The 68,424-nt window shown below is 51.4% G+C and overlaps 3 protein-coding genes across 9 annotated transcripts; 1 reads left to right on the top strand and 2 right to left on the bottom strand.

Annotated features, from left to right (window-relative positions):
- Positions 1 to 20,547: 20,547 nt before the first annotated feature.
- Positions 20,548 to 30,645, top strand: Rela (RELA proto-oncogene, NF-kB subunit). Of its 2 annotated transcripts, XM_032891139.1 has the most exons (11): positions 20,548 to 20,838; positions 21,423 to 21,449; positions 21,541 to 21,692; positions 21,845 to 21,993; positions 22,873 to 22,964; positions 23,292 to 23,423; positions 24,130 to 24,234; positions 24,416 to 24,628; positions 27,949 to 28,029; positions 28,137 to 28,211; positions 29,294 to 30,645. In XM_032891139.1, exons 1-11 carry the CDS (start codon positions 20,832 to 20,834, stop codon positions 29,911 to 29,913), a joined length of 1,653 nt encoding a protein of 550 aa, XP_032747030.1. In that variant the 5' UTR covers positions 20,548 to 20,831; the 3' UTR covers positions 29,914 to 30,645. The 2 variants fall into 2 exon arrangements, with proteins under 2 accessions (XP_032747030.1, XP_032747031.1); XM_032891140.1 differs by lacking the exons at positions 20,548 to 20,838; positions 21,423 to 21,449; positions 22,873 to 22,964 and having other exon boundaries at positions 21,565 to 21,692.
- A 2,857-nt stretch (positions 30,646 to 33,502) lies between these two features.
- Sipa1 (signal-induced proliferation-associated 1) lies at positions 33,503 to 45,542 on the bottom strand. Of its 2 annotated transcripts, none has more exons than XM_032891129.1 (16): positions 45,454 to 45,542; positions 42,297 to 43,100; positions 41,608 to 41,735; positions 41,346 to 41,522; positions 38,515 to 38,689; positions 38,018 to 38,121; positions 37,602 to 37,759; positions 36,887 to 37,496; positions 36,342 to 36,616; positions 34,991 to 35,209; positions 34,791 to 34,902; positions 34,600 to 34,708; positions 34,412 to 34,513; positions 34,267 to 34,321; positions 33,973 to 34,051; positions 33,503 to 33,899 (listed from the first exon to the last, which is right to left on the bottom strand). In XM_032891129.1, the coding sequence occupies exons 2-16, from the start codon at positions 42,967 to 42,969 to the stop codon at positions 33,753 to 33,755; spliced, it is 3,123 nt and encodes a 1,040-aa protein (XP_032747020.1). In that variant the 5' UTR covers positions 42,970 to 43,100; positions 45,454 to 45,542; the 3' UTR covers positions 33,503 to 33,752. The 2 variants fall into 2 exon arrangements, with proteins under 2 accessions (XP_032747020.1, XP_032747022.1); XM_032891131.1 differs by having other exon boundaries at positions 42,297 to 43,070; positions 45,454 to 45,509.
- Positions 45,543 to 46,258: 716 nt separating this feature from the next.
- On the bottom strand, positions 46,259 to 68,168 carry Pcnx3 (pecanex 3). Of its 5 annotated transcripts, none has more exons than XM_032891118.1 (35): positions 67,993 to 68,168; positions 67,481 to 67,668; positions 67,160 to 67,259; positions 66,998 to 67,037; positions 66,818 to 66,913; positions 65,480 to 66,607; positions 64,937 to 65,060; positions 64,678 to 64,856; positions 64,162 to 64,252; positions 63,649 to 63,784; positions 61,808 to 61,968; positions 60,626 to 60,779; positions 60,328 to 60,360; positions 59,932 to 60,103; positions 59,722 to 59,832; positions 59,281 to 59,372; positions 59,068 to 59,177; positions 58,783 to 58,888; positions 58,575 to 58,667; positions 58,282 to 58,432; positions 56,384 to 56,528; positions 55,884 to 56,061; positions 54,670 to 54,778; positions 54,438 to 54,567; positions 53,977 to 54,035; positions 53,660 to 53,875; positions 53,017 to 53,270; positions 49,074 to 49,304; positions 48,825 to 48,928; positions 48,470 to 48,617; positions 48,143 to 48,373; positions 47,784 to 48,058; positions 47,326 to 47,459; positions 46,947 to 47,245; positions 46,259 to 46,866 (listed from the first exon to the last, which is right to left on the bottom strand). In XM_032891118.1, exons 1-35 carry the CDS (start codon positions 68,143 to 68,145, stop codon positions 46,672 to 46,674), a joined length of 6,126 nt encoding a protein of 2,041 aa, XP_032747009.1. In that variant the 5' UTR covers positions 68,146 to 68,168; the 3' UTR covers positions 46,259 to 46,671. The 5 variants fall into 5 exon arrangements, with proteins under 5 accessions (XP_032747009.1, XP_032747013.1, XP_032747012.1 ...); XM_032891122.1 differs by having other exon boundaries at positions 61,808 to 61,929; XM_032891121.1 differs by having other exon boundaries at positions 63,679 to 63,784.
- Between the last annotated feature and the right edge of the window lie 256 nt (positions 68,169 to 68,424).

Here is a 68,424-nt window from a genome sequence, read left to right as displayed (position 1 = left end):
ACACTGAGAAATCCTGTCTCCAAAACAAAATAACAACAAAAACCAGTGGGTCTTCCTGCTTCAGATTTGGCAAAAATTGTTCACATGTGTGTTCTTCCATTTTTGGGTTTTAGTTTAATCCAGATGTAGTCAAATGGACAACCAAGAAAACTATCACAGATATTTTTTTAAAAGATTTATTTATTTTATGTATATGAGTACACTGTAGCTGTCTTCAGACACCAGAAGAGGGCATCAGATCCCATTACAGATGGTTGTGAGCCACCATGTGGTTGCTGGGATTTGAACTCAGGACCTCTGGAAGAGCAGTGAGTGCTCTTAACCACTGAGCTATCTCTCCAGCCCCACTATCACAGATAGTAATAAAGTGCCCAGGACAGGGGAGACCCTTTGACCTTTGTTCTAAATGTTACCAGTTTAAATGGTTCTGGGTCCATTCGGCCACTCTGAGAAGAGTTTATGTGCAGAAGTAAAGGAGGGGTCTCGGTTGCATCACAGGAGCATTAATAACAGCACTGGAATTTGATATCTGTGTAGACTGTGTTCAGCATAGAAGTACTGAAAAACCAATAGACCTTTTGTTATTGTTTGCTTTGAGATGAAGTCGCACTTTGTAGCCCTGCTTGGCCTGTAACTTGTCATGAGGATGACAACAGGCATGTACAAGCACACAGTATTTGCCATCTTTCAGAACGTCCTGTCTTCCCCTGAGGAACTAAAACATCACTGGTGTTACTTACTACAGCCTCACATACATGGGACCTGGTGTTGATTTCTTGCTTTGGTTCCATGAGGTTTTTTCCTTTAGTGTTTAAAGGCTGTTTACCTGGATATGTGCATGCATCAGTTACACGTGGTGCCTGTGAAGGCCAGAAGAGGGCATTGGACCACCTAGAAATGGAGTTGTGGACAATTGTGAGCCACCCTGTGGTTGCTAGGAACTGAACCCCGGTCTTATGCAAGAGTAGCAAGTGCTCTTAACCGTGAAGCCTTTGCTCCAGCCCTTGTGTTTTAATCTGTAATTGTGTGCATATGTATGTATCCAAGTGTGGTTTTGTTCATCTGAGTGCAAGTGCCCTGGAGCCTAGAAAAGGGTGTTGGATCTCCTGGAGCTGGGGTTACGGATGGTTGTAAACCTCCCAGAGTGAGTGCTGAGAGTACAGTCTCCATCACTGAGTCATTTCTCCAGCCCTTCTAGCACATCCATTCTTCCTTCTTCGTACGTACTTCTCTCTACTTTCTCTAAGTCCAGGTCACTCTTTAAAATCATAACTTCCCCCACTGTGGGAATTTGTTTGTTTGCTGCTGTCTCCTCAGCCCCACTAGCTAAGTACCTAGCTAGTTTTTAATGACTACAACAGGCTCAAGAACTATTGAATGGGGGCTGGGGATTTAGCTCAGTGGTAGAGCGCTTACCTAGCAAGCACAAGGCCTTGGGTTCGGTCCTCAGCTCCGAGAAAAAAAAAAAAAAGAAAAAAAAAAAGAACTATTGAATGAGCAGGGGAAAGCTAGATGCCCAGTTGATTTCCAGAGCAAAGCTACTGGGACACATTAAAAAGGTTTTTAATTCTACATGCCTGAGTGTTTTGCCTCATGTATGTCTGTGCATTGCATGCCTGCCTGGTGCCAGCAGAGGGAGACTGGATTTAAAGAGAGTTGTAAGCCAGTATATGGATGCTGGAAATAAAACCTGGGTCATCTGGAAGAGTCAGTGCCCATAACCACTCAGCTGTCTCCAGCACCAAGGACTCCTTGTAAAAGTAGCTGAGAGCACCATCCTGTCCAAGCTGAATGCTTGGAGTCAAAGGGAGGTCCAGAAAAATAGACACACCCCCAAGGCTCCTCCCAGCACCTCATGCTCCTAGTCCTGACAGCTACAGTTGAGGAGGTAGCTTTTCACCTTCCTTTTCTTTTTTTTTTTTCTTTTTTTTTTTTTTTTTTTTTGGTTCTTTTTTTCGGAGCTGGGGACCGAACCCAGGGCCTTGTGCTTCCTAGGCAAGCGCCTACCACTGAGCTAAATCCCAACCCCTTCACCTTCCTTTTCTATTCCTTTGTTCTTTAATCTCAGGCTGGCCTCAAACACATGATCTTTTTGCCTCAGCCTCCCAAGAGCTGTAATTATAGGAGCATATTTCTGGTATCAGACTGTCTTACATAGGGTTTCCATTGCTGTGATAAACACTGTGACCAAAAGCACCATGGGGAGAAAGGATGTATTCCATCTTGCAGCTTGTTGTCCATCATCTAGAGAGGTTAGGGCAGGAATGAGGTTTACTGGTGTGTTCCCTGTAACTTGTGCAGTCTGTTTTCTTATATACCCTGGGACCATTCACTCATGGATGGCACCTCTCACAGTGATCTGAGGCCTCCCACATTAATCACTAATTAAGAAAATGCACTCCAGAGTTGCCTACAGACAAATCTTATGAAGGCATTTCCTCAATTCAGAGTACCTCTTCTCAAGTGGCTCTAGCATTTGTTTCTGTAGAGAAAATACGTTTAGTTTCCAGCACGCACAACCACCTGTAACACCAGTCAGGACAGACAGCACTGGGTTGCCTTCCCCTCCCCCCAATTAAGCTGTGTGCCTGGCATGTCACTTTTATCTGACCTACAGTGGTGTGATGTTAGTGGTACGATAAAGGTGGCTGTAATGTTAGATGCGGCGATAACATTTGAACAGTACCTTAACCTTTGGCACACAGCCCATCCCAATAAACATTGACTATTGTTACTGTGCTGGAGATGGGCCCAGAGGCTGGTTCCCAGAGCCCAGGAACTAAGGTGAATCACATGCAAAGTAAACCAACCACTCCGCAGGCACAAGGATGCTTGGCTGTGCTTCCTTTAAATACCAAAGTGAATTCTTCTGGTGTGATGTAATTTAGAGCTAGACATTTCCCTACCAGTATTGGGGGGGGGGATATTCCAAGAGTCAGAAACTGACAGGTCGCTTGACTCTGGTCTTGTACCTAAAGACTGAGGCTTACAGGTTACAGGTCTCTCTCTCTCTCTCTCTCTCTCTCTCTCTCTCTCTCTCTCTCTCTCTCTCTCTTTTTTTCTCGATTTAACTAAATTTGAATTATTATTGCTGGGGTTTTTTTTTTTGGGGGGGATACATTCCCTTGTTTTAATTATGTGTGTATCTACATGTGTTTAAGCGTGCATGAGAGCAGGTGCCTTCAGAGGCCAGAAGAGGGCAGCATTGGATTCCCTGACATTGGTGTTACAGGTGGTTGTGGGTGCTGGAGACCAAACTAATTTCAGCTACAGAAACAGTATGTGGTGATAACTGCTACACCATCCCCCCCAAACCCAGAATAGCTTTCTTTAGCTGTCAGTTGCTTGGCTACTAGGTATAAGAGTCTCAACAAAACTAAGCAGCAACCATGGGCTCCTTGGCAGAAACTTACTTTTGTCCTTGGTAGAAACATCCCTCACTACCACACACAACCAGGAGCAGTCAGTCACCCAGCAGAATTGAGAGCCATAAGCACAGGGAGCACAAGTTATCCAAGGCAGCCATTGAGAGTGGCGGCAGGCCTTTTTTCTGTCTGACGACTTCAGTTCTCCACCCTGGGTCACTCCAGTGTCCTGTCAAGTCTGCAGCAGCAACTTTTGCTAGTGCTGTATGTGATGACACTAGTAGTTCCCCTAGTGACATGGTCATTGCCACTTTTTCTTTTCTTTTTTTTTTTTTTTTTTTTTTTTTTTGGGCTGGGGACCGAACCCCGGGCCTTTGGCTTCCTTGGCAAGCGCCCTTCCCCTGCGCTAAATCCCCAACCCCGGCCCTTTCCACCTTGTACTTCTGTAAAAACTAGTGTCCGTTTGGCAAAGCAGGGAAGCTTTCAAGAAAGCATGCAAGCAGGGAAGTTGAATTCATACCCTGCAGAGTCCTTGTGTGGCTCTGGGGACTGACTTGACAAGAGTAGCAAGAGAACGAAGAAAAGACAACCCACAGACAGAAAATCTGGGATCAAGTGCTCTTGGCTCTCTGATGGAGAAGGGTCCGCACTGTGGAAGCCCAGAGTGTTTGTTGTATATAGGTGAACAGAGAAGTGGGGTTGCTACAGCTGAATCAAGGAGATGCTGTTTATGGTATGCTGCTCACAAAGCAGGTTTAGCTAATCTTCATAGGAGTAGTCTCTGCAGGAGAGCAATATTAGACTGTAAATCTCTGAGAGGTGGGAAGAAGACTGTCGTGGACATTTTCAGCACACACTGTGGACATGAACACATGGACCAGGGGAAGGCTTGGCATCCTCTGAGCCTCTCTATTGCAGGAAGACTTTTCCATTTTCCCATGGGTCTGAGGCAATGATCCTTGAAATGCCAATGCCCATGTCAACAGCACACATTATTCAGGGCTTCCTCCACTCCCCACATATCCGGAACCCACTGGTTCCAATATGAACTAATCACTGAGGCTCCATAGCAGAAGGGACCTCCAATGTAATAAACTTGACACCATCTGTAAGCAAGGGGCACCCATCATTAAGCCATACACACCCTGCATTGTGCAACTTATTATTATATTACTGAACTTGTGGGCCAACTGTGAAACATTAGTGTGGACCCAAACAAAAGCTGGCCAACAGCCACAACATTAAAAGATGAGACTCAGACACACTTTGCCCACACTCTCCCAGGTCTACTTGCGTAGCTCCTCCCCATGTCCATCTGCCCCTGATCTCTCACTCTTGCCGTTTCACACAGACCCCTCTTCCAGGTCACATATTTCTCCCACACCAAGTGAATGGCTAAGTCTGTTGCTTGAAGTTTTGAACATTTCCTTCCTCTGTGCTGTATTTTACCCTGGGTGAGACTGAGAACGCAAGCAGACCATTTTTGGTTTCTTCTGCTTTCTACTGGCCCATCCTGAGTTTTTCTTCTCCATTAGCTGGTCATAGGAAACTCCCAAAAGTTAACGAAGAGGTGGAGGCAGCAGGGACAGGTGGGACTTAGACCATGAGGTTATGAAACTTGTGTCTTTTGGATCTTCTCAAGCCTGATACACCACTTTGAACTTCGTAAGGCCAATAATTCGTAGTTTGTGGTGGTCAGGGGCACACTTTGTTCTTAATTGTATTAGTGTCTGCTTCTTCCCCTTCCCTGTTCTGTGGTACCTTTCAGTCTATGCGGGAAATGTCAACTCTACTTTCTTTTATGTCACTACACTGACCTTCATCACTGGACAGATTCTACTCATCTCTGACAACCGCTGTGTCTTCCCATGGCAGGAGTACTACTTCATACAAGCTCTACATGGCTGCCAAAGATGCCCAGAGGCCATGCTTGTGCCCAAGAAGCCCTGGTTGGTACAGGGCAGAACAAACTAAAGTTGGGGAAGGGTCTGAGGCTGGGCCAGGGTCCCTGTCCACAGCTGCCAGTAGGCAAGTCCTCAGGCAAAAGGAATGCAAGTCCAAGGTCACAGATCTCTGGCACAGTTCTGGCAAAGATGCCCCATAGCTGGCGAGAAGGCCATAGAGGGAAACTGGGACACCTTGCTTGGACCCCCACTGTATGACTTTGTATGCAGAGCCTCTCAGGGGAAGCAGCAGGTAAACAGAGCTTGACAAGTTGTGGGCACCTGCCTCTGCCTCCCAAGTGCTGGGATCAGAGGTATGCACAGACATAGGCACCAAGAAGGAGGAGGAGGGAGAGGAAGAGGAGGAGAAAGAGAAAGAGGAGGAGGAGGAGAAAAGAAAAAACTAACAATTTTTTGAGTCTAGCCTGATCTACATAACAAGTTCCAGGCTAGCCAGGGCTACACAGTGAGATCTTGTCTCAAAAATAAATAAAACAATTAAATAAATGAAAGAGAAAAGGATGAATTCAGAGGACATAACTTAGTGGTAGAGTGCTTATTTAGCAAGGACTTGGGTTCTGTCCACAGCAGTGAGCGGGGCAGGCACAAAAGACAGGTAAGATTGGGAAACACAGGGACAGCTGGGTATAGCTCAGTTACAGCAAAAACAATTTCTTGAGACAGGGTCTTGTGTCTTAGGATGGTCCTGAGCTCAATGTATAGCAGATGGCAACCTTGAATTTTATCTCTCAAGTCCAGGTTGCTCCACCAAGCCCTGTTTGTGTGGTGCTAATGGGATCTCAGTGTAACCCAGGCTGTTGTCCCCAGTTCACTGTGTAGTTGAAGGTGTCCTTGAACCTCTGGTGCTGAAATACAGGCGTGCCCTACCATGCTTCTTCATTCTTGAAACATGCTTGTGGGTATGATGTAGGCGCGCGCACGTGTGTGTGTGTGTGTGTGTGTGTGTGTGTGTGTGTGCGCGCGCGCGCATGTGTGCGTGTGTATGTGTGCGTGTGTGCGCCTGTGCGTGTCAGAGGTCAACGCTGAGTATCTTCTGTCAGTCTGCACTTTATTTTCTTATTTGTTCCTTTTCCTCTTTTATTCTTTCTGTGTGTATTCGAGTGTGGTGTGTGTGTCTGTATGTGTGTGTGTTCATATGTGTGGGCACGTGTCTGTGGGGCCCTGAGGTTGGTGTCCAGGATTGTAACTGCTCGTTCACCTTAGTCTGGTTATTTTTGTTTGTGTGTTTGTTAAAATGTGCTTGTGTGTGTGGTACCCTTTGGGGCCAGAAGAGGACATCAGCGCCCCTGACTCTGGTCCTACACATGCAGTTGTGAGTGCCTCGTGTGGGAGCTAGGAAAAGAGCTCTGACGCTCTGCGAGTTAAGTGCCCTTAGCTGATGAGCAGTCCCTCCAGCTCTTCCCCCTGACTCTTTGAGGTCGAAGTTCTGAAACAAATCCAGAACTTCTGAACACTAGCCAGTGTGACTTTAATTTTTTTCAAAACTGAGTTTTAATGATGGTTCTTAAATGCTTTAACTTCCTTTGTAGCCCACCACCCACTAGAAGTAGTGGAAAAGAAAGGATGGGGATGGGGAGAAGTGGACCTGTTTAGAAAGGTTCTTTGGCGCAACTCCCATCTGTGTTGTCTGGAAATCGGCAGTGCAGGTCACAGGTCAGCTCGATCCACTCGCAAACACTTCACAGATACACCAGCAGTCCAGGTTGGTAGAGTTGGTTAGCAAGAGTGGTGACATGACCTAGCAGAGACAGCCAGGCTTCAGCCTCGGTACAAGTCAGTAGGAGGCACCAGGAGGAACACCAGGAGAAGTTCTTGGCTGTGCCTCTCTCAGGGAGGCGAAGATCAGCAAAGACCAGAGGCCCACAATCACTGCATGGCTAGCTGTACCAGCCAAGCTCTGTCTCTGTCTCTGCGTGGAGTGCTTTTTATGCCCTCCAAACATCACCTGCCCTCCACGTGCCTCAGTGTGGGTCTCCCCTTCTTAACACGCACATCCAATCAGCCCAAGTTCTCAGAATTAGCAAGAAACTGCAGCACACCACCAGAAGGCTTTTCCGTGCACTTCTCTCTGTAGAGTCCTGACAAATGCAGCTCAACTACACACTGAAATGCCTACCAGCACTTGTACGTTGTTAGCAAAGAATCATGTGCCCTTTCACGTGCTTGCTGTAGCCGAACATTCTGTGTCTGCTTCAGTGAAACACCACGAGTCTGCCTTAGCCTCTCACCTGCATCCACTTTAATGAAACGTTCCTTCACGTGTTTGCCCCAGCAAAACACCATCCAACCGACTTTCCGTTTCCACTTCAAGCCAGCTTTCTCCTGGAATACCCTGTCTCTTCCTCCCAAGGCTGTAACTGCAGGTGACTTGCCACACACACCTGATAGTTCTTGGGTCCTGGAAATCATAACTCTGACCTTGCTCCATGCACAAACTTTAACCAAGCCATCTCCTCACCCCCTCTTCCTTTTTATTGAGACAGGGTCTCTTACTGAGCCTACTATTGACTGAGTTGGTTAAACAGTGGCCTCCTGGGATCCCCTCATCCCCTGTTAGTGCTGGGGTACAGGGGCTGCCATGTCCAGACTTCATATGGATCCTGGGCATCTAGCTAGGTTCCCATGCTTGCACAGCAAACTCTTTCCCTCAAATTGTTTTTTAAGATTTATTTATTTTATATGCAGGAGTGTTATGTTCTCACACATGACAGTACACCATGTAATAGTGCCTGGTACCTGTAGGGGCCAGAAGAAGGCAGTGGCTCCCATGGGACCAGAGGTATAGATGGTTGTGAGCCACCATGTGGGTGCTGGGAATCAAACCTGAGCCCTCTGCAAGAGCTGCCAGTGCGCTCAACTGCTGGGCCATTTCCCTGCTCCCCTTACATATTTATACAACCGTAAACCTGCAGCCACGTTATTTACAAATACAACAACAAACTTAAAAGTCCCTCCTAAAATACCAATGAGTCAAATGAAATAGTGCGTTCAATACACTGTGATCCTAAGTGTATGAGGTGGGACAGTTTGTACTATTAGGAAATTAAGTCATTCTTCACAGTAGCAGATACAGAAGAAAACCACATATCCTCTACAGATAAAGGGAAAGTGGATAAGAAAACAGATACTCATCACAAACATTCTTAGTAAATAGGCTGGAGATAACGTTAACCTGATCATGGGCATGGACCCCAAATTTAAACAATCTCCAGGAAAACTGTTAATCTGTGTGACTGTTTAGGAAAGGTTGTCATCAGATCCTCAAACCCACACACGTCGGAAAAAATCAGGAGAATGTACAATCTTTAAAATCAGGATCCAGACTCCTTGTGACAGACTGGTTACAATGGCCCCTAATCTTTTTCTTTTCTGTGGTTACATCCTTGCAAAAGGACTCTAGCTTCCTCCAGTGAGAAGTAGGCCAGTGAGATAGCTCATCAGGAAAAGGTGCCTGCTGCCAAGCCTTCTACTCAAGGTCATCTCCAGGACATGCGCAGAACAAGAGACCCAGCTCCAGAAAGTTGTTCTCTGACTTTCACACTCAGTCCATGTGAGGCATCCATGTGAGGCATTTGATCACAGACAGACAGACAGGCAGACACACACACACACACACACACACACACACACACACACACACTCTTAGAATGTAATTTTAAAAGAAGCAGAATAGGGGTTGGGATTTAGCTCAGTGGTAGAGCGCTTGCCTAGGGAAGCCCTTGAGGCCCTGGGTTCGGTCCCCAGCTCCAAAAAAAAAAAAAAAAAAAAAAAAAAAAAAGAAGCAGAATGAAGGGCATCCAGATGGCCCCGCAGATAAAAGACCCCACAATGGAGGCAGAGACCAACTCCTAAAAGTTGTCCCCAGATCTTCATATGCATGATGTAGTAGGTGCTTGCCTGGGATCATGCACACACAATGATAACAAAGTTAAATTAACAGAAGATGCAGGATCAGGGCTGGGGCTGGGACTCAGATGTCAGAATGCTTGCCTAGCAAGCACACAGCTCTGGGTTCAGTCCTGAGAACCACACAGGCTCTTCATGATGTCACGTGCCTATGATCTCAGTATTTAGGATGTAGAGACAGTAAATTGAGAAATTCAAGGTTATCATTGGTTACATAGTTGGAACAGCCTGTGCTGTAAGAGGACCCATCTCATAAACAAACAAACAAATAAACTTAAAAATGAGGCTAGGAATGTCATAGGCCCTATTTGGGAAATTTTTTTCGTTTGTTTGCATCCTCATCTGTCTTAGTCACTTTTCTACTGCTGCAAAAAGACACCATGACCAAGTTAACTCTTATAAAAGAAATCATTTAAGTGGGGACTTGCTTATAGTTTCAGAGGATTACAGTTGGTGATTATCATGGTGGAGAATATGGCAGCCGACTAGCAGGCATGGTGCTGGAGCAGTAGCTAAGAACTTTACATCTTAGTGCTCCAGGCAGCACTCAGAGAGAGACGGGGACACAGGGCCTAGCATGGGCTTTTGAAGCCTCAAAGTGCATCCCTGGTGACATACCTGCTCCAACAAAAACAGACCTCTTTTATCCAAAACAATGCATGGACTGGGAACCAAATATTCAAATATCTGGACCCATGGAGCCCATTCCCATTCAAACCACCATGAGGTCTCACTGTGCAGGGATGGCTGGCTTGCAGCTTGATATATGAGCAGGCAGGTCTCAAACTCACAGAACGCTACCTGGCTCTGCCAACTTAGTGCTGGGATTGAAAGTGTGTGCCAAGCACACATCACACACACTGTCTGATGTTGTTTTGTTAAATGGACATGATGTATTTGTCACAATGCCTTCGAAATGTTTATGCTTATGCCCATAATTACTGCTGCTCTCCACTCTGATCAGAAGTGAATTTTTTAAAAACATTTGTGTGTGTGTGTGTGTGTGTGTGTGTGTGTGTGTGTGTGTGTTGTAGTGGGTAGCTGTTGCTGCAGTTGAGATTGGGCACACTGAAAAGAATAAGTGTGACCTTAATGGCTAGCCCTAAATGTGATACCTATATCACCCCTCCAAGCTCAGGAACTCTCATAGAAGAGGATGTGGAAGGAAAGCAAGAGCTGGAGGAAGCTGGTGAGGGGCACTATCTTCCTGGTGTGACACGGCCATTGCATTTTAGAACTCTCAGCAGGGGGTTGGGGATTTGGCTCAGCGGTAGAGCGCTTGCCTAGCAACCGCAAGGCCCTGGGTTCGGTCCCCAGCTCCGGAAAAAAAAAAAAAAAGCAGACAAGAACTCTCAGCAGCTGTGATTCCTTGCACAAGACAGGCACAAGACTGAGACACTCAACATTCAGTTACAGAAGGAAGAGGGACTTATGAGGTTCATTTTTCTCTGAGGACTTACAAGCAGGGAATAGTTGCTGGGAGAAAGAGAATTTTCTTTCTTTTTTGTTTTTGTTTGGTTCCCAGCTGCCCCAGAACTTACTAGGTAGACCAGACTGGCCTTGAACTCAGAGATTTACCTGTCTCTGCCTCTGGAGTGCTGGGATTAAAGTCGTGCACCACCATGCCTTATAACACTTTTTTAAAAAAAAGAGATTGCCTTGGTCATGGTGTTTTGTAATCGCAATAGAAAAGTAACTAGTATAAAAGTTGGTACCAGGAGTGGAGAATTACTATGACAGACCTAATCATGCTGGGGTTTGTTTGTTTGGTTGGTTGGTTTTTGAGTCTGGAAGACTTTGATGGTCCGTCATAACAGGAGCTTGAAAGACAGTAGTGCTGGGAGATACTCAAACTGCGGATGCCCCGCTCTAGAGGTTTCAGGGAGGATCAATGTTAGCAATTGGCCTAGCGACCATTCTTGTGATAATTTGGCAAAGATTATGGCTGCTTTCTGCTTAAGAGTTTACCTGCAGCTAACTTGAAAACTAATGCATCCTCACAATGGCTCACAATGGTTTGCAGTTCCACGTCTGGTGCTGCCTTCTGGCCTCCTTGGTTACCTGACATGCACACGCTACACATGCATACACGCAGGCCAATAAAGAATAAATTAAAGTCTTTTCTAACAAAGCTTATGTGTATGACTGTTTACCTACATGCCTACCTATGCCTGGTGCTGCCTGATGCCCTTGGAGGAGAGAAGGGGGCATTGGATCCCCTAGAACTGGAGGTACAGACAGTTGTGAGTTTTCATGTGGGTGCTGGGAATCGAACCAAGGCCCTAATAATCTAAACTACTAAGGCATCCCTCAACCAACCTCTTTTGTTTGATTTTTATGTTCTGTTTTGTTTGTTCTTGTTTTTTGTTTTGTTTTGTTTTGCTTTGTTTTGGAGTCAGAGCCTTACTATGTAGCTCAGGCTGGGCTTGAACTCCTGATCTTCTGCCTACAACTTCACAGTGCTTCGATTACAGGCATGCACCACCATGCTGGGTTCTAGCTTACCCTTAGAACTTTAATATTTTACTGTTTGTCTATGCAGAAGGCATCCTTGTGATTGCTAGGCAGCAGAGGTGAGTCACAAGGCTTCAGACTCTAGCAGACTGCACTCCTCGGCTGTGATGTTGGATGTGCTGAGTGTTTCAAATGCATTTTTAAACATCATTTTATTATTTGTAACACACACACACACACACATGTATACATATGGATCCTGGGTGTGTATGCATGTGCACTCTATGAATGCAAGTGGCCAAAGGGGCCAGTAGAGGACATGGAATCACCTGAAGCTGGAATACAGGCAGTTATGAGCCACCTGGTGTGGGTGCCGGGAACCTAACCCACGTCCTCTGGAAGATAGGCAAGAGCTCTTAACTGCTGAGCCATCTCCTCAGCACTAAATACATCTTTATAGTTTGGCTTAAAGTTGGTTTATTGGGACATGCCCTATTATAAGTGGAGGAGCATCTGTTTATAGACATACAAGAGGAAGTTTATTTTAGAAATTGGCTTGATCGAAGCAGAGTTCCTTTGGCTGTTAGAAGATGGCGCTGTTTATAACCAGCCCTTGAACTTCTGGAAAATCCTCCTGTCATTGCTTCTCATCTGAGTGCTGCATTCACGGGGACTAGTGCTAGCACAGGATCAAACACTCTACCCAGGAGGCATCTCCTGAGACACAGTTGGACTGTATAGCTCACATTTGTCCGAAACTTGATTTCCTTCTGCCTTGGTCTTCTGGGTGCTGGGATTCCAGGCAGGAACCACCACAGTGGGCTGACCACTTTGTTCAGTTTACTCTCTGATTCTGTTCTGATTTCTCCTAGGAAACCCCTCAGGTGAATACTCAGAAATGGCTTATCGGCTGTCTACAGAGCCATTGGGCCATCATGTCAACATCTGAAACTAATAATTGCTTGTTCGCTGATGAATATTTGAATTATCATAAAGATGGAGGTGCAAATATCTTTGAGTCCCTGCTTGCTGTCGTTTTGTTTGTCTGTATCCAGAGTCGAATGGCTGCACCATATTGTAAGTCTGCTTAGCTTTTTCCAGGCGAGGTTCTTTTACCCCTCAGTGGCTACACCGTCTCTCACCTGCCGTCTGCCATAGTTCAGCTCTCTAAATCCTTGTCCTAGCTTGTTATATAAGTTTGGATGAGGCCATCCTCCTACTGGGCTTTCAAATTGTTTAGAGGTCTTCTTGTCAATATTAGGTCACTGCTTTTGGAATAGTGAACTGGAGAGACAGCTTAGTGGTTAAGAAAGAGCACATGTGGGGTTGGGGATTTAGCTCAGTGGTAGAGCGCTTGCCTACCAAGCACAAGGCCCTGGGTTCGGTCCCCAGCTCCGAAAAAAAGAAAGAAAGAAAGAGCACATGTTGCTCTCGAAGAGGACTGGGGTTCAGTTTCTAGCACTCATCTTGGGTAACTCCCAATGGCTGAGTATGAATTCTCACTGGACAGATGGTCTATATTGTGGGATGGAATCTCAGGGGACTCCTCATAGTCAAAACAACTTCAGAGAACAAATTTGGAGAAGTAACACTTCCTGATTTCAAAACTTACTACAGAGCAACAAGAGAGTGCAGTGGCACGAAGCGTGTGTGGTAGGATGGCTCTATGGTGTGGTCCTGCTCTCCTGCACAGGAGCCAAGTTCAGTTCCAATCACTCAAAAAAAAAAAAAAAAAAAAAAAAATGGGTGACTCTCAGCTCCTTGAAACTCCAGCTCCAGGAGTTCTGCTGCTTCTGGCCAATGAGGGTACCTAAGTGTGCACACTCCCACACAAACACACCTGCACACACATTATTTTGTTTTTGAGACAGGGCCCACTGTGTAGCCTTGGCTGGCCTGGAACTCACAGAGATTGATCTACCCCCTCTGCTTGCCAAGTGCTATGACTAAAGGCATATACCACTATGCCCAATAGTTAAAAGAAAGAAAGAAAGAAAACAAATCAGGGTGGTGTGGTGGTGCATGCCTTTAATCCCAGGACTTGGCAGGCAGACATAGGAAGGTCTCTGTGAGTTTGAGGCCTGTCTAGCCTACAGAGAGCATCCAGACCAGCAGGACTACAGATGTCTGACTATGTACATAGCTCTTTCTGGGCTGGTACTTACTATAGAGCAGAGACTGGCCTTGAACTTGCATTGGATTCTGCTTCAGCCTCCCACGTGCAGAATTAAAGGTTTATACCACCACACCCGATTTTTTCTGTGAAAGAAAACTTACCTGTTTGTGCGTTTATGTCATAGCCAAGGACTAATTGCCAAGTTAATTAATTAATTAAATAAATTTGAATATTGTGTTAGTTCGGTTTCTGTTGCTATGATGAAGTGCCATGATCAAATACAACTTGGGGCAGTAAGGGTTTATTTCACCTTACAGCTTTTTGTCTGTCATCCAGAGAAGTCGGGGCAGGAACCTGGAGGCAGGAGCTGATGCAGAAGCCACGGAGAAACACTGCTTACTGGCTTGCTTCTCTTGATGCTTGCTCAGCCTGGTTCTGAAAGAACCCACAATGGGCTGGGCCCACCCACATTGCACCGCAGACTTGCCAATAGGCCAACTTTATGATGGCATTTAATCGAAGCTCCCTATTCCCCAGCTATGTCTCTAGTCAGAACACATGTATGTGTGTGGTTTGTATGTATTGTATTCACATTCCCACATCTGTGGTGGGTGTGTGTATGCTTTCTTTCCAGCAGCTCCCAAGCCTGATCCTCTGCTTCCCTGAGGTTCCCTTTGCCCTGGACATCTAAAGTCCCGCCTCTGTCTCTCTGCCCAGCCATTGGCTGCCAGCAACCTTATTCACCAATCAAAGCCAACCGGGGGCAGGGACCCTCATCGTCCAGAACCAATCCACAACACTATGCTTTGACTCCTGCTCTAATAGAAGCATGTATTTTCCAGCTGAAGACAATTTCTTCAGTTGTGTGACATTTGGAATTCTGGAACCTTTTCAAAGTGTATATAAATGCCAGGGCCCCAAGAGGTGTGGTGGGTGGTTGTCGATCATTCAGAGGACTGCAGTTTGTTAGTGCGCAAAGAAGCAATAGGAAAGAAATTAGATCCAGGGGTCTCTATCTCACATCTATCCTTTTTTACTCTCCTATCTAGTGATAGGGGTGAAATAGGGGTGGGGATGGATGGGAATAAAGGGGGGGGGAGATCCCACAAAGTAGCAAAGACCAGCTACAAGTGGCAGCGCCCAAACATTGGACTTGAAAGTTAAGGATAAAAATGGGAAATTTTATTTCAGATGCCTTAGAGAAAATGGCAGGAGTGAAGAGATGGATAATGTCTTGTCAAGAGACCAGCAAAAATGCATTGTGCCTGCTACCACTCCTACTTTGCTCCCAGGAGGGATTTTCTGACTTGTCTTTTACTTTGTATATTCTGTTTCAAAAGAAAAAGTTTCCAAGAATGACTGAGCAGTTGAAAAACTTGCAGGTGGAAATAGAGAGACCTGAGAAACAAACAAACAAAATGGCCAAGATGGGAAAACCAAAGGAGTGGCTTTACTCTCTCATTTCTGACAGAGTTGCAGAATTGACTGTGCAATTGGAGAGGTCAAGGATGGGGATGGAAGCTCCTGGGAGTCACCAGAAAAGAGAACAAAAAGGCTCCGTCCTGGTGGCTGAGCGAGAGAGCAGGAGTTTCCCACAGAAGGAAAGAGGGAAAGAAACTCCTGAAGGGCTGTCAGGTCAGATAAAAGCTGACAAATAGAAGGACAATCTGGTGAAACAGCCTGTTTAGAAGGAAAGGGTTAATTTCCTGTGTTACCAGAATTAGAGGAAAGGCAGCCCAAGTTTATGAGACCACCTTCAGCTTCCCCAATAGTCATATAACCTGTGCCTGCTAATAGTGTGGAACAAGGTTATGATGAGACAGGATGGCATCCTATAGAAATGACAGCCCTAGGGCATTTTAAAGAGGCTATGATTTTATATGGGATGCATTCGCCTTATGTGAAACAATTTCTAAAGAACTGGGCCACTCAAAATAGAATTATTTCCAACGACTAGAATGGATTGGTGACAGCTGTACTAGAGGCTGGTCCACAGTTGCAATAGTCAACCTGGTGTAGGGAAGAAGCCTCAAATATTGAAGAACAAAATAGATGAAGGGGAATGCATATAGTCAAAGACCAGCTTCTAGGTGAAGGGCAGTACTGAGATATACAAGAACAGACTCAATCTGATAACACTTGTATAGAACAGTAGTTTAGTAGGTTATAGTAGGTTAGTGGCTTTGAGAGCTTGGGGCAAAGTTGAGCCCAGGAAATAGTTCATCTCATTTACAAAAAGTATACAAGATTCTGGAGAAGCGGGCTGCAGAGATGGCTCAGCGGTTAAGAACACCGACTGCTCTTCTAGAGGTCCTGAGTTCAATTCCCAGCAACCACATGGTGGCTCACAACCATCTGTAAAGAGATCTGATGCCCTCTTCTGGTGTATCTGAAGACAGCTACAGTGTACTTATATATAATAAATAAATAAAATCTTAAAAAAAAAAAAAGATTCTGGAGAAGCCTTCACTAGTTTTTGACAAATATTAGGCTCAGCTGTGAATAAAGCCATATCAGACACTGGTGTAAGGCACTGATGTAAGGTATAGAGACCTTGGCGTTTGAAAATTCAAATACCAAATGTGAAAATGTTATTAGACCATTAAAGACTCAAGCAGCACCTACAGAAAAAGCATACAACTGATATTTATTCTAACATATACCACACTAATACAATAGTTCAAGGTATAACTAGAGGTCTTCGATATCAGAACGCCCAGTGCTTCAGTTGTGGGAAATATGATCATTTGCAAAGAGACTGTGACTAAGTTGCTAAAGGTCTCAGATCTCAAAATGCCTGGTGTGTTAACTTTGAGAGGTACAGCACTTCATACAGAAAAAGGGAATGAGCCATTTATGGGGCAATAGTTCTCTTAAATCTCAATCAGAAACAATGCCCAAGCTTGCCTGGGTGTCTGTTCAATGCTTAAAGGCTGCCACTGGGTTCAGTGTAGATCCAAAAGAGATATTTAAGATCATTTCTTACAGTTGGGAAACAATTTCAGAGGCCTAGCCCAGGGGCCTGCAGCAAAAATTACAAGCCTTTCAGCCAGAGAGTAACATATAGACTGAAAGACCTCCATTCTATGTTAGAGAGCTAATGCATGCTAATGCGGGCAGTGCTCCTCTAGACTTGGCCATAGAGAAACATCTCTAGCCCCTAAAGTCATCATTATACAATGACTACTGGAGTGTATGGTCCCTTGCCCTCAGAGACAGTAGGATGAACTTAGAAAGGAGTGGATTGACTTCCCAAAGGACTCGTCGTGCATCCAGGAAGTGTAGATGAAGATTTTAAGGCAGGAATTAAAATTATGGGCTATGTAAAAAGAGAGATGCAAACACAGGAGACGGGTTTGCTCGGCTGCTACTGTTCCCCACATCAAAGGTAAAGCCACCACAGTAGAGAGAACAGGAGGGTTTGGAAGAAAAGGAAAGAAGTGTTCTGGCAAACAGTTGTTAATGATCAGAGGACAAAATCAAAACTGCAAGCAAATGATAGTGAAATAGAAGGTTTGGTGGATACAGGAGTTGTGGCACTATTATCGTTTCACGAAGATCTTGGAATTCAGAATGGCCACTTCCAAAGGTTTATACCAGTTTCTAGGGCTTAGAAAGTTATCTCAGATAAAACAAAGTGTGTGGTGGGTTAAATGTGTGGGACCAGAAGGTCAAATGGGAAAGTTAAGGCATTATGTGGCTGACATAACCATAAATTTATGGGAAAGGGATCTTTTGCAACAGTGGGGCACTCAGATTAATACTCCTGTAATCCTAGAGACAGATGAAAGAAAGGATAAAATGGTGGGTGCTCCTGAGGAAAATATCGCTATATGTCATCAAAAACAACTTCAATGCTGGGCCAGTTGTCCAAACATGGGGCATAACAGAGATTGAGTCTCCAAATTTAAAAGGGAGACCACTGCTGAAGTACCAAAGGACCTGCCTTAAAACGGTTTACTGATAAACCTAAGTAGAACAATGGCCCTTAACCAAAGAAAAATTGCAGGCACATGAGCAGCCAAGAGACACTGGAGCATAGAAAAAACTGTGGAATTAAATCAACCTACATACTACAAGGATGTGTTAATGTTGGAATGGAAATCGGCAAGTTTTGTGCTGGGGACATGGGTTTGTTTATATTTCCACAGGAGGTAAAAAAAATCTGTGCATACCATCAAAATCGATAAAGATTAGAACTGAGCAGGAGAGGTCTCCTGAAAACCTTGGCCACCGATCTGAAAAGGGCTTATTTCATTGAAAACATCTGTTTACGGGGTTGGGGATTTGGCTCAGTGGTATAGCGCTTGCCTAGCAAGCGCAAGGCCCTGGGTTCGATCCCCAGCTCCGAAAAAAAGAATAGAAAAAAAAAAAAAAGAAAAGAAAAGAAAATGTCTGTTTACAATTTCCTGATATACACAGAACAATTTAATGGCTTAAAACAGAAGAGGGAAATGTAGTAATATTTTTGAGAATTCTGGAACTTTAGTTCTCTCTCTCTCTCTCTCTCTCTCTCTCTCTCTCTCTCTCGTGAGAGGGGGTGAAATGAAGGGGATAAAGGATGTGAAAAAGAAGAACCTACAAAGTAGCAAAGACCAGCTACAGATCTCTCTGTGTTTTAGGCTAGCCTGGTTTACATATTGAGTTCTAGGACAGCCAAGACTATAGAAGGAAATCCTGTTTTTAAAAAAAAACAAAAAAGAAAGGCATCTGTCATCAAGTCTGATGATCTCAGTTTGATCCCAGTACCCACTTAGTGAAAGGAAAGAAATCTATCTGGTAAGTTGCCCTCTGACCTCCACATGACAGTTGCAGGCTCCCACACAGATGCACACCAATGTGTATGTGGGTAGATTTTTCTTTAAAGGACAGAAATTTAAAGGATGGGAGGAGCCTGAACTCAAGGGATAAAACGGCATGGACAGTGAGGACCACATTTGTGGGGATGAGTGACATTAGTGTCCTATGCGTCCCCTCCATCTTCTTGACCTTTTTTTCTGGAGTACTGGGGATAGAAACAGAGTCTTCAGCATGCTAGGCAAATGCGGTAACTCTGAGCTATACTCCTACCCATCTTCCCCTTTGAGATAAAACTTCACTGTGTAGTCTCTGCTGGTCCAGAGCTCTCCATGTAAACAAAGTTCTACTGTTTTGTTTTGTTTTGTTTTTTAATTTGTTTTGAGACAGTGTCTATACAGTCCTGGCTGTCTAGCAACTCACTATGTATAGACTATGCTGGCCTTGAACTAGGAGAGCACTTGACTCTGCCTCGAGAGTGCTGGGGTTAAAGGTCTGCACTACCAAGCCCAACTCATATTTAGCCTTAATTATGTATGAGCACATGTGAATGCAGATGCTCTCAAGAGCCCAGAACAGGGGACGAGGTCTTCTGAAGCTGCAGTTACAGTCGCAGTTACAGAGCAGTATTGACTCTTAGCTGATGGGCCATCTCTCCAGCCTGTAGCCATCCTTTTTTTTTTTTTTTTTTAAGAGCATCTTCTGTTGCTCTGGATGGGTTCAAACTATGTAGAGGAAGATGACCTTGAACTTCTGACCCCATGAGTACTGGGATGACTGGAACATCCTAGACCTAGGAATCAAACCCAGAGCTTTCTGCAATGTTAAGCAAGAACTTTCCTGAGTTGCTATCTTTAGCCCTTATTTTTCAGTAAGTACACTCGTGTTCATATTAATTAAATTGCAACTATATGTCAGTTTTTAAAAGTGGTTCGTGAGAGGATCAATGATGGCTGTGTGCCATTAATCGGAGACCATAATTCATTCTGTCACCTTGACGTCTGCCCCCGCAAAACATTAAACTGCTTTTTCTAATCTGCGCCAAGTGAGAAACTGAAATGAGTGGGAGGGGCGGTAACTATTTTCACTTTTGTCTTCCTGTTTTTTTCAGAGCCTGGGAAAGAAGTCAGAATTTCCAATCTTTTCCAATTCCCACATGATTTCCTAATTTAGAGAAAATAAGTCTTTCTCCATGTGCTAAAGCCTCCTCTGCCCTCCCCCCCCCACCCCCGGCCTCCTCCTTCTGGCATTGTGGAGGGAGCCTGATGTGTTGATTCCTCCAGCCAGAGTCCCCAGACTCAATCTGCACACCCGCCCTTGGCTTAGATGGCAATTTTCTCTCCCTACAAAATCTTTCATCACTGAAGCTCAGGCTCCTGGGAGGCCTTCAAGGAGATGCTCAAGTGGTGTGACCCTGGCTGGCTCCGGAGATCCCTAGGGATCTGAACCTTATCATACAGGACCTATCTGCGGAGACGAAGCCCTGGAGCTCTTCCAGCATTCATTGCTCTCAGGGACTCTTAGAGGTACAGGTGTCTACCTCGGTCCCCTCTACACCAAGGCCTCAGTCAAGCCTTGATGAAGCATGCTTTGCGAAGCACTCCTGCGCGCAGCCGGATCTAAGTTGGGGAGCATATGGCCTGTAACGCGCGGCGGTCCCCAGAAGGCCCTGCACGAGTAGGAAAACGTGTGGAATTCAGTCACTGTGCTCCGTGGGAGCAGCAGGCCTGAGCCTCTCCCTGTGCAGGGCGAATGGCCGCAGCCTGCCAGCAGCCCGGGCTCTGCTCCAGACCAGGCCAGGGTGACATCACCAAACTCTTGAGATCAGAGCGGGGCGGGGAACGGGACCCGAAATCCCCTAAAAACAGAGTGAGTAATCGCGGGCCCGCCCTCCAGGCGGGGCCGGGACAAGGAGCGAACCGCGCTGCGTAGTCCGGGAGCGGCTTGTAGTCGGGCGGGCCTCAGGACGAATAACCTCGGCGTCCTACCGCCGTGCTCCGGTGTCCCCGCCCGCGCGCCGCACACCTTCCGCGCCCAGCGTGAGTTGCGCACCTGCTCTCGGCCCCCACGCGCGTCGGTGGCGGCGGCGCAGCGCGCAGGCGCGGCCGGATTCCGGGCAGTGACGCGACGACGGGCGCGCGCCGCGCATTTCCGCCTCTGGCGAATGGCTTCGCTTTAGCGCGCCGTGGGCTCAGCTGCGACCCCGGCCCCGCCCCCGGGACCCTGGCCATGGACGGTGAGGCTGCCCTCTGGCCCGCGGGACGGCTGCCCTAGAGTTCCGGGACCTACGGCGGGATCCCCCTCGCGCCGTCTTCCGCCCCTTTCTGCGCCGCGGGTTGCTGCGCAGGGAGCGGCAGGCCGGATGGTGGCACGGGGCGGGGCGGGCTGCGAGGGGTCTGACTCAGTTGCCCCTCTCAGTGGAGGGCGCCTTGACTCAGTGTCCCTCCTGGGTGGGAGTACGGGTGAATCTTGACTCAGTTTCCTCCGGCTTCCCCCCCACCCACTGTGTCGATGCGATTAGTTCTGGCTTCCTTTCCGTGTAAGGGAGAAAGTATCTGACTCAGTATCCCCCGAAAAGGAGAGGGGGTAGAACCCTTCCTCAGTGTCACTTATGAACGTAAAACAGGCTCTGACTCAGTTTCCCCGGGCAAAGGAATACCTCTGTGCCCCTTTTCTCTAGTAGAGAGATGCTTTTGCCTTCTTTACCTGGCCTCTTTCAGGGCAGGTTTCAGGATCTTGGCTCAGTTTCCTTTGGAGGCATTCCCTGGTGAGGGTGGGTACTGGAGTTTATTGACAGTGTGCCTTGTCTTTCCCTTTCAGATCTGTTTCCCCTCATCTTTCCCTCAGGTAAGTGGACCATCCTTCCTCAGTAGGTAGGGGCTGTCCTGGAGTAGGGGCCATGGGGACAGCACCTAATGGCTGACCGTGTCACCCACAGAGCCAGCCCAGGCTTCTGGGCCATATGTGGAGATCATTGAGCAGCCCAAGCAGCGGGGCATGCGTTTCCGTTACAAGTGCGAGGGTCGCTCGGCAGGCAGTATTCCTGGGGAGAGAAGCACAGATACCACCAAGACGCACCCCACCATCAAGGTAAGCAAGAGACCCCAGGGGTGTCGGTGGGGCACAGATGTGGTAGAAGGCACTGTGGAGCCCCAGCAGACTTGCCTCCTTGCCACCGCGCCCTGTGTCTAGGAGCCAGATTTGGGATTGCTGGCCTCTAAAGTACTCTGTACTTTGGACAGATCAATGGCTACACGGGACCAGGAACAGTTCGAATCTCCCTGGTCACCAAGGACCCACCTCACCGGCCTCATCCACATGAACTTGTGGGGAAGGACTGCCGGGATGGCTTCTATGAGGCTGAACTCTGTCCAGACCGATGCATCCACAGGTGAGTCTGAATAGATAGGCTGGGGGTAGTGTGAGGTCAGGGTAGGTAGGGGGCAGGGTAAGAGCAGGCGGGCCAGGCAGCTGTTACAAAGTTACACTTTTCTAAACACAGGCAGAATCCAGAGTCCTTGCTCTATCCCCAGGTCTGCAAACAGACCCCCTTTGTCTTAAATTTGCTAACAGATGGGAACTCCTTATCTTGGAGTGACAGATCCTTTATGGCTGGATAGCCCAGTCCCTTAGGCTCTTGTATCAGAAAGTCTGTAATGGACTCTCCTAGAGCTTAAATACCAGTTGGTAAAACCAGGGGACAGTTGTACAAACAGATAGAAAAGATACTAGTGGAGAATTATAATTTCCATGATGAAAAGAAAACACAATAATAAATTAGAAGGAGGAGGAGGAGGCTGGTCTCGTGGCATAGGGACAGAGTCTCATATAACTGAAGCTGGCCTTGCACTCATGAGGGTTCACCTACCTCCTCTTCTCAACTCCAAGGGTAATAGGCGCGTAGCACCACGTCCTGTTACGTAGGTCTCATGACTTTGGGTTGGAAGATTGCAGAAGGCCTCTGTGCTAACACTCAAATGGTGAGAAAAAGCAGGCAAGCCCAAAAGAACATTGCATGCACAAGAAAGAAGTACGGTGACCTGGAAAAGGGACTAAGTTTAGTGTGCTCAGGGACGGGACAGGAAGGCCCTGTGGCTGAGGCTAGGACACTGGCTTGGGGGCTGGTGTGGGCCAGGTCCCTCAGAGACTCGCCAGTGGGTAAGGAGTGGGTTCATTGTAGCACAGTGGGAAGCCTTGAGCTGTGAGCTGGGGAGTGGGCAGGGAAGAAGGTGTTCTTTTGGAGACACAGAACTAATGCCTGAGGCCTCAGCTTCCAGAACCTGGGGATCCAGTGTGTGAAGAAGCGAGACCTGGAGCAAGCCATTAGCCAGCGCATCCAGACCAACAATAACCCCTTTCAAGGTAGGAGCAAGGGGCAGGACATAGCCTGCCTGTGGTGCACATTCTGCCACCTTCCCTGGGCCTCTGGCGCTCCTCACCCTCCATGACCAACCCAACAGTACAAGTGGAACCTCGCTGCCAGCATGGTACACACTCACGTGCTACCGTTGAGAGTCAGGCCTAGAGAGGGGTGGTGTATTCAGGTCCCAGTAGAGCCGTGATGGGTCTAGGATCTTGTCTTCCTCCCCTTAGACTTCTGTTTTATATCTCCTCAAATCACCTTCCTCTTCCCTCAGAGCTCCCTGCCCTCCCCAATGCCTTCCACCACTTTTTTTTTTTTTTTGACAGTTCCCATAGAGGAGCAGCGCGGGGATTATGACTTGAATGCGGTCCGCCTCTGCTTCCAGGTGACAGTGCGGGACCCATCAGGCAGGCCCCTCCGCCTGACCCCTGTCCTCTCGCATCCGATTTTTGATAACCGTAAGTGGCCAGCTGCAGTAAGGGGAGAGGGTGGGCTTGGGAAGAGAATGGGGCTGGGGTGGGTGTGGCCTTGCTGCAGCGGGCAGGGCAGAGAAGACCCAGAGCTGCCTCTGTGGGAAGCTTGCAGGATGCTCTGGAGTTGGATGGGAAGTGACTGTTTCCCATATCTTGTGTTGAGATGCTGGTGTGCCAAGAACTGTGCTCATGACTTTAGGAAACCAGATAAGGCTAGACAGCAGTAAGTGAACATTAGTAGCTCACAGGAAGCTCTGATGACCTGGGCTGACACTGATGGATTGCAGTCTTTAGCAAGCAGCAGAGCAAATGAAAATAGAAGGGCTTTAAAATCCTAAGGACTGGAAACCAGTATGAACTGGAAGTGAGGAGCAGAGGGCTCATTGCCAAGGCAGGGATGAACCAAAAGCTGAAACTCTGCAGCTCAGGTGGAGGGAGACAGGTGTGGCCGGTGTTTCCTCTGGACTGGAAGGTCTGTGAGGGACGGAAATGCAGCCTTCCGTGTCCCTCTTACCTAGAGCCGTGCTACAAGCACTGCAGGGAGACTGTGGTGAACTGGCTGACCTGAAGAGCAGACAGCAGAAGGGCTGCAGAAGTGTAGTCACAGGCTGTGGGCGACCTTGACACACAGCTGGGCTGGGCGTGGCTGTTACGGCTCCTTCAGGGTACCCTGAGACCTCTGATGTTTCAGGTGCCCCCAACACTGCCGAGCTCAAGATCTGCCGAGTAAACCGGAATTCTGGGAGCTGCCTTGGTGGGGATGAGATCTTCTTGCTGTGTGACAAAGTGCAGAAAGGTACACGTTGGACTCTGTGCACTGAGAGGGGAGGGGAGAGGCTGAGCAGGGTGATGAGTGCCAGCTACCTCAGTGACTTCAGGGGAAGCGGGAGACGTCACAGGGAAAAGCATCAGGTGCTGAGGACAACAGTCTGTCGGGGGTCACACATACTAACCCGTACTGCTGCTGTCTCCTGCAGAAGACATTGAGGTGTATTTCACGGGACCTGGCTGGGAGGCACGAGGCTCCTTTTCTCAAGCCGATGTGCACCGGCAAGTGGCCATTGTGTTCCGAACTCCCCCATACGCTGACCCCAGCCTGCAGGCTCCTGTGCGAGTGTCCATGCAGCTTCGGCGGCCTTCTGATCGGGAGCTCAGTGAGCCCATGGAGTTCCAGTACTTGCCAGACACAGGTATGAGACTGGGAGGGCGGTACCACAGCCACTGCCCAGCTAGGAGAACGCTCAGGGATGGATGTCTGGGGCCAGCACAGGATTTGTACATGCTGTGGTTCAGAGCATGAATATTTCTGTCAAAGACAGACCACATATACCATGGTGCACATAAGACTACACTGGCTAATGACACAGGTGTCTCTGTGTGCGTATTTCTGTAATAAGCTGGGTGCTCCAGCAGCGTATGTAACCAGAGAACCCATGCATGAAGATAGATGGCTCTCGTTAACTGGCCAGTCAGCCTTGCTGATTCAAGGCATGGTGGCTGACCTTTAATCTCAGCACTTAGGAGGCAAAGGCAGGTAAATCTCTGTGAGTTTGAGACCAGCCTGGTCTACATAACAAGTTCCAGGCAAGCAAGGGCTACATAGTGAGATCTTGTCTCAAATGAATAAATACTTAAGTAGACAGACAGACAGACAGACAGGCAAGGTGGTTGGAGCTGGAGAGGTGGCTGAGTGGTTAGGATTACTTGCTGTTCTTCCAGAGGACCCAGGTTTCATTCCTAGTACCCACACGGTGCCTCGCAACCGTCTCTAAGTCTATTTTCAGGGTGCCTGACGTTTGAACTCTACAGGCACCAGGCATGCAAGTGTTGCGCATAGACAGGAGCAGGTCAACAGTCATACGCTAAATACATCTTGGAAACAATCACGTGGGGAGTGGTAGAGGAAGACGCCCAGTATCAAGCTTAGACCTGGACAGCTCTCGCACACATCTGCACATACATGCATGCACCTCCATAACACGGACACACACCACACACATACACACTATACTAAGACAGATGTTCCTACAATGACAGATGCCAAACAGCATGTCTAAAGATGTGTCCCCACTGTTAAAGAACATGTAAGTCATTATCCACTTATTTAACAGTGACACCCACCTCACTCAGCTCTGTCTGCTAGATCTGCCCTGGGAGAGCGCTTCCATAAAGGACTTAAGACTCTCAGCTCTTTAACAGGAAGATTTAGCTGAACTCACCAGCAGTTAGAGGCAGTGGCACATCCGAGCCAGGGTCACTTGGCTCTGTGGATTTTTTGCCACTTTGTGTCTTGTCACTGCCATGTGACCCAGCTTCATTTTGCCCGATTCTTAATGAACAACCAGGGCCTGTCCCACGTGCTATACGTAAGAAATCAAATGAGATGGGAGCCGGAGAGACGGTTAAGAGCACGGTGAATGCATGTGGTGCACAGACGTACTGACAAAACACCATACACAGAAGCAAAAGTAGTATCGTTTCTTTTTTTTAAGATTTATTTTATGAATGTGAGTACACTGTAGCTGTCTTCAGACACACCAGAAGAGGGCATCGGATCCCATTACAGATGGTTGTGAGCCACCATGTGGTTGCTGGGAATTGAACTCAGGACCTCTGGAAAAGCAGTCAGTGCTCTTAACCACTGAGCCACCTCTGCAGCCCTGTTTTTGTTTAATGAGACAGATTCCCTACCCTTTACAAGCTCAGTCGGGAGACAGATTTGTAAATGATGTACCAACAAGAAGGGGCCGGGACAGGGAGCTGAAGTTGGCGATGGTGTCATTTACCTGGGAGGAAACCCCAAAGTGCATTTTTCATGCTAGTGGCCTAGTCCTGGAAGGACAGGGGTGTTGGGGAGTACACAGCTTGTTCAGGGACATCATGCTGGAAGCTGTCTTCAGGCAGTGAGCAAGCACAGACGGGGTGGTCCTGTTGGGCTTAGGCATGTCTGAGGCTTCATTCTGAAAGCAGCAGGGATGCATTTACGATTCTTTCCTTCTTTTTTTTCAAAAGATTTATTTATTTATAGAGTATTCTGTAGCTGTCATCAGATCCTGTTACAGATGGCTGTGAGCCACCATGTGGCTGGGTCGCTGGGAATTGAACTTAGGACCTCTGGAAGAGCGGTCAGTGCTCCTAACCGATGAGCCATCTCTCCAGCTCACATTTAAGATTTCTAAGCAGAGAGTTGATGTGAGCAAATCTGGAAGCTTAGTCTGGCTCCTCTGAGCAGAGTGTTAGAGGCGGAGAGGGGCAGGGATATAGCCTAATGAGGGCCTGCCCTGCCTAGCATGCATGAGGCCTTGGATTCAATCCCCGGTAACCCCCAAGCCAGGCGTGGTGCTGACACTTGTGACCCAGCATTGGGGAGGTGGAGACAGGAGGATCAGAAGTTCAGGGTCACTCTCCGCTACACAGTAAGTTTGATGCTGTCCAAGGCCACATGAGATCTTGTCTCAGAAAAGACGTAGAGACTTGACAAGATGCTGTGAGTAAAGACAGACAACTGATCTGAGCACCTCTGGTTAACCCACACGATCAAAGGAGACAATTGACTCTCACACATTCTCCGACCTCTTGCTGCAACACGTAAATGTAATAAACTAGTTTTTCCCCCTGTGGGGGAGTGGGAAGGTTGAGAAGCTTCACCAGCTCTAAGGTTGGACATGGGGATCCTGGCACTTTCTGTTGTTTTTGTTTTGTTTTTGAGACAAGGTTTCTCTGAATCCTGGTACCTTTTAAGATCACCTTTTTGATAATTAAATCTCTCGTGTGCTTACTCAACCCCCCCCCACCCTCCAGCGGCCAGGAGGAAAGTCAGCACATAGTAGGTGCTTGGCAAGCTGTGTTGAGTTAGGATTGGAGGATTGAAGGGAAAAAATGATAGCTCCAGTTTCCAGTTTTGGTGCCAGGACAGACGGGGAGACACAGGAAAAAACTAGTAGTTTGGTATGAAGTTCGCTTAGGAGGCATGCAGCTGGGGCGTTCTACATAATTCTGAAGTTTCAAACTAAAGGAAGACGCCATTAACTGCGATGGGTCTGGAGTCTTAGGCTACCCTGTGATGCCCTGCCCACAGCGCTTCCCTCTCTGCCTAGGTAGATGCTTAGGTGAGCAGCTCGCATGGCACTCTCAGGCTCTTGTGCCCCAGAGCAGGGCTCCTCTACTCAGCAACCCCAGGAGTCAAGACCAACCAACAAGGCCGGGTGTGGTGGCGCACGCCTTTAATTACAGCACTTTGGAGGCAAAGGCAGGTGAATCTCAGTGAGTTTGAAGTCAGCCTGGTCTAGTCTCCATAGTTCCAGGACAGCCAGGAGTGAGACTGTCTCGAAAAACAAAGCAGGGAAGAAAATTGAACCAACAGACCCTTCTCCAAAAGTCACGCATCTTCTTAAGTGGTTGGGAGACGAGGTCTTAGACAAATATGACCCCACTCCCCTCCTGAAGAGCCCGTGGGAGAACCGCAGCCCAGCTAACGAGAGTAAACCCACCGTCCATATTGCTTTCCCAGACGATCGCCACCGGATTGAAGAGAAACGCAAAAGGACCTACGAGACCTTCAAGAGCATCATGAAGAAGAGTCCTTTCAATGGTGAGATGGGGAGAGCCTGAGGGAGAAAAGTGGGCAGGTGGGCCAAGCTCCAGAATCGGTGAGAGGAGACCGAGGATCTGAAAGCTGACCTAGCTTTTGCCCTGTAGGACCAACTGAACCCCGGCCTCCACCCCGGCGTATTGCTGTGCCTTCCCGAGGCCCAACTTCTGTCCCCAAGCCAGGTAAGGAAGTCCTTTTGTCCTTCTAGAATGAGGGTCTCGTTTATTCAGACTGAAGTATCTTCTAGAAGGGAACAGAACAGACACTAGTCTCACCTGCAGAGTTCTGAAACCTGCTCTCTATGGGGCCTGTGCTTCTCGGGGGGAGGCCTGGGTCTCTGCCAGGACCATCCAGGGAGCGGTGCAGATGTGGACTCTTGGGCTCTGTCACAGACTGATAAACTCAAGGCTTTGAAAGTGGGGCACAAGAACTAGCCATTTCCTGAGGGTGCTATTGGCTCCAGTTAAACCCTGAGCCCTTTATTCCCTGCTACTCAGGAGAGTGTGGCAAAAGGGTCACGGGTTCAAGGCCATCCTGGACTACAAGGTTATTAAATTTAAGGTCAGTCTGAAGAACTCTGTCTCAAGTTTAAAAGTAAAAGCAGGATAAGAACAGCTCAGAGGTAGAGGCCTTGCCTGGCACACAGAGGCCCCAGATTCAATACTTGGTACCAAGGGATTAAATAATCCCTGCAGATACAGACATCGGAAATGTCTCTGCCCTCAGCTCTCTATTGAATTTAGAAAGAAGAAATCACCTCTAAAGTAATAAGTTGTGGGGCTGGAGAGATGGCTCAATTAAGGGCGCTTGGTTTCTGTTCTCAGCACCTGCTTGCCGGCTGCAGCTGCAGCGCTAGGGGAGCCAGTGCCTCCTTCGGTCTCTGAGGGCACTGCATGCAGTGCATACAGAAAAGCAGGAAGGCACACACAGACGAAGACTTTTTAACAAGTCATGGGCTGTGAGTGCTGGCGTGTGGCTCAGAAAAGTAGCACATGCCCATCACCAAGCCCACGTTCCATGCTTTACCCTCAGCTGGCCTTGCCGCTGTAATACGAGAACATTAAAAGGTCAGGAGTGAGAGCTTTAGAACGCTGGTAGTTAGGGAACACCTCAGTGTGTCCCCTACAGGCCTGGTCAGTTTGGTTCCCTAGAGAGGGAGGGTTTGTAAGCACCGGAGAGCCGGGCTAGGTGGAGGCAGAGGGGCTGTGCAAGTCTCTCTCTCTCCCTCGCTGTTTCTGATCCTTGTTCCTTGCTTTCTCTCCAGCACCCCAGCCCTATGCCTTTTCAACATCCCTCAGCACCATCAACTTTGATGAGTTTTCCCCCATGGTGTTACCACCTGGGCAGATCTCAAACCAGGCCTTGGCCCTGGCACCATCCTCTGCCCCAGTCCTGGCCCAGACCATGGTCCCCTCCTCAGCCATGGTACCAAGTCTGGCTCAGTCCCCAGCTCCTGTCCCAGTTCTAGCCCCAGGTCCTCCCCAGTCCCTGTCTGCACCTGTTCCAAAGAGCACCCAGGCAGGGGAAGGCACCCTGTCTGAAGCCCTGCTACACCTGCAGTTCGATGCTGATGAAGACTTGGGGGCCTTGCTTGGCAACAACACAGACCCAGGAGTGTTCACAGACCTGGCATCTGTCGACAACTCAGAGTTTCAGCAGCTCCTGAACCAGGGTGTGGCCATGTCCCACTCCGCAGCTGAGCCCATGCTGATGGAGTACCCTGAAGCTATAACTCGCCTGGTGACAGGATCCCAGAGGCCCCCTGATCCAGCTCCCGCAACCCTAGGGACCTCAGGGCTTCCCAATGGCCTCTCAGGGGATGAAGACTTCTCCTCCATTGCGGACATGGACTTCTCAGCTCTTCTGAGTCAGATCAGCTCCTAAGGCACTGATGGTGACCCTGCTCAGAGTGGGGCACTGAAGCCTTCCTGAAGCATGTACAGATTCTGGGGAGTGTGCACCAACTGCCCCCAACTTCTTTGGGTGATATCTCCTGGGGGTGGCACATTTTATTCTTTTATCGGCAATATCTCACTCTTTTTGGAGGTGCTTAAGCAGAAGCATTAACTTCCCTGAAGTGGAGCTAGGAGGACTCGGGCTCTTCCCCTATGCGATAGTCGGCTCCTCTTTTGGTAGGGAACTCTTGAGATCCTGCTTCCATCCTCCAGCTTCTAGCACTCTCCTAGAGAGGGGCAGACTGGAGCTGTGGCCTTCAGGCCGTAAAGCCTTATATCCAGTGTCTTCCTCGACATGGATCCCTGCACACCTTGATCCAAAGCAATGCTCCTAGGAGCAGCCCCCATGAGGTCTGCCTGACACCAGCATTTGAGGGGCCGCTTTTCTGTCCTGTGGAGCTCCTGCCCTGCCAGCACTCCATGCTGAGCAGTGGCTGAGGGGACCAGGAGGGGACATTGCTGGCTGCCTTCAGGACCGTGAGGCTGTTTGGTTTGAGACATCCCTGCTTCCCCTTTCTCAGGTGCCTTAATAGCAGGGCAAATTGAGTAGAGTCAGGAGGGCAGACCAGAACCTCAGCCATAAGACAGTCTTTACTCAAAAAGCTACTGGACTCTTGCTCTTTCTAGCTCTGAACTAATAAATGTGTTCCCACGCTGCCCAGAGAGCCGTCTTTCAGCAAACACTGAACTCATTGCTGGTCACTTTGGGTTGGATGATGGTGAAAGAATTGACTGGACTATCATCCGGGAACCTGGGACCTGAGGATGCCTGCAAACCCTTGATTCCCGTCTGACAAATGTTACAGCAACTAGGGCAGGGGTCCTGCTGCAAAAGGCCCAGTAGGGGTGGAGTTCTTTCACATAATCTAGAGCCTTCTTACTCCAGGAGTTAGGTCAGCAGAGACATGGAACAGCCTGGTAGGAGAGGTGACAGTGAAACCATCCTGGGAGTGATGAAGGACACTGCATAGCGGTTGGGAAGGTTTGCCATTAGCTCAGGCTGAAAACAGCCATTTTGCATCTCTAGTGATCAAGGTCGGTTTGAGAGCTTACTGAGTTTGAGACCAGCCTGAGTTATGTGCCACACTGTCTCAAAACAGCTGTTCATATCCCCACTCCCAAAAAGCGTGGCGTGGTGGTTCATGCCTTTGATCCTAGCCCTCCAGAGGCAAAAGCACAAAGATATGTGAGTTCAAGACCTTGTCTATTCAGAAAGATCCTGTCTCAGAAAAAAAAAAAAACAAAACAAAAACCCGTCTGTCCCAGTACTTTTGATACCATGTACCAGGAGGATACCTAAAACCTTAACTCACAGCCTCAGGAACCTAAACAAAGGCCAAGTGTAGCTCATTTGCTAAAGCTGGACATACTTCCTGTTTTGTCTTGTACAAGCTAAATAGGCCAGTCTTCTCAGATGCGCATGCGCCCTGCGAGCACTCAGCGCTGGGGGCGCTGCAACGCGGTGGGGAACCCCCTATGCTGAGAGGCCTGAAAGTGCATAGAGGGCGAGCTGCAATAGTTAGACCCTTGGGAATAGGCCCTCGTGCCGAGCCCAATAGATATTCTCTGAGGGAGAAGATGCGGTGAGACAGCAAACGCTGGGGAAGTGGAAGACGCTCATGGTCTCCAACAAATGCTGGGTGAACATGCTTAGGGGGCGGGCCTAGAGGCGGGTCTGAAGCAAGGGCTGTATAATACCTGAGGACCCAGCTAAACTCAGCTCCAGATTGGGCAGAACCCGATCTCTCCTTGGCTCATTTTGGAATCAGACCCAGGCAACCTTGCATTGGAGCTGTGCTACGAGCAAGGACCCCCTGAGAGTGAGGCAGCTTGAAGCCCAAGGGCATCCTTCAGCGGTGCTTAGTACAGATTCTTAGCCTCGGTTTAGGCAGTGCCTTGCTCTTGACTTTCCCAGTGTCCTGCAGTGGCTGGCCTCTGATGACCCCCGGAAGCCCTCTTTTAGTCCTTCCCACACTCCCTCAATGACCTCACCATACTAATGGCTCATCCATCCTAAATCTTTGTCTGTAGCCCAGACTTCTGTCCCCTGGGCACTAGCTACTGGACAGTTCAACTTTGACGTCTCTCAAACTCACAGTGGCCACAGTCATCCCAGGCTGTTCCTCCTCCTCCCTGACTCCACTATTTCCCTCCCACCCACCAGCGGCTGCAGCTGGAAACTTGGCCATCACTGTGGATACCACCTCTTCTTCCTTACCAACAACGTGCATCCAGTCTTTCACAAGGTCCTGGGAATTTGCTCCCTCCCTCCCATGGTCAACCCTCTGTCCTCCCTCCAGGACTGCTGCTACAGCTTCCTTCCGTACTAGCCTACCTGCAACCAAAAAGCTGATACCTAGACCTTCCTTACCACTCTCTGTAAACATCTATCAAGCACGGTCAGATCCCAGGTCTCTGCAGACACATCCCCAGAGTGACCAGGGCCTTCCCTCCTTCCACACTGCCCCATGACAGCTACCACAGTCCCTGGGATGATTAGGCTTCATTGACAATTTGTCTGGATATCAGATGCCTAGAAGAAACGCATCTGGGATGCTTGTGAGGGACTCCAAAGCGGTTTAGCCAATGAAGACTATGAGTGCCATGAATCCTACTGCCCGTAGTGAGTAAAAAGGGAGGGCGAAAGTAGCTGAGCAGAGCGTGGATTTTTTTGTTTCCAGACTGGATACAATGTATCTGCTCCCACTCGGGACTTCTCCACTAACCAGATCCAAAATAAAAATCCTCTTCATTATGCACGGTTTGGGGTTTTTGTTTTGTTTTGCTTGTTGTTCGGTATTTTATCCTAGCAATAAGAATGTTCAACCAGGAAAAGCTAGGTCACATGGAGATCCTGCTGATTCGAGATCCCTAGTGTACCTTCCATGACCCTTTTTGACTCAGTTCAAGTCTCTTTAACCCTGGATTCCTTTGTGTACCCTAATTTCAGCCCAGTGGCCCCTAGAGTGGTCTTCCTGGGATACCTGAGACATCTGCTGGTGAACTCAACTTTAAAAACTCAGTCCTATTAAACCTCCTCAGAGGCTACCTTGTTCTCATGTCCCCCACCGTGACCCAGCCACACTTATCCTGTCCTCCCTCAGGGTCTGGGGTTCAGAGGAAGCCCTGGGCAGAGGCTGATGAGGCACCAGGGCCTGTAAGAGGTGATCCAGTGGTAGAGTCCATGATGCTCGAAAGTTCAGCTCAGTGGGGCTGATTTGGGGACTCCATACTGCATGGCCAGAATCCATCCCTTCCTTGGCCTGTCCTGAAGGCCACTCCTGCTCTAAAACAGACAGGCACGAAGTATGGCCACCTGCCTCCCAAGAGGACCCAGTATGAAGAGACGCCAAGGGGTGTTCTATCCTCAGAGCCCTACACCCTGTGCCTGGTGCCAGACTTGCTCTAAGTCAATGTTCCTGGGACCTGCCCTTACTGCTCCTAGGAGCTTCATGTGACCTTGGGGAGGGGGGTGACTCCCCCTCCTGTGTATCTTGAACACACAAACACAAATAGAGTTGCTCAGGGTTTTTGGTTTTTTTTTGTTTGTTTGTTTTCTGTTTTTTTGGTTTTTTTTAAACTCTGATGTCCCCTTTTCTTTACAGAATATTTACAAACAGGGACAGGTATCAGCCACCAAATAGGCCTGAAAGCGGGGGGCAGTGCTTAGATGCGCCTCAGCGCAGGGAAGACGTCCTGAGGAAGGTCATTAGTAGGACCCAGCTGCTCTGAGGGGCCAGGCAGTCCCAAGCAGGTCCAGGCTGGAACTCAGGCAAGGTCAGTAGTGGGTGAACCCAGCTGCTTAGAGGCCAGGAGCAGGCGGGTGGCGGCACTCTCTGACTCCGCCAGCAGCCGCTGGTTGTTGTGTCTGAGGCTCCGAACCTCTTCCTCCAGGGCTGCCCTGTCCGCCTTCTCCTAGGTTGAGGAACGGTAGTCAGAACCCTTACCAGGGGTAGCCCTGTGCTTCCCTGTCAGGCTCTCTCCTCACCCTCTGCAGGTCCTCCTGGAGCTTCCTCAGCATGGACTCTAGGTGAGAGACCTTTTCTGACAGGCTCCCGGGTTCTGGCCTGAGGACACGGGGTCAGAACTCAGCGGAAGCAGTGCAGGCTCCTAGACACTCCTGACTGATAATGAACCCAACCAACCCTGTCTTCTGAGATTTAGGAATCTCCGGAAGCAGAGCCTAGATAACATTCAACTCCAACAGGCAGGCAGGGAAGGGGACACACACACACACACACACACACACGTGTGAAGGGGTGTGCAAGGGCAGAAACCTTACTCAGAATTACACTTTGAAGTTTCCTTGGGGTCTCCACTCTCTAGGATGGGCTGTCCTATGGGGTGGGGGGGAGACAGACTGTGAGCAGGTCTGAAAGGGATGAACATCCCTCTGGCTTCTCTCCCCTGGGCCTTAGTGGCCTCACCCTCCCGGGACAGTGACTCCAGAATTGTGTTGCAAGTGGAGGCGATCTCTGAGATGGACTGCCACTCATCCTCCAGGGTCTCGCTGCCGGCTTCTGACATAACTGCAATAAAGGAGAAAGGCTTAGGGGGCGGGGCTAGAGCTGGCTGTCTTCTCCTCCTGCCCCATCCCCCGTGGCTCCAGACTCACTCTTACTGATGGAATTCCGCAGAGACAAGGTTCTGGGCAGGATGGAGGCCCTCAATTCTGGTGCCGAGTCACTGGTGTCTTCATGACTACTGGAGCTTCCCGACTGGTCCTGGGGCATAAGTGAGGGCAAGGCAGTAACATCCAATGTCACCTCTCTGCAGTGAATCTCCAGAGACCTTGTTTCTGCTTACCTGGGAAGGGGGCGTCTCTCTGTCAGTACCAGGTGCCGATGCGTTGACAGTAGTGACGAGGAGGAGGTCTGGAGTGGTGTTGGGCAGGACTGGAGCCTCATCAGACATGGAGCTAAGGAGGGTAGGGGGCGGCTAAGAACTGTGAGCTGCTTTCCTAGGGCTGTGCTTCCAAGTCCTAAAAGGCTGACCCAGAGGTGTACCTGCGAGGTGACAGGGAGTTGTGGCTGTGCAGGAACTCTGTCCTCTCCTCAGTGAGATCCCCAGGCCCCGGAGGACTACCACCGTCCTTCAGGCAAAAATGTAGCAGCTGCTTTGCAGCGGGCAAGGTGACCAGCTTCACAGTCTCATCTTGTTCTGGCTCTGGGGCCGCACGGCGGCTGGGTTCCTTCAGAGACAGCGTGTACAGCTCGGAAAAGCTCCTGGAGGATGGGGTGAGGCAGCATCAGGTAGGACCCTCCGTCCCTCCACAGCATGCACCCCAGACCAGCTACTGCCAGAGGCTCCCAAAAGGAAGGGAGCTCCAGGCAGCCTATCAGTGTTTGTCTGATACGGAGCCCTCTCCAGACTCTGGAGCAGTCAAATATCGCTGCTAACCTTGTGTCCATGGCTGTCCCCCATGTATCCCAGGCTGGCCACTCTGCCTGTGTTTTTTATCAAACATACATAACAGTACTTACTTTACTGTAGGCTGTGAGAGTTTAAACAGTGTAATGTAAACTGATTGGCATCCACAGTGCACTGCCTGGAGCCAAATCCGGTCTATGCGTCTCTTTTTATTAGCACACACACCAGCTTTCGAAATTCCTATCGGCTAAGAATAGTTTTTGGATGTCTTAAAATGTGTATTCATGTGGGGAGGGGGCAGGCACGTGTGAATGCAGCTGCCTATGGAGACCAGAAGAGGGCATGAGGCTCCTGGATCTGGGGTTACATACAGGCTGTGGTGAATCGCCATGTGGGTGCTAGGAATCCAACTCAGGTCCTCTGTGAGAGCAGCAAATGCTCTTAGTGGCTGAGCCAGCTCTCCAGCCTAGCTTTTAGACGTTTAAATAATTGAAAGATATTAATAGAGTAATTTCGTGACATGTAAAAATTACAGTCTGAGCATAACGTATTTCCACTTGAAGTTTTTTTGATCTTACATCGGGTTTTCCAGCAATAACCTCTTCACAAGATAAAGAGCATCTATTTGAAGTCCCTAAACGCCAGCCTCCCTGGTTTTAGAAGCTCAGGCACACATTCATTCATTTTCCTACAGAAGAGTCGAGTAACTGTGCCAGAGTAGTGGCTCCAGAAGCCTAAAAATATTTACTATTCGGGGCTTTTGGGGGAAGTTTGCCTATACTGGGTTTAGAATGGGAAGTGATCAATTAGTGAGTACTTGGGTTGGAGGAGCTAATATCTTGAAATAATAGAAGGGGCTATTTGACCTTTAGAGAGGGAAAGCACAAGCCTAAACAGTTTCAAGTCTAGATGAGCGGAGATACCGAATCCAGCTGAGTTCTTCTACCTCCCCCCAAGCCCCCCGACCTCCGCCCCCGGTGCCCTGACCTTCGCGGCCGGCCGCTCTCATCTGGGGGCAGGACCGTGACGCAGACCTTGGACGCAGAGCGCAGCATCTGGGCAGCAGCTTCTGGACCCAGCTTGGGCAGCGTCTGGCCACATACGCGCAGCAGACGTGCTCCAGGCCGAAGCCCCGTGGTCTCCGCGAACGTGAAGCGTTCCACGTGCGTGATGAAACCCTCTGCATCCACCTCGAAGCCCAGGCGACCTTGGCCATCTCTGGGCAGGGCTAGTTCTCTGGTCTCACAGCCCCGGCTCACCAGCTGCAGCGAAAGGTTAGGGGAGAGGGTTCCTTTGAGGGCGTGGCTTTCTAGAGGCCGCGCCCTGGCCCCGCCCCAGCCTCTATCTACTTAACGCAATACCTCTGTGGAGCCCTAGTGACCCACCTGATAGTTGTGTATTCGAATTGGAGACGCTGAGATTAGAAGTCACCCGCCCCACTACAGCAGCCTAACGGAGTTTCCAATAGGTTGTGTCCACAGTGCGTACCAGACCTGGGGAGGCTTGAGCCTTAGTTTTGGACTCTGGCTCACCTGCAGACGTGCCACGACTTCGCCCACGGCTTGCCCTGGGGCCCCGTCCAGCCGTAGCGTGATCGCCTCTCCGCGCCCGTGGTATAGATCAAGTTGGTGGTCTGAGAAGGTCCAGGCCAATACGTCGCGACAGGCACAATTGAAGACCACGCGGCCGTCGCGAGGTGTCACTAGCACCAGGGTCTCTGCTGAGATGCCCAACAAGCATGGCACCTCGGCGTGGTCCGGGCCGCCTGTTTCAGCTCCGGCTGAGACCCGCGCCCCTGGAGCCGCGCGCACGCTCCACATTAGCGCGCCCGCCGCCTGCAGCTCTGCGCCTGGGCTCCGAGGGGTTGCCCGGCGCCTGCCCCCCAGAGATGGTAGGCCAAACCGCGAAGCCGAATCCAGCGAAGTAGTGGTCACTTCATTAGTAGCCAGGTCCTGCAGGTACTGTTGACGTGTGCGTGTAGCCATGGCGTGGAACTGGCGTGCATGACCGGCCGCTTGCTCACCATTGAGTGCCTTGGCCAACAGAAAGGCCCGGAAATCAGCATTGGCTGCAAAGGGGCCTCCGCCTTCTGGCAGCGCCGGCCCGAAGGCAGGAGTGTCCTGTGTGCGGCTCACTGCCACCCTGCGTGGAGGAAGGCTGTAGTGAGGGAACGAGAGGCAGAAGGGGGAGGGGAATGCGTCCAATAATCGGTGCCGATGGGAGACCTGAGACTACCCTAGCACCCACCTGTATGAGGTGTGTGGGGTGCAGGGGGCATGCGCACGCACCACCAAGAAAACGTGCTGGAAGTGAGAGCGGATAGTTGTGGGGCAGAAGGGCTTGCTACCCGGCTCCTGGAACACGATGGTCACAATATCGTTGCCGATATGACGCTTCCTCAGGAGCTAGAGAGGGTGAAAGATAGGCAATAAGAGATGAGCTGTGTGCCCCGAAATCCCTCATTTAGGCATGGCAAGAGCACCAATGGTTCCTCACCTGTGCCTCATAAAGGCCTGAGGAGAGGGTATTTGGGAAGGTGGTACAGCCTGAGGGGAGCGTTGTTGGGTTGAGCAGAGCTCATACCAAGGTTCTGATATTACTACTCAAGTAGCACCCTCCATGGCTTCCCGAAGGCCTTTGGCCTGTCCCAACCCCTCACACACCTGTTGCTGGTTATTAGGCGTGTAAGGCAGCATCGTGGACACGTGAAACATGATCTCATGGTCTTGGTAGGTGGTATAGAGTGAATGTGTGCCCGTGGAATCCGCTGTAGCCAGACAATTGGGGACACAAAGAGAACACGGGGAGTGTGGGTGATTTCAATGAGTCGCCTTGCCTGAGCTTACTTCTCTCTCTGCCCCAGCTAGTTGTGGTCAATCCCCTCAAGTGGTCCCCTAATGTCCAGGCCACAAAGTCCAAGAGCCCCATCCTTGGTAAATCCCCTCCCATCTCCTTGGGTCTACAGCACCACGCCAGGGTGAAGGGTAATCAGGATAGGGGTGCTGAGATAGAACGAACCCAGAAATAAGAGTCTTAGAGGGAAGCAGAGAGCTAGATCGCTGTGGGCAGCTCAGCCCCCATCCTCAGCCCCAGCAGCCACAGACTAACAGTGGTGGTGAAGTTCTACCCTGCGCCTCCAGTCCCTTCCCTGGGGCCTCACTTTTGGTATCCAGCTGGGCCCGGTAATTCTCGAAGCCTTTGAGCCGCACCACATCACCCAGCAGGGTGAGGAACTGCGTGAAGGCTGCTCCGGCTTCCTGATTGTTGTACATCTCTTCCTCAGAGCCTTGGCCGGCCCGGCAGTACAGGATGCCCACCTTGCGTTGGAAACTCAGCTGAGGGGATCATGGACAACAGAAGACAAAGGCTTCAATACCCTGCCAGCCCCACCATGCCGTGGAGAATGGGAACAGCTGGCCTTTGGTCGTGGGGCTGGGCTACCCTGGTAGGAACTCTGAGTCACTTGTGTGTCTTTGCCCATCAAGTGGGTTCTGCCTGCCTCTCTTCTTGTGCTCATGAGGGCAGAGAGGTCAGAGGGAGGGGATGGAGGATTTAATTACTTCTCCAGCAACAGGAGAGATGACTCACAGAAAGGACCCTATACACCAGTGGTTCTCAACCTGTGACTGTGACCCCCTTGGAGGGTCCAACAGCCCCTTCACAGGGGTCGCCCTGCAGCAGAGATCCCGCGGATCAGATATTTATGGTACTATTCCTAAGGGTAGCAGAATTACAGTTATGAAGTAGCAATGAAAATAATTTCACCACCACATGAGGAACTGAGGTAAAGGCTGCAGTACCAGGAAGGTTGGGAACCACGGCCGGCCGAGCACAGTGCCTCCACTCCCAGCGTCCCAGCGACAGCCACATGTCACCTCCTCAGCTCAAGGCCCAACACGCTCCCCTCCCTCAACTCCAACATACTGTTAACCCAGCCCTCTGAGGTTTGGAGCCATTTCTGTCCCTTTCTGTTTGTCTTTTTGATGGGGTATAGCCCAGGCAGTACTTAAACTCACTGTAAAACTAAGGCTGGCCTTGAACTCATCCTCTTGCCTGTACCTCTGAAATCCTGAAATTCTAGACATGTACCTGCATTTTTTGTTTGTTTGAAACAGGGTCTTGCTATGTAGTGCAGGCTGGCTTTGAATTCACTGTAATCCTCCTGTCTCAGCTGCCTACTATGGGGATTACAAGCATACACCACTATCCCTGGCTTTTCTGAACACTTTCTTCTCCTAGTGTTTTCTAGTTGCAGACAGGTATGCCCTACTGACCCCATTGAAGTAATCTCATCTCCCAGTCCCCAGCTCTCACCTCCCTCCTTCAGAGCTAACCTCTGTGGCTGAGGGCTTGCCTAGCATGCCTAAGGCCCTGGCTTCTGAGGCTCTGGCTTCTGTACCTCAGAGGAGGTGTGGGGGAGGGGGAGAGGCTGCAAACAACAAAATCCACAAAACCCACAACTCCCCCTACAGACCATTTTTATGTGGCCTTATCTTGGCACTCTCTTGGCACTGTTGGCCCTAGTATTGGAAGACAAGAACCTCATCTTCCCTGAAACTCTCGGCTCCCTCCGCATTGTCTCTTCTTCCCACAGCTGCTCCCTGCTCATGCTCAGACCCTTCCCAAACTCCAGGTCTGCCTGAGCTGCCAGCTGCCTTTCCAGTCGTTTGTTTTTTTTTTTTTTTTTTTTTTTAAAAGACAAGAGTCTAAAAAAACTCTCTACATAACCCTAGGTGTCCTGAACTCACTATGTAGATCAGGTTGGCCTAAAACTCACAAAGATCCTCCTGCCTCTGCCTCCTGAGTTCTAGGACTAAAGACATGCACTGCTACACCTGGCCCTTTCCAATATCTTGACCCCCCCCTCAACTATGATGTCTCTGCCCTCTGCCTTCTATCCCTCCAGAGTCCCTGGGCCCACAACAAAATACAACTGCCACGGGCTGAGAAACTGGGGTCTCAAGCTTCCCCCACACTTTTCAGTTGGTCATGAAGTGACCTGTAACCACCACGACCACCGTGTCTGATCCTCTGAACAATAACAGCTGCTTTGGGCCTATACTCTGTTCAGCCTCCGTCCTATGTGTGGGAGCAAGAGGGCCACTGTGTCCCTCTGATCAGTCAGTCCTGAATCCCTTTGTGACTCTCAATTTCTACAAGACTTAAAAAAAAAAAAAAAAGCCTCCCCATGTAAGTCCCACAAGCCCTCCACCGACATGAAATGTCACGTGACATTCAGAGACCGCTAAACCATCACAGTGGAGTCTTCTGCTCAGAAAAAACCTCTTCAACCCTCTAAAGCTGGTCTGAGGGCTTATGTTTTTCAGTGTGAAACTAGTTGCTGTCAGTACCATCTGTGTGGTCTCTAGGGACCCGGTGTTCTCCTGTCACTGAACCCTGCTGGCTCCTGTATTTCATCAGGAGCCCTCTTGCCCATACTCCGGGAGGAGCTGCCCCAGCATCTGGTCTAGGGTCTGATACCGTGAAGGTATGAGATGTATTTGTTCAATGACCACTGTAACAAGCAACACAGAAGAGAGCCAGCGGGCAGCTTTCAGCACAAGGTACAGGACTTCCAACTAGCTTCAGTGTCCTGAAGTGAAACAGGAAGCTCTGGGAAGCTTCCCTAACGGGCTGGGGGAAGGGGAAAAAAGGCCAAAACTGGTGAGGGATCTGCAGCGGAACAGGGTCAGTGAGTATTGTAAAGGTGCCTAAGAATTGCCTTAGGTAGGTTTGTTCGTTAATGCAGAGCCTAAGTAAGCCAAGGCTGCAGACCTAGATTCTGCATTCCTAACATGCTGTGGCTGCTTTACAAGCCTTCCTTGATCAAACAAATCTCCGTGACCTTGGATCCCTCTCTGAAGTGCTGGAGGTGGATCAGCTCTCCTTAGGTCCTGTCAGATCAGGTCAGGATTAGGGAGCTGGGAGCTAGTTAGGGAGACCCATCTCCCTGGGAAGCTGAGCCCTCCTTCCTTCCTCCCAGGCACTCACCACTTGCTCATCTAGAGTAAGCAGCGTGCGGGGCACCTTGGGAGAGGCTGAACCCAGGCGCAGGCAGGTTGGGCTCAGCCGTGGAGCCACGTGTTCCAGAAGCTTCCTCGGAGATAGGCCCCTCGGGGGGCCGGGAGGCAGTGCATCCTCCGAGATGGTGCCACGGAGAGTCCGGAGCTAAGGATGGGATGTAGGGGCATTCAGTTTTTGTATAGGCTGTGGTCGAGGGAACCCGCCTCCAGAGCCTGTAATCCCAGCCCACCTGCGTGGTCCGTACGATGACCCGATAACTGTGTAGGGTGCCCCCTCCGCTGCCCTCTTTCTCCTCCCGTCGCAGGCTCACTGCCACCGGACCCAGCGCCTCATCCAGCCCAAAGAAGTTCTGGTGTTCTGAGGTAGGGGGTTTGGGAGGTGGCCTATTGGTCAAATCCACAGACCATCCTATCCCTTGTCGACCACGCCCACCGCCCTAGAGTCTCTCTCTCCAAGCCGAACCTGGGAGGTGTTCACTCCAACCTCGGTTTGCAGTCCCACCCACATTACACCTAGTCCCAGGCTCTGGGAACAAATGCCTAAGCACTCCTAGGTTAAATGCGGCCCTGGTCCACCAAAGGTTATGTTCTCCCTTTCAAGACACGGAAGCTTCTTTTCCTGCTAATGATGAGAACAGTGTTTCGCCACACGGATATGGAAATAGGAAATTGCTCACTGGCCTCCTGGAGGGCTATGAAGAAGAGCCAGATGGAAGGCCACTCCCTGACTTCAGGTGTGACACCAAGGCGTGGCCTTAAAGAGGTGGTTAGAGTTGAGCCAACAGAGCCCAATTCAGCTCCTGCTCCTTTTTACAGGGAAAGGACTGTCCATGAGCCTCCCACTGTACATAGCATAGACCACAGGGACCTCTGACCCCACCCCCTCTCCTGCCTCTCCCAGGCTCGCCTGACCCCTTACCTTTGCCATAGAAGTACTTGCGGTAGTAGCCTGCACCCAGATCTGCGTGCTCCAGGCTGTAAGCTGTGGTCCGGGTCTGTGGCTCCTCCAGGACTGACACAGACGCATTAGGCAGTGCAGGGGGCACAGGTGGGGATATTGGCCCACCCAGCCCTAGCTCACCCTCCCCACCAAGCTCGCTCACAAAGCCAGGTGCCCCGAGCAGTAGATCTGAGGTGGTAGTCTGGTCCTCAGCTAAGGCCAGAGTCCCAGAGTTAGACTCGGTATGGCTGCCTGTCGCCCGAGGTCGTGGAGCCCAGTCAAAGAGCAAGCTCTGCACATCGTAGTGAGCAAACCATCGGGGTTCCAGCACTGGTGGGAAGGTGGGCTCTGGCTCCTCCGCTGGCAACCCCAGTAGTGCCAGTGGGTCAGTGAAGAGCCGAGTAGGGGTTGCAGCAGGGCGGCTGGTATCCTCATGGCTGTGGGCACGGGCACGGGGGCTGGCTGGTGTAGGAGGCCGGACTTCACCAGCATCACTGCCACTGCGCAGGAGTGGCCCCCGAGCTGGCCTTGGCTCAAAAGTATGTGGTGTCAGTGGGGGCCGGGCGGGTTGGCGCAGCTTACGGGCAAAGAGGTCATCGGTAGGTGCAGGGGCCATGCCCCGCCGAGGGCTCCCCACACCGCCGGCCCACATGGGCGTGCTCTGTGGGCCTGACTCTCTGGGGGCCGGGCCGCATTGGTGGGCACGGGTCCTTGGTGCCCAGCCAGAAGGCTGAGGTTTCAGTGGTTCCTGCACTGCAGGAGGAGGGGGCTGCTTAGATGGGCCTGGGGAGAAAACAGGAACTCAGGCCCCCAGCCCAGTCTTCCACCACCCCATTTGGCTTCCGGCCCCCTCCCGGACCATCAAAGCTGCTTCCGCTTTCCTGGCCACTTCCTTGTCTGCCTGGGGCTGAAGTTTCCAGCCCTGTCCTAGCCTTAGCCCTGGTCAAGGCTGAGGGCTAAGCTGTGATGCTTTGCCTCTGGGGGATCCTAGTGACTGGGCCTAGTGGGCACCGGGGCCTCCTAGTTCTCCCCTGTACACCTTGGCTGTAGAACTAGGCCCAAAGTGAGAGTTGCCACCAAAGTTTGGACAGACAGTTTCCACTGGGACGGAAATCAAAGCAGCCACTGGTGTCTGGGTCTTGCCCACTTGACAAAGGGAGGACGTCCTGTCCCCAGAGACCTTCCTCCCTGGTACCTCCCACTTCCTCCAGGGTCCCTAAGGAGCTGAGCACCCAAGGCCTAGACTCAATGCCCTCACTCCCGCAGCCTTAATACCTCAAGGACACAGGGGCTCCTGGGGCAGCTGCTGCAGGACAGAGGCAGTGGTGAGAAGACTTCCTATAACACAGGAAGTGGCCCCAACTCAGCCCAGCCCCCTGCTTGGCTCCTATATCCTGAGGAAGGTGCTAGGGTCACAACAGCTCAGTCATGGGGCCCAAGACACCTAAGTCTACAGGACAGGACTAATGCTGCCTCTCTTCTGGGGGTGAGAGAGGCTAATCCCAACAGGATCCCTGTGGATGTGTCTTGCTGGCCTCACATGTATGGAAGGGAGGTCTGAACCCAGTGGGCTAGAAGGTCAAAATGAAGCCCAGTTAAGAGGAGCTTGCCTGAATTAGCTCCATGTTCAAACTAGAATTTGAACCTTGGCTCTGAGTCGCTAAGGCAGTGGTTCTCCACCTTCCTAACACTGTGACTTTTTAATAGAGTTCCTCATGCCGTGGTGACCTCACAGCCATAAAATTATTTTCACTGCTATTCATAACTGTAATTTTGCTACTGTTAAGAATTATAAATATGACCGCTGTGAAAGGGCTGCTCGACCCACAGGTTGAGAATCGCTGCTTCTGGGTTTGGCAGAACTGTACCTGTCTACTCTGCCTCTGTGTGCGTAGGAGTAAGGCAGCCTTGTGAGGGAAGAGGGGAGAGGCTCAAGGTCTCACAGGATGTGAGGCTGAAACACCCACGGCCCCAGGGACCTACTAAGTGTGGAAATGTGGTGAAGCTAGACTAGGCAGGTGCAGAAGGTGTGAGGCCGCCGAGACCACCTCGGGTGAATGATGGATGGAGTCAACAGCTGGGCAGGGGCATGGGAGCCCTCACTGCAGGTGCAGGCCTCTGTTGGTACGGTTTGATATGTCATCCAGTGGCATCAAGTGTGGCTAGGCTAGAAGGGGATAGGGAACAGTTCCATGGTACCCCTCAGCTGGGTCTTCAGAACCAAGCAAGAGTAGACCTCCACCTCAGGATCTTCCTGTCTTACTTTCTCCTAGGATAAGCTCTGATGCGTACTTCTTGCTTTCTTTGAAGACTGCTTAGAAACTGAAAGGGTGAAGCCAACTATGTCCATGAACTATGCGGACCCCAGGTCCATGGACCAAGCTGTGAGCACATGCGGGCTTGGACTTAGACCACAGAGTGGGAAGGAGAGTGAGAGAAACAAGAGGGGTCTGTGAGGGCCCTTCACTGTGAGCTGGACTCTGGGAATGTGTGTAGCCCAGCTCAGGAGCTGCCTCTTGTTCTGGCCCTGCCTTAAGGGGTGTACTTGGGCTCTGCCCCCCATCCCACATCTTCACACAAGGTCCATTGAGGCCAGGACATTCCTTGCAGCCTGTGTCACTGGGGGGGAAAGGGGGGTGCCCCGCCCCCACAGATCCGGAAGGCCTGGCTGCCCCAGGAGGAGGCGCTGGATGCTTCCCAGCACATCTGGAGGTCATGACCCTATTTCTGTTGCCAGGGAGTGTTACAGATGTTTCCTCCCAGGCCAGACCCAGGACTGCAAAGGCTGGGAAAGAGGTCACACTGGGAGAGGGGAGCCCCTAATAGGGGGAGCCCCACACACTCAGCAGCAGGAGAAGTTGCCAGCACTGCTGAGAAAGGCCCAGAACCAATGAATCCACTCAGTGGAGCTATGAATCTGCTCACACAGAGGAGGGAGTGGGAGCTGCCAGCCGGAGACAGAACACTGGACGTGCTGACTCGAGGCTGGACTGGGGCAGGAGGTTGGGTGGGGTGCGGGTAGTGAAAGCAGCCAATAGTCCCGTTCCTCCCCACACTACAAGGGTTCACGTCCAGGCTACTTTGTTGGGTATTCAGCCCGAGCCTGGTGCCTCCCGATCCCTAATCCCACGAGTACCTCTCGTGCTCTCGCTGGCCGCTCCTGCCTTCCGCACCAGGGTCCCGCTGCCTGCTCACACCGCTCCCGGCGCCTCCGCTCTGCCTGGGGGCGGGGCCAGGATGGAGGCGGTACATGGTAGAGGGGCGGGACTACCCGGGAGCTGTCTAAGGCGGGAAGCACAGTGGGTGGGGACCTCCGGCAGGAACCTAGGCAGCCCTAGACAGCTTTAAGTTCTCTGGACAGCCCGAAGCTCTCTGTCCCAGCCTCCAGCAGTTTTAACGCCCAGTCCTAGCCCAGTCAGTAACCTCATGGAGAAATGGAAACAAAAGTACCTGCCTTCCAGACTAATTGGAGTTTTAGAGGCCACCTAGTGTCCTACTGTGGTCTGGCAGACGCAGGTGTTAGGGCCAAGATAACCGGTCTACAAGGCTATCATTTATGTAGGGGTGAACATCATTAAATCCAGCAATCTGGAGGCAGAGGCAGGTGAATCTGAGTTCAAGGCCAGCCTGATCTACATAGGAAGTTCACAGTAAGACGTCTCAAAAAGAAAATAGAGCCTTCTCTATATAGGTGTCATTCTCTTTAGGCTTGGGACAAACGAGGTTGAATAATCTTTGGTCAAGATCAAGGCTGAGGAATGTGTGAGCCACTAGGGCACAGAGGACTGCCTGAGAAGCAGAGGCTGGTGAGGGAGGCAGCCCGTGCCACCTGAGGACTCAGCAGTCCGACCTCACAGCCTTCACCTCTGCTGTGTGTTCATCCTCCCCACCTCAGGCACCTCTACCAACCTCACCTAGTCCCACAGAAAGTAACTGCCAACCAAAATCAAAAATAGTGTTATTAATTTGGTGTCTCTGAAGCACAGAAAAAAAGGAAAGAAAAATGACAAAAGAACGAATGAACCCACCCTTGCCACGTGTCAGGCCCCAGGCCCAGGCTAAGGAGGCCAGCCTTGTAGGCAGTGCAAGGCCTAGGGCAAAGTCAGTCCTGACCATGGGCTCAAAGAGGGACCAGCCCATGGGTTTGGCTCTTACGGCCTGGCTAGGAGGCTGCTGCCTCAATTTAGGGCATCCAGGCCACGGATCAGGGAGAAGTCTGGTCACTCAGTTCTGACACTGTCTGGAGTAGCCAGATATCAGGGTGCAGACACCAGAGCCAAAGCCAATCAGTCCTGTGGTCCAGCAGAGTCTGCGATATTGAGTCCTGGGATGAGATCCAGCAGAGGACAGCTACTCAGTACTGATGTTCCAGCAAGGGCTGGGCAGCTGGACTCTCTCGTTCCTCAACAGGGACAGGCCAGTCACCTGGAGCGCCGGAGGGTGTGCAACTCTCAGGAACACTGCTGTCCAAGCAAGGAATGTCCTGGGTTGTTCTGGCGGGTGAGGCCTCAGAGCTGACATCAGGACTGAGGCTGAGGTCTAGAGGGGCCTATGGAAGAGAAGACGAGGGATGAGCAGACAAACCGACATGAGAACTCCTAGGGTCCACTCCTTCCACAGGTCTCTTACCTGAGATTTGGGGGTGCCTCCTTTGGGGCTCCCTGAGGCTGGCTCCCCATCAGGTCCTCCCAGTCCCTTCCGACCCCCCAGACTCCACTTCCCACTGGGCCCCTCAGAATTGAGGAGACCAGGGCCAGGAGGTCTTGAGGGCCGGGGACCCTCAGTGGGAGCAGGTGAAGCAGGTGGTGGTCCAGGGAGCCGAGGGGGAGGCCACTGCAGCAGAGGAGGAGGCCGCCCATCACCAGAGCCACTGAGGGAAGGCCGTGGCCCCCAGCTAGGACCTGGTGGGAGGGGCTGTTCACTGCTGCCTGTAGGACAGAGATAAGAACAAAGACCTCAGCTGGGCTACAGTCTAACCCACAGGTTCAGCCCAGCTTTGCCTACTCACCTGCTGTATTCTCAGGCGTAGGGTGTGCCAAGGGGGGGTTACTGCTGAGGGAGGTCAGGCCGCCACCCCCAGCACAGTCCGAGTCATCCACATTCCCACCGCTGTTACAGCCTGCGCCACAGCCCTTATGAAGTCTGGGTGGAGAAGCGGGAGAAGTGGGAGGGGTCCAGGGCAGAGGCATTCTGAGCCCTACAGAAACATCTAACACCTGAATCCTAGGGGTCTCATCTCCGAGAGATTTTGCTACCTAGTTTATAATCTTTTAAACACTACAGCCCGCTCTAGGGGGAAGGGGATCCCTCTGGGGAGAAGGTCATCTCTCAGGATGCAAGCTCATTGACTTGACTTCATTTCTGTGACCTTGGAGAGAGCTGCTTCACCTCTGTGCCCTGCTCCCTGAACCCCAGAGCATTAGGCCTCATAATGGTTCCCAAGCTAGGGTGACAGCCAGGGCTCACCTCTCCCAGCTGCGCAAGAGCCATCGGGCAATGGCACTCAGGCTGACGGGACCACCCCACAGCGCCCGCAGTTGGGGGTGGCTACCAGCCAGAGATGTGGTAAGCGGTGACACATAGATGGGGTAGCCCAGCGGCTGGTCACAGGAGGAATTGATCATGTTGCGGAGGGCCTGCTTGGCGTTCTGGATGCTGCCTCGCTCAGGGTTGCGGTTGCGCAGGAACACCAGCTCTTGCTGCTGTCCAGCCCACAGCCCACGCACGCACTCTCGGTTTACCTGTGGAGGGCCACACCAAAAGTCAGGGCAGGGACACTGAGGCGGGGCATGGGCTGCAGGATGGAGTAAGACCATCGGCTCCACCTTGATGACTCGGAAGCTGAGGTGGCGCCGGTTGAGCATGATGATCTTGTACTCATCAGAAGCATCGTCCATGACATGGCGCAGTGCCAGCAGGGAAGGTGTGTTGCTAAGGATGGCGCTGCGCCAGGCAGGGTCCCCCTCATGTGAGATGACTAGTCGTTCCTCATTGGCTGCAATGGCATCATACAGGGCTGCTGGTTCCTCATACTCATCAGGAGATGTGAAATGATCCTGGTTGGAAGAGAGGACAGAAGTCAGAACCGCTGGTCTTGGAGAGGGCGCCATCTCCCACCTGCCCCGTACTGTGCCTCTGCACACTCCTCCTACCTGGTGAAGCTTGAGGGCCATGCGAACCCCAGGGGCCACCACTCGGTGAAGCAGGTCCATGTCCGCAAAGACCCACTCATCACGAGGGGAGGTGATGCGGAAGTCCCCCTTGAACAGGGCATGCAGGCCATAGAGGAAGGGCTCCAGGCTGGGTGGGGAGAAGACATCAGCAATGGGGAGAGAGCCAGAGGGGCCATTCCCTGTCTTGCCAAGGAAGCCAATCTCTTCCTCACAGAGCAGTGCAAGAGCAGGCAAGGTCAGTCAGGAGTGCTTAGAGTCTCATCCAAGTGAGAGGAGGTCATGTGGAGCTCTTCAGGGAAAGGCAGAGGGAGAGCAGCAGGCTGTGGGCACTCACCTGGCAGACATACTGTGTGAGGCTGTTCCCAGGGCCCGGCGACCCAGCACACACAGGCCAAAACATAGTGTGACCAATGGTGAATTCCAGTCCTGGTCCACGGGCTATGGCACAAAACCCCCAGTCAGCGCCCAGCTTAGTGTGGGACTGGGGTCCAGATTGAGAGTCACCAAGTGTGAAGGGAGTGACCAGGAAGCCCCAGTCCCCAGAGTCTGGGGCAGGGCAGATCTAAGGGAGTGGTAGCCTGACCTGGCTGCGCCGAGAGGCACAGTACTGGATCCACTCAAGGTGAACAGCGCAGAAGGATGGCAGCGAGAGGCCAGACAGTCGAAGGTCATAGTCTTCATCAACACTCAGTGAGAAGGTAGGGTCAGAGTCCGCATAACCAAGGGCTCGCACAGGCCGTAGAGCAGCGGCGATGCCCTCATGGTTCAGCCATGTCTCTAGCTTTGGAGAGCGGCTCACATAGTAGATGATGCTCTGGGAGGAGGGGCAGATGTCAGGGGCAACCCCAGCAATGGGGAGGACACATTCCATCCTGAGCCATGCTTTCTATGATGTGCTTCTGCAGCTCAGCCTCTCTCTGAAGCTGAGTAGGTAGGGAAGTGCTTCCTCTCCTGGGACAGAGTGTGAACCAGCAGGAAGCACCCCACTTAGAGTGGTCGTGCACTTGGCAGCAGGATCTGCTTCCTGTCCTCTTCCTGCCATCCCTAGAACCCAGCCCATTTGTAAGGGGAACAGAGGCTCACACTGATGACAGCCTTGCCCAGTGTCACATAACAGAGCAAACTGGGCTGGAACGTGAGAACACAGCAACATCTGCATCTCAGGGACAGGGAAGTCAGGCTGAGACAGCATGTCGCCTACAGCCCAGGTAGCCTACATGACCTGAGTCACAGGTCCCTTTCGGCAAATTACTACAACAGATGTGAGACCTTCTCTGAAAAAGGTCAGTGTCTGACTACTCTTAAGGGCCTTACTGGTGTTTAAATCGGCTGGGCAAGTGGAGAGCAGCTTTGGGAGGGTGGGAACTGGCAAAGTTGGGACAGCAGCTAGCAGACAGCAGAGTTATGGGGACTCCATGCACTACTCTGAGCTGAGGCTGATGGGGTTGGCCCTCTGCCTGGCTAAGCAGTGGACAAGCCCAGGCTGAGGGTAGGGTAGCTGTCCAGGGACAGAGGGTCCAGGCAACAGTGACAGCATGGTGACTGTGGTGGGACACTGGGAGGCTAAGAGCCTGGGCAAAATGGCCAGGGTAAGCTAGGAAGAGCTAAAGCTCAGGTAGAACACACGGACTATGAGGTGGACGGCTACATGGCAACACGTGGGGATTGGGGGACGGTGTGGGGTGAGGGTGTCCTTCAGCTCTCTACACCCATGTGGCCTTGGATACCTGAGAAGCTGGACAGAAGTGATAATGGCATGGAGGGGTGAAGCTTGTAAGGACAATGCAGGGCTGGGGACAGCTGAAGAAGTCTGGTGAGAGCTGGCTGCTGACTCAGGCCTTACCCTAGGGAACAGGACTAAGTGATCTCTGGTTTCTAGACTGACTGTCCTGCCTAGAGAGCATCTCTGAAGCCCAGGGGCCACTGTAGCCACTAAAAACCCCAAAAGCATTGCTTCTGGTTCAGGGAGAAGCTGAGCTGGAATGTGTTGATGCAGTGAATTTTTAACACTGTCATTGTGTTCTATGACACGCTCTCTGTGTGACTCCCAAGATGACACCGAAGCTCAGGACTTTCTAGGAAGAGCTCCTGTCTGGAACTCTCTCTAGCTGTTTGCCTGAGTGCACTTCACTGGCTGTGAATGGGGCTCAGAGCCATGGTGCTTTCCTGCACAGGCTCAGTGCCTGTAAGAGGTCTGAAGTGAGCTGTGGTAGGGCCGGACACACCGGCCCCGCCCACCTCTCCTAAGGCTCACAAAGGATGCAAGACAAAAGTGCAAAACCTGAAGGCCTCAAGGATGGGGCTTGGCTGCAGGCAGCTGGGAGCTGGTGGCTTTGTGGCCCGAGACTGCCATCTGTCATCTGTAACAGATGACATCTATTAAGTGATGTCCACAGGAAGGGCAATATGTGAGTGAAGCACCTTAGCATGGCCAGAGCTGCTCAGAAGGGCCTAGAAGGCCCAAGCACTACCACAGCCTGGGCTTCTAGCACTTTGGCCCCAGCCCTGTGTTGTCCTTACAAGCTTCACCCCTCCATGCCTTTATCACTTCTGTCCAGCTTCTCAGGTATCCAGGCTGAGGGGCACGTTGGCTTCTTAAAGGGACAGTAAGGCCGACAGGGCCAAGCTCACTTCAATCTGCCAACCCAAGCCTCGCCAGTTCCAGTGCACAGCAGTCTGAGGTACATGGAGCTCTGATAGGACTTGTGGGAAGAAGCAGGGTGACCTGGACAACTGAGTCATCTGGGGTGGGGAATGAACTTCTGGCCTGCTTCTTAGTAAAGTGAAGGGTGGGCACTGCTTTACGAACTTTCCTATGAGTGGTTCCGAGGACAAAAAGAACAACAGAAATTATGGTTTCTCAGTTTTTCCAACACATGACTCTGAAAGGTGTCCACATCGCCTAGGACAAAAGGACAAACTTGGCTTTCATGAGTTTGCCTTAAAGGGAACCTCAGTGAAGCAGGCTCACCTGTCCCCAGCAGGTCACCAGTGTTTCAAGGCAGATCTTAAGAGCATGTGGGACCTGGACTGTGCTCACAAACCCACCACGCTCTATGGTAGTTTGAAAGAGAATGGCCTGCATAAGCTCATTTGAATGTCTGGTTCTTCCTTGGTGGACTTTCAGGAAGGATCAAGAGTAGCCTTGTTGGAGGAGGTGTGTCACGAAGATGAACTTTGAGGCTTCACAAGTTCCGGCCACGTGGCTAAGCTCTCAGCTACTGAATGCCTGGCTACCACCACGCTCAGTCATGACGATGTCATGCACTAGCCCTCTGAAACTGTAACAGTAACGAAGACATTCCCATAGTGCCCCTCTCTGTGTGTCACAGAACCTTATTGCTCCTGATACCCCACAAGTCTGCGTGTCTCTATTTCTCAACAGGTAAAATGAGCTAGGACAAAGGAGGCAATATTCTAGGTTGTCTGAAAACCCTACAATTTCCAGCCCAGAGCTTCTACACCTCACTGTCTCCCCACTTCCAACAGGTCTCAAGACTCTCTGGCTTGACTTGAGCCCCCTCCCTTCCACCCAGGACAAGGCAAAAAACCTAGTGATTGAGATGCCAGGCCTGAGGTAGAGTCTGGCTCTGTCACATTCTCCAACCAATCACCTCACCTCTAGAGATGGTGTGTGTCTGTGTGTGCATGTGGGGACGGACCAGAGGCTGACAGAGTGTCTTCCTCAGTTGTTCTCTACCTTGTTTTTGAGTCTGGGACTCTCCCTGAATCTGGAGCTCACCCATTTGGTTAAACTAATTGGCCAGTGCCCCCGCAGAGACGCTTCCATATCCACCCCTCGGCTCTGGGATAGAGGTCCAGCTTTCACAGGATCGGAATTCAGGTCCTTATGATTGTTTGCATGGCAAGCATCTAACCAGCTCCCTGCCCACCCCCTTTTTTGAGTCTTTCACACCGTCCAAGCTGGCCTTGAATTCCTAATCCTCTTGCCTCTACCTAACAGATGCTTGAATTACGCCTGTGCAGGGACACCTTAGGCTTTTCCAGGTGTATGACAGCCTACCCAGGTGAGGTGCTTAGCACAGACCCCACCACCTTCACTATACAGCCCTGCTTGGCTCCCGTGGTAGCAAGTACCATCATTGTTAAAGATGGGAAGGCTGGCAGGTGTTATTTTGGTTATGAGTTAAATCTAGGGTCTCAGACATGCTAGGCCTGCATTCTACTGCACTCCCAGCCCTGGACTGATGGTCCCAACAACATACTTTAGCCAACTGCCCCAGCTAGCCCCAGCAGTCTGGGAGGGGATCCATAAATGTGCTGCCCACCCACCCTCCACACTCGGGGCCTGAAACAGGCATTCTGGAAGGTGCAATAGGGAGTTCCTACCCAGGCATCTGTTTACCAAGGCCTCTGTACCTATTGTCTGATGGTAGCACTGTAAAGAATGCTTAAAGTGACCTTTGACCAAAACAGCCTTCCTATACTCCAGCTAACAGACAGCATCAGCATGCTTGATGAGTGATAATTCACCAGGAGTTGCCACCCAGCCCCTGACCCCATACCTTGACATAGTAGGTGACGAGGATCTTGCGGAGGTCAAACACCTGCAGCATGGAGGCTGCGTTGTTGTCACTGATGCTGTAGCCTTCCAGCACATACTTGCTGGCTGTCACCTCCCAGGCCAGCCAGCGCTGCCCAAAGGCAGCATTGAAGGACAGGACCCGGGGCAGGTGACCAGGCTCACAGCAACAGCAGCCCTCATCTTCCTCCACACCTTCCGTGATGGCCTCCACCTCACGCTGCTGGCAGTATGTGCCTGTGGAACAGGGCTGCCTAGTCAGAGCTACCAGGATAGCCCCTACTTGCACTAACAAGTGCCAAAATGGTAAGGCAGCAGCTACCTACAGTGCTAGCATGCTGCTTGTCAGGGGCCAGTTAAGACCCAGAGTAGGCCGAAGCTGGCATCAAAGCTCAAACCTCAGATTTCAGCAGTAATCTCTGGACCCCTACGAGGTCAAACGTGGAGTGTGCATGTGTGGGTGTCACTAGAAAGCAGGTAGTCAGGCTAGGACACCTAGGTTCAGGAGGAAGAGAACCTTGCCTGAGATCACCCAGTAACCTGAGAGCTGGACTAGATTCCAGTCTCAACACAAAACTAAATGTTGTGTCCCAGCCCAGGCCTCCCAGCTCAGTCCTGTGGCTCACCCCGGAACTCAAGGCCACGAAGCTGGAAGGTGACGAGGCCATTGCCAACCTCGATGAGGTGCACTAGTGCGTTGAGGTAGTCAGAGGCCAGGACAAAGCAGTCTCCAGGGCCATAATTGCCCCAGCGGCCCAGCACCAGATCCCCACACAATGTATGCTGCAGCGAGCGTGTCAAGTGCTCATAGAAGATAGAGTTGAGGTTGTTGTCATCAGCGCCTGGGATCCAAAACAACATAAACAGGCAAGGTGAACGTAAGGAGGGCACCCTCCAGGAGACAGCCTGCCAGCAAGCTCCTGGACAAGCAGCCACCGCCTACCTGGGTTCCTGTCCAGTTGTGTCACGAGGCGAGTGTTGGAATGATCCACACGTTTAGTGCTGTTCAAAGAGAGCAACAATGCATGGCCAGGGTGAGGCAGCCCATCATCACACCCTCAGCCCAAGCTCCACGTCCCTGAGCTATGAGTGGATGCCACCTGTGACGCCCACTGCAGCTGACAGACAAGGAGGCTAAAGCTTATGGACATGAAGGGACCCACACAGGACCACGAGGGAGAAACCTGGAGGAGAGTGGGTTCTCAGAGACGAGATGATCCATGAGGCTTTGGACTGCTGCATGTTTGGGCTTCACCAGACTCACTACCTCAAGTGTCCGCACCAAAGTCAAGCACTCGCATCCTTGCTCTGGGTATCTGGAGCGCCTTTCTGGGTGCTCTCTGGCCAGGACTCCAAGGCCTCACTTCCCTCTGGTCACCAGCTCCTACCTCTCAGGAGACTTACTTGTAGTCCCTCTCCCAGAACTTGAGGGGCCTTGCGTAGGACATGATGAAGACTGCACTGCCCAGCAGGGGGTTGAGTGGTGTTGAGAAGAGCCCTGAGAGCAGGGCCTGGAGGAACAGCATAGCTGAGTCTGGGCGCAAGTCAAGGAAGTAACAGGCACATAGGACCTTCTGCCTCCCTCTCCTTTCTCTGCTACACACACACACCCCACCCACAGCCAGAAGCTGGATACGTGGTACAGCGAAGGGCTGGGCAAAGGCATGGAAGGCGGAGCCCCAGGTGATCTGCCATGGTGCAATGTAGGTCAGCACAAAACGAAGCTTGTACAGCAGGTCCCAAAGCTGCAGGGGTCGTCAAGGGCAGGGTGGTAAAACAGTCACATGTGGTGAGATCTGCCAAGCCTCTAGACAACAGTCCCACGGGTGGACCCTGAGACCACTCCCAGCTCTTCCCTTCTAGACTTGGCTTGCAACACCTGAGCCATGGTAACTTCTAACTGGCTTTAAAGAACATCAGCCAGTTAATTCCATGATGACAGGGGCAGTTTCCCACTGCTCTCCATAGCCCATGGATAGGAAAAGCCCACTTCAGACAAAGGCAGAGAAGGCCAAGGACTTGCTCTGGTCATGTTACTCAATCATTAGTGAGGATTTCCAGAGATGACCCTAGGCCCTGCCCTCAGTAGGGTCTAAGGTAAGCCTGGTGGGCCAGGTCTCTAATAATTCTGATATTTAAGAGGATCACAAGTTTCAAGGCAGCCTGGGCTATAGAGTGAGTTCAGGTGAGCCTATGTAACTTAGTAAGACTCTATCTGAAAACAAGAAGTCAAAAGAGGATCGATGGAACAGTTCAGTGGTGGAACACTGGCCCAGTACGCCTTCAAATTCTAGCAAATAAGTAAATAAAGCAGCAGGGTACCTAGTACAAAAGCTTGCTAGCAAACAAAAGCCAAATATGAGAAAATCATTCAGAGAGCAATGTGAGTCCCAGTACCATGGCAGGGGTAGGCCTTTAGGATGTGGGAATGTTCCTTTGTTCTGTGTGAGCCCCCAGCCCTGAGTGGGAACCCCACAGCCCAAGAGAATAGCAATGCACCCAGGCTCTAGGGTAGATGGTCTCAGCTCTGAACCCAGCTATGGACACTGGCTAGGAGAAGGATAGAGCTCAGAGGCTTTACAGCATCCAGGGAGCAAGGTCACGCCTTGATCTGGTTGATCCTGAGGAAAATGGTTATGAGGTCAAACCAACACCCAGGAGGGCCTGAGCAAGTTCCCCTTCCAAGTCTCAACCTGCTCTCTACAGGGAGAAGTGGAGGAATGCCTTCTTCAGGCCACTGCAAAGGCCCACTGTTAAAGCAATGCAGGCCCAGGACACATTTTTGCCCTCTGACAGAGCAGTTCTGCTTTTCTGTTCATCAGCCTGGACCTGAGTCAGTCACCAGCTTACCTTGCTGCAGAGCAGCGACATGAGGAAGTAGTCAAGCAGGAAGCCCTGTGAGAGCCTCGGGTAGTCGAAGTGGAAGAGCAGGACGGTGAAGGCCAAAGTCAGGTACTGCTGGGGAGGGCAACAGAAGGCCGAGCGCAGCAGCTTCAGTCCTGCCACAGTCATCAGCAAGGCCCGGCAGCTGGGGGGGGGGGCAGGCATTCAGACATGGCAAGGCCTCAGGGAGGAGTGGGCACAGACACACATCTCTCACCAATGGTTTATGTGTAAACCTAGGCACCTGCTGCTCACTAGAACAGCCCTTAGTTGTTTTGGGGTTGGGGGAGGGAGCGGTACCTCTGAATGAGGTGAAGGGGACATATTAGCTCTAACTGGCAGCTCACTGAGAGCAGGGATCCAGCTTTGGCTTGTCGCCAGTCTTAGTCCTACCCATTCCTCAGTGGGAATCACATGAAGATGTAACACAGAGAATGGCAGGGGTGGGGGGCGTTAGTGGTCCTCACTAGAGGCAGAATTTGTCTGGGTGGTTGACAACTGTGTGGGCATCCACTGTGAGAGCGTTGAGAACCACGGCAGGGTAGATGAGGTACTTCTCAACACACTGCAGGCCAGCATAGAGCTTCTCAAACCACATCACCTGAGCAGCACCTGTGAGAGGAATATGGGTTGTCAGCTAGCATGTGGCCCTCAACATGGCACCTCTCTGGAGCCCAGGGGACTAGGCATCACAGAGCCAGAAAGCACTCAGGAAGGTTGACAAACCAGCTATGCTGTCCTGGGTTCCTGGAGACTTTGGCCAGTGTCTTTGGAATACTGCTAACAGCTCCAAATAAGGCTGAAGAAAGAGCCCAACAGGGAAGGGGCTCCACATGCCACTTAGCATGTCACAGGCTTGGGGGAGGGGACTTTGCTGTTTTTGCTGTCTGTAGACACAAAGCCAACAAATAAACCTCCTAGATACCTCCCAGACTCAGGCGAAGGCCATATTGTCTAGGCTGTGGGGTTGGGATGACTGCAAGCTGCAGGTCCTTCTGATGGGGAAGCTCTCTTGGATCAAGGCAATGACAGGAAGACAGAGACGCTGGCCCAAGGAGCAAAATTTCTCATTGTTTGAAGAAAACAAGGGCTACAAACAAATAACATTATATGGACTGAGTAGCCTGTATGTGCAGTGAACCTGAGAGACAGCCAGAAGAGGGGCTCACAGGAGGGGCCGGAAGGAGGGGAGGGCGAGGGAAAACGATAGCCTCCCATTTAGAAAGGAACAAGGGTTCACCAGCCACTGAGACTGATGAGTTTGTCTCCCTGGAGCGCACAGTGGAGAGAAAGAACCCCAGAAGGTTGTTTTCTGCCCACCACTTGTGTGCAGTGGTGTGTGTACACACTCCTAAAATTCTGTCACTAAAACACCAAATACTGTGATCTTTGTATCACCAATCAAGAGTTTTTTTAAAGATGCTACATGCATGGGTGCTTTGCCAGCATGGACATCTGTACCATGTGCATGCGGTGTCTGCAGAGGCCAGAGAAGGGCATTAGATCTCAACAGGCAGATGGTGAGCCACCACCTGGGTGCTGGGGATCGAACCCAGGCCCTCTGAAAGAGCAGCCGGTGCTCTAACTGCTGAGCCATCCCTCCACCACACCAACCTGTTTGTTCTGAGACAGGATCTCACTATGTAACCCTGACTGGCCTAGAACTCACTATGTAGACCAGACTGGCCTCAAACTCACCTACATTTGTTTCCCAAGTTTTGAGATTAAAGATGTGTATAATGTAAAAAACAAATTTTTAAGGTCTATAGTATTTCTTAGATTTATTTATTTAGCACACTGTAGTTGTCTTTAGACATACCAGAAGAGGATATCAGATCCCATGGTTGTGAGCCACCATGTGGTTGCTGGGATTTGAACTCAGGACCTCTGCAGGAGCAGCCAGTGCTCTTAACCACTGAACCATCTCTCCAGCCCAGAAAATATTTTTTAATACATCCTGTCTATTTTTTTTTTTTAACTTTTAACATTGCCAGCAATAAGCACTAGATGGCTCTGACCCCACGGCGATTCAGAACATAAAACTTTTAAAAGTGTTGGATTCCGGGATTGGGGATTTAGCTCAGTGGTAGAGCGCTTGCCTAGCAAGCGCAAGGCCCTGGGTTCAGTCCTCAGCTCTGAAGGAAAAAAGAAAAAGTGTTGGATTCCTTTTCCATTAGAGACAGCAGGAAGCAAGAAAGGGCCTGCTCAGGCCTGGAGTACAGCAGAGGCTGTCCTGGGGCAGTGAAAGGAATGGGCACAGGACGCCTGAGAGCAGGACGGGCAGCAGGTACTCACTGACATCAGGAGTATGTCCAACCTGCCTGTGCCCAGTGCGGCAATGGGAAGAGTGGACCGGGGCACTCACCTCGCACTTCGTACTGGCTGTACTCCAGTGGCTTCAGCACAGGCTGCGAGAGGCAGAACCAGGGGAGCTGTTTGCGGAGCTGCGGCAGCAGGTAGTGTGTGAAGAAGCCCACAGCTCCTGCCAGTGCATACAACACGAAGCCCAGAACTGACTGCAGGAGGGAGAGGCCAAAGGCTCAATTCAGCCTGGGCTCAGCCCACCAGGGTAGGTGTGACCTACAGAGGGGCTCTCAAGCGCAGCAGGCAGGCACTTATCAAAACCAAGAGGGGATGATCTATATACACCACACAAACCTTCAGGGCAATGAAGACGGTGCTGGCACTGATGGCAAAGGTGAGAACAGCAATCACCACACACATCACCAGGTCGGAGTGTAAGACTTCACGCTGCAGAGCCGGGAGAAACAGCCTGACTGCCTACTGCATAGGTTGGCATGTCCTTCCCAGGCTCAGACCTGCCGGAACCCCATACTCCACCCCCTCATCAGTTCCCGTCCCTTACCACTGACTGGCGCATCTTCTCTGGCAGTGGGTCTGGGGGTTCCGCACGGGCTGTCTCTAGGCTCCGCTCCTCTAGCTCAGGGAAGAGCTTACTCCGAACGAGAGACCTGAAAGTCGGAGGCCAAAGCAGGCACTAATGTCCCTTCCTCACACAGATAATGTCAGTCTCAGGTACATGCACTCACTGACTGCCCAAGTTCCAGGTGTGAACATTCACACACACACACACACACACACACACACACACACACACACACACACACACACACACACACACAGAACTCACCAGAGAACGGTGGGGTCACTGCTCTGCCGGCTCAGATGGTAGGACAGTGCCATCAGGAGGCCACAGAAGACTGAGAAGAGGACAGGGACGTGCTGCTCTGGCCAAGGTGTCTAAAAGAGAGAACCCATGCTGGTCAGGGGTAGTGAAAAGGGATGTCAATTCAGAGCCACCCCTGGGGGCTCGGCACACTTGGCTCCTGAAGACCACCCATACCTTGATGGCACCAAGGCAGAAGCCATAAAGCAGGGCAGCGGCCAGCAGGCTTCGGGTAAGGCTGAAGACCGCAGTGAGCGGGCTGGTGGCAGCTGTAAGCAGGAAGAAATGGGTTAAGTCCAGCTCTGACCTCCAGATACCAACCTCTCACTGTCTCACCCTGTTCTACTGCGCCTCAATTCCCAGGAGACTTCCTATGACACCAGCCACCTCCACCCAAACTTCAGAGCTTCTAGTGTTCTGGGCTGAAACTACTTGCCTAGGGAAGGAAGGGGAGAGAAAAAGAGAGGAGATAAAGAGGACAGGCAGGATGGGTTCCTTACAGCCAGACTACAGATGCAGGACAAGGCTCTGTAAGAACCAGAGCTGCAGACCCAACCCGCGGGTGGACCCTCCTGGCCCAACGTTGTCTCTTCCACATAAGCTACCTGTGGGCCATACCTGTGCCCCCAAAGCCGTGCATATCTATCTGCTCCAGGAGGTACATGAGGCAGGTGTTGACCTGGGGCAGGAGGCCCAGGAGGAAGACGAAGGGGAAGCATAAGGTGAACACTGTGCAGAAGGAGGGAGTAAAGGACCAATTAGCCTGCCAGCCTCTCCTTGGCCCACCCTCCAGACTCACTCCCTTGGGTCAATCTTGCCCTGCCTTACCAGTGGCCACATCTCGGGCGCAGAAGAAGAAAGAGGCAGAGAAGAGCGTGAGGCCATACAGGGAGACGGGTGGGAAGGGCTGGGCGGTCCCCAGGGCATCCAACAGCCAGATGAGTAGACAGCAGATACAGAAGTAGACAGGCCGGCTGTACGCAATCACCCAGTTGTGGCCCTAGGGAGTGGGCCAGTGAGGAATTGGGCCTTCCCCACTGACCTCCCTGGGACATGTGCACATATTCAACATGCCCCAGACTTGACCACATCCAAGCTGGAAAACTGGGGAAGATGGGAGCAAAGCGGGTGGTGAGGGAACACTGCCTCTCTCCCACCATGGCCTTGAATTTGCTCAGACCCTCCAGGGCCTTCTGGCCAGAGTATTGCCCCACAGGTACTCACATGCATGGGAGATGCTGCATCAGGCTGCACGCTCTGGAAGAGACAGGACACAGGGCTATGTTGGCAATAAGAACTTGTGTCCACAGAAAAGGGATACAGCTCCACTACTGGGCAGTAGGAAGTGACCAGGGCAGGACCCTGTACTGTCCTGAGCCTCAGTACGGTACAGTACAGTACAGTACAGATGGGTAGCTGGCTAAAAGGGTCCCAATCAGATTATCCATACTTCCCCTCAGACCTGAAACAAGGGAAAGCAGAAGGCCCAGGAAAGTTGTGGATTTGGGGAGCCAGGCCTGACCTTGAGCAGGGAGTACTGACAGGAGGCGATGACCAGACAGAACTGGAAGACCCAGATGTCAGTGAAGAAGCCCTTGAGCAGCAACAGGTATCCCAGGAAGGCAACCAGGCTACTCAATCCAACACCGAAAATGTTCTCCATTATCCCTCGTGTCCTGCAAAGACATGTGAGTCAGGGTATGGCTTCCTGCCCCAGTTTCTAAGGGGCATTGGGGAGACAGGACTCTGCCCTAAAGATAAACCTCTAGGCCTTGAGAAGCCAAACCTCTGACCTCAGAGGGAAGAGAGCAGGTTGTACTTGCTCTGAAAAACCATCTTGTTGCTGCCCTGAGCCCCACTCTTTGGCCATGTAGACGCTGAAAGTTCAAGGCACTGTTATTCCTGGCCACGTCCACTTCCTGCTCATGCGGACATGAGTTATGGTGTCCACACAGCAGGAGTGCCATGTGCACATGGGCAGTCCCCAGTCACATGAGTGAAACCAGGCTGATGGACAGGACGCCAGGATGTGGAATGAACGCCTTGCCGGCGTCTTTATCTAACTTTCTGGCCTGTTTCCTCTCTGGAAAATGGAAAAGGTTTTGAGACAACCAGGTTTAGGAATGTGCTTAACTTACAGCAATCAGGCAAATGGAGGAGAAAAAGAGATGGACCCTGGAGCTGGGGAAGTGAGGGATCACTCCGTTTTGAGAAAGGCTTCGAGGAAAAGGTGACCATTGTACCCCACTTCTTTACACCCTCTGCAGCCTGAGGAAAGCCATTGCAGCAGAGTGGTGGTTCACACCTCCACTACAACTTTTAAGGCTGAAGCAGGAGGATCACTGGAAGTCTAGGGTCCCAGAGTGAATTCAGGCCAGTCTAGGATACAAATGAGACCTTGTCTAAAAGCAACAGACACCAACCAAGCCAGGCACAGTAGTGTGCACCTGTAGCCTCAGCACATGATCAGTGGAGACCAGAAAACCAGAAACTCAGGGTTAGCCTCAGCTACACGACAAATCTGAACCCAGCCTGGTCTATGGATACCCTTCTTCAAAAGCCAAAAACAACAAAGAAATCCACTACAGTCTCCAGCCACTGAGGCATTCAGGGTCTCTGATGGCATGACCATCTCCATGCACTTAGAGTTTGGAAGATTGGAGTCCCAACACTTTCTGGGGATCAGGAACTTGTAGGAACTCACCGGTCCAACAGAGCCAGCAGGGCCAGCCGCTCATAGCGCACAGAGGTCCAACGGCCAGGAAGAAACCAGTACTTGTAGCTGTGCTGGGCCCGGGGTGGTGCCTCTTCCATCAATGTCTGCTCCTGGGATTCGTGCAGGGAGTCCTGGTCCAGCAGGTCAAACTGCAGTCCCCACAGCCGCATCCATCAGCCCCACCACCCCATTGATCTAATATCACCCCTCCCCAAACACTGATCTGATGACTGGGCATGTAATTCAGCACATGAAGGCACCACTGTCTGTGACCTTGTGGCCTGCCTTGACTCTCCATCACAAGGGCTCGCTCCTAGCTCTGGCTTCCTAGGACACAGTTGGATTGTTGTTATAGGCTCCAGGTGCCAGAGTCACCAAATCATATGTCTGTCTTCTCAACTCAGACAGAATAGTCAGTGAAATCTACTTTGCCCTTCAGGACCTAGCACAAACGATATCTCCTCCAAGACGGAGCCACCATTGTCATTGTGACAACCTCATTCAGGAACACAGAACACCTGTTTCAGAGGACAGGCTAAAGCTCTATGTCCCTGAGAAAAGTCCCCAGCCTTAGCTTCTTTAGGCTGGATGTATCCTCCATTCAACAAGTGTTTATAGGTTGTAGAGATGGCTCAAAGGGTAGAGGCACTTGTCACACAAGACCAACAGCCTGAGCCCAATCTCTGGACTCCACAGTGGGAGGAGAAAGCTGACTCCTCCACATGTGTACTGTGATATGCCTGTATGCATAGGCATGAATATGTGTGCATATACACATGTACATACACACATATGCACATGTGCACACAGACACACACTCGCACGCACGCACTCACTCACGCACGCACATACACATAACATCTGCAAGATACAATAGAGAGGCCAAAGATGCCCAGCTCTGGCCCTTAAGTTGCTACTAGATTGCAAGGATGATGCCATCGATCCCACATAAACAGTCAAGAAAGAGTAGCCAGGTCTGGCAGCAATGACCTATAATCTCAGGTAACTGGGATGCTGAGTCAGGAGGACTCCAAATCAAGACCTTTCTATGCTACAGAGTGAGGTTAATGCTAGTCCAGTCAACTTAGTAAGGTTAAAAAAACAAGACAGGGTTAGGAAAGTAGCCTGGTAATAGATGCTTGCCCAGTATCTCACACAGAAACACACACACACACACACACACAGCAGCCTATGGTGGATTCTCACAGTGTTCACAGTCCATCTGTGATCTAAGGTATTAGCTTATAGCTTAGTAGAGGCGGGTCCCTCTATGGTGCAAGGCTGGCCTTCAATTCCTGGGCTCATGTAGTATCAGGTCTCAGTCTCTGGAGAAGCTGGGACTATAGTCAAGGTCATGTTTTATGCACTCATTACTTCTGTTAACTACTAGAGTGACCTATTAGTTATAAACAATTAGAAGTAAAAAAGGACACCATCAATAACCATGCTGCTGTAAGGAGCATTAACAGATACAGCCTCAGGCAATCACACCTGTAGACTGTCAGGCACAGGACAAACTGAGCCGCCCCTTCTGCAGGGATCACTGTGAAACACCCGTTATCTTGCTAGCTGCTCTGCTCTGGGATCAGAGTGGTACACACCAAACACATTTACAGAGTAAGTAAACGTATACTTTGAAGAGCCATTCAGCTCCGAGCCTGTGCACCCTCTACCAAACCATTAAAGTTGGGGACCCAGTGGCATCCCCAAGCTCCTCCTCAGAGTGATCTAGTCCTCTTGGGATGCCCGGCAGGCTATTTACCTAGGCCAGCCTTAGTCATCTGCTTACACACACCTTGTCCCACAGCCCTTTCAAAGCCGCTCCTCACCTCTGGGATCTCCAGGGGCACCCTGCGCACCTGCATACCCTGAAGAACCACTGGCCTTGGTTGCAATAGGTTCAGGCCTCCTGTGGCTTCAGGCACATCAGCTGAGTGGAAGCTGGAAGAATGTGAGTGGCGGTCCCTGTGGATATAGCACTGATGAGGGTAAAGGACATAGACATGGATAAACCCAGGATCTTGGTGAGATGGGAGTCAAGGTCAGGTAGATGGGGATGCCTGCCCCACTGCTGGGGTGCCCAAGGATCAGGAGCACCGGAGTCAGAAGATACATTGCAGAAGTATCTCTTTTGCAGACCCTGGCCTACTTGAAAGCTGTGCTTCCCTGCCCTCCTCCTTAGAGGCCAATACTATGCTTCCTAGAAGACTTGGAAGCCTAACATGACCACATGCCCGTCTCCTTACTGTCTTCCCCTCCCAGCCTTTTGCTGCTCCACCAGAACAAATGCTCTCAGAAATGTAGCCTTCCAGGCCCACAAGAAGCCCACCCTGGAGACTCACCAGGCTCCATTGGCTGCCTGCTCCCCTGGCTGACTCACAGGGTTCTCATAGCCACCTCCAGCTAGGCCAAAGGTATATGACCGCCGTACACCTAGGACAGAGGTACAGCAGCACTGTCAAGGTCCGAGGCTACGTGGGCATCAAGGCCAACAAACAAGGAGGAGCCCTGTGGTATGTCCCCTGTCGTGACCAGCCCCTGGGGACCAAGTGTTAGGTAGGAAGGACCTACAGATCAAAAGCCTAGGCCCTGTGGTCAGCCTGCCTTGGGTAGGGCTCTGTTCTACCACTAGCTCAGCCTACGGCTTTAGGAGTGCCTTGGTTTCATTAGCAGAGCAGGGATGATGACACCCACACCTCAGAGATGCTGCAAGGATGACATCGGGCAGCACAGGTAAAGCACTTGCCACAGAGCCAAGGGAGAAATCACCGACCAGCAGTGCTGTGGGGTGGGTGGGTAGCCACAGATGCCTGTGGGAAGCATAGAAGAGGTGCTAGGCTGGCTGGGGAAGGGCTCACCGCTCTCATCGTAGAAATAGTGCACAGCACCCTCAGAGGTGTCATCAAAGTTGCTGGCTTCATGTACGTTGGGGCCAGCTCGGGTGAGCAACAGGGAAGAGGCAAAGTGCAGAGCAGAGGGCAGAGTCAGTGCCCGGGAGTGGGAAGCAGCCCGGCCCCGCTGAGCCTCCTGTAGGCTGCTGGACAGGGTAAGCCCTAAGTTAGCATCAGGTAGAGCCAGTTGGCCCTTCTACCCTGCAGCCATGGGGCAGATGCTCACCTAGGTGGTGAGCCCATGACAGAGGCTGGCGGCGTAGGGTTGCTGCCTGCATTGTGTCGTCTCCGGATGGCTTGAGCCCTCCTCACATTGCTTGTGCACTCCCGCTGACCTGTTTCCTCAGGTGCTGTCCAGAAAGAAGCCCCAAGCATAAGTGACAGGCTGGGATGGGATGGAACTGGGACAGGTGCTCCAGAATGGAGTTAAAGGTTAGACTCAGTACCGCAACACGGTCTCAGGAGCCCTGCCAGCACATCTCTAGCCACTTGTGCCTCAGTTTCCCCTTTGGAAATAAGAATGACAATCATCTGCCCTGCCCCGATGCTAGGCAGAGGATGTCTGCAGGGAACAGAGGCTCAGTGCTAACCATGGGGCCTGGAGCCAAGAGGTGTGGCCCACATTTCTTAATCATCGAATACACATCCATCTGCTTCCTGGGATGGAGGATAAGCTGATGATGACAGGGTCTGCTGCAGTCTGCCCTTTACCCAAACTCAACCCTCCCAGATCTCCTTCCTCACCCTCACTGCCGGGGCCAACACTCACCTCCCCCCACAGCACCTTCCTCCTGCAGTTCCCCCCGCCAGCCAGGCTGGTTGGCAGCAGGTCCCCTACGGGCTTCAGGAGGCAGCATAGCAGGCTCACCGGCAGCCAGCTCCATTCCTGGCTGGGCCTCCAGTTCGGCCTTGGAGCCAGCCAGGGGAGCCCTTAAGACATCACCCCCTGCCCCATCCATGCTCAACACACGTGCATGAGTTTTGGCACTGGCAGTACTGGGCGTCCGCTGGGTCCCATAGGGTCTCTTAGGGGGCACAGCGGTTCCTTCTTCAGCCCCATGAGGGGCCCGCCGCTTCCGAGGACCCCCTGCTGCACCCTGGGAGCTCTCAGGGGAGTAGCAAGAAGTAGATGAGGAGCTATCGGTGCTATAGCGGCGCTGAGACCGGAGACTGGATGCTGGGCTCAGCTCACTACCTTCACTGGTATCTTCATCTTCAAAGAAGCCTGAGCCCTCCAGCAAGGGCCGTCTTGGGGTACGACCAGGTGGGGAGTGTCCTCGCATGGGGGGCCGCCGTTTGTTAGGCCGAAGCAGAGCCAAGTCCTTGGGCCGCACGACCAGGAGCGGCTCAGTTTGGCCCGGTGGTGTCCCTGCCCCAATGACTGTGTCAAAGGAACGAAGTGTATCATCTGAGGGGACCCCAGCATCTGGAGAGGCAGGGAGCTCAGCCTCAGAAGGAGGGTCTGTGTCGCTGCCCTCAGGGGCATGCCCACCAGGGGGACTGTCCAGATGGGTAGAGTTGGTCTTCTCACTCCTGAAGCTGCTGAGAGTCTCCCTGTCAGTACCACTGAAGCAGGAATCTGAAGATCCAGCTTTCTGGGGCAGGGGGTCACCTGAGCCCCTCCGGTCCAGGGGCTGGTAGCCTCCAGTTCCCCGACATTGTTCCCGCCGACTACTGGTCCTCACTAGGGCCCGGTCAGGGCGGGTCAGGGTCAGAAAGCTCTTGCTTAGCTCCTGGCTGAGGCTCCCTTTCAGTAAGGGGCTCATGGGAGTGTCAGCCACACTGCTCCCACCCCAGGGAACAGCATCTCCAGCCATGGGAGAACGCTCAGAGGAATCTGTACTGGGGAGAGAGGGGTCTGGGACAACCCCGGGGGGTGTCTGGGGAAGGTCTCCAACTGTTAAAAGAAAGAAAGATGAGATGAGAGAAGGGCATGTGACAACACAAACCAGTGTAAGGGGATTTCACAACCTCCATTTCCCACTGAGGATATGGGCACAAGAGGATCACCAAGGGGATCCCATCCAGGAGCACAACAGTGGAGCCAAACTTGGGATGACGTAATCACAGGACACCTGCTCTTCCTGCCAGACCCCTGCCCACTCACTCAGGTTCTCCTGAGAGCTGAGCTTCAGCATCTCCCGATCGGCAGAGGTCACAATCACGTTGTTGCTGCCCTGCTCCCGTACCAGCTCCTTGATGTCTATAACCATATCACCAGAGTTGTCACAATGACTCTGGGGTCCTGTGACACCACCACCAACCAGCCCAGAATATAGCCACCTACCTCTGAGGGGCCCAGAATCCTCCATCCGGGGCAGCAATTCCTGATAAGACAGAGAGAGTACAAATGAACAAACAGAGCAAGAAGCAGGCTTGGAACAGGCCCACAACAGGGACAGACTCCCAGGACTGCAGAGACAGAAGCCTGTGGTTGGGGCCTACTCACCGAAACCTGGTTGAAGCCAAAAACAGAATGCTGGGAACTGCAGCGTACAGGGGGTGTGGAACTCACTTTCCGGAACACTGTCATCTCTACACCAGGGTCTCTGCAAACAGAAAGAAGAGCTAAGCAGAGGCTCTCAGCTAACCTCTCTTTACTGTTTCTTCTCACCTTAACACTCCTTCCTCCTCAAAGCTCCCTTTTACTGCTCTGACCCTGACTACAGGAAGTACTTACAGCCAATGTTCCCTCAGCTTTCTCTATCTTCCAAGACATAGACACAACCACAAACACAGAGAAACAACAATCCCGGAAACACCTAGTCACCTGGGAAGACTGCTCTCCCCCTGGACAGCCTCTTCTTCCTGCTCCCCCATGGTAGAGTTGCGTTTCTCCACAATCTCGCCCTGGTCGAACATGGCATGCAGGCGATAGTTCACAGTCTTGATGGTAGCAAAGATGACAGCTACCACCAGGCAGTACACTCCAGCCACCATCAGGCTGGGGGGCAGGACCTGGAGATGACAGTTAAATTGAACCCTTTCTCAGAAAAACCTTGATCCCTTGAGAGTGTACCTGCCATCACTGTAAAGGACTAGGGATTCATCAGTTTACAAAACTTCATCATCCCTGCATGCAACAGTACAAAGACCCCTGTTAGGAGCAGTCCTCTGTTTAACCGAATAGATTAAATGAGGCGCTCAAGGTCACTCCATGTAGGAAAGACTTGGTCTTCCCTCTATATAAAACCAAACTCTACAGTGATTCGTCTCACTTCCTCCCATCCCTCCAGACTGCCCTCCCTCTCCCAGTAGTTACAGGTGGTGGCAGCCTCTCACCATGTACAGCAAGAAGGGAAAGATGAGCAAGAAGATCCAGACATAGAGATGGAAGCAGTTGGAGAAGGTGCTCTGATGCGGATCGAAAAACCAACCGCCAGTGAGCGAGGCCCACACACCCTGGCGCAGGATCTGCAACACCTGAGACCCCATGGCCCAGCCGCTGCTGCGCACGCCCTCCTCCCGGGACCCTCATGGGGGCGGCCCCCGGCCCATGCCCCGCTGGCGCCCGAGGGTCCCGGGGTCCGACTTAGATTTCACGCCATGGCCTCCCCCAACGGGGGAGGGGATTGGCAGGGTGAGGGCACAGGCAGGGGGCGGGGCCGGCCCAGGCAGTCAGCCGATCAGGCCGGAATACAGAGGTGGGACTGGCATCAGAGGCGGGGCCTGGGCCCCCTCCGGTGGCCCAGAACTGTTGTAAGGGGCCAAGCC

The sequence above is a fragment of the Rattus rattus genome, chromosome 2 (genome assembly GCF_011064425.1).
Source record: "Rattus rattus isolate New Zealand chromosome 2, Rrattus_CSIRO_v1, whole genome shotgun sequence".
NCBI lineage: Eukaryota > Metazoa > Chordata > Mammalia > Rodentia > Muridae > Rattus > Rattus rattus.
The sequence above is the reverse complement of the archived record's forward strand: the minus strand, read 5'-3'. Positions and strand labels throughout refer to the sequence as shown.

Excerpts from the sequence above, each read along its gene's own strand:
- Rela (XM_032891139.1), top strand. Across the intron at positions 21,450-21,540 it reads TCCCCTCATCTTTCCCTCAG|AGCCAGCCCAGGCTTCTGGG; the intron begins GTAAGTGGACCA and ends TGTCACCCACAG. Across the intron at positions 28,030-28,136 it reads GAAGAAGAGTCCTTTCAATG|GACCAACTGAACCCCGGCCT; the intron begins GTGAGATGGGGA and ends TTTGCCCTGTAG.
- Sipa1 (XM_032891129.1), bottom strand. The coding sequence starts at position 42,969 with ATGTGGGCCGGCGGTGTGGGGAGCCCTCGGCGGGGCATGGCCCCTGCA. Across the intron at positions 38,690-41,345 it reads TTACTCTAGATGAGCAAGTG|CTGAGTTTCCAACGCAAGGT; the intron begins GTGAGTGCCTGG and ends TGATCCCCTCAG. Across the intron at positions 33,900-33,972 it reads TCCAGGAGGACCTGCAGAGG|GAGAAGGCGGACAGGGCAGC; the intron begins GTGAGGAGAGAG and ends TCCTCAACCTAG.
- Pcnx3 (XM_032891118.1), bottom strand. The coding sequence starts at position 68,145 with ATGGGGTCTCAGGTGTTGCAGATCCTGCGCCAGGGTGTGTGGGCCTCG. Across the intron at positions 64,857-64,936 it reads GTCATGGGCTCACCACCTAG|CAGCCTACAGGAGGCTCAGC; the intron begins GTGAGCATCTGC and ends TACCCTGTCCAG. Across the intron at positions 60,361-60,625 it reads GTCAGTACTCCCTGCTCAAG|AGCGTGCAGCCTGATGCAGC; the intron begins GTCAGGCCTGGC and ends TGTCTCTTCCAG.